At 34.1% G+C, this 60,948-nt stretch overlaps 3 protein-coding genes, 1 long non-coding RNA gene and 1 pseudogene across 4 annotated transcripts; all 5 read right to left on the bottom strand.

Moving 5' to 3' along the window:
* Nucleotides 1-1,644: 1,644 nt before the first annotated feature.
* LOC143634766 (UPF0481 protein At3g47200-like) lies at nt 1,645-3,355 on the bottom strand (annotated as a pseudogene).
* Nucleotides 3,356-7,738: 4,383 nt separating this feature from the next.
* LOC143634760 (UPF0481 protein At3g47200-like) lies at nt 7,739-9,589 on the bottom strand. The gene has a single exon (XM_077102761.1). It carries the CDS (start codon nt 9,451-9,453, stop codon nt 8,371-8,373), a length of 1,083 nt encoding a protein of 360 aa, XP_076958876.1. The 5' UTR covers nt 9,454-9,589; the 3' UTR covers nt 7,739-8,370.
* A 5,358-nt stretch (nt 9,590-14,947) lies between these two features.
* On the bottom strand, nt 14,948-16,763 carry LOC143634758 (UPF0481 protein At3g47200-like). The gene has a single exon (XM_077102760.1). It carries the CDS (start codon nt 16,625-16,627, stop codon nt 15,545-15,547), a length of 1,083 nt encoding a protein of 360 aa, XP_076958875.1. The 5' UTR covers nt 16,628-16,763; the 3' UTR covers nt 14,948-15,544.
* Nucleotides 16,764-22,133: 5,370 nt separating this feature from the next.
* LOC143634757 (UPF0481 protein At3g47200-like) lies at nt 22,134-23,949 on the bottom strand. The gene has a single exon (XM_077102759.1). The coding sequence runs from the start codon at nt 23,811-23,813 to the stop codon at nt 22,731-22,733; it is 1,083 nt and encodes a 360-aa protein (XP_076958874.1). The 5' UTR covers nt 23,814-23,949; the 3' UTR covers nt 22,134-22,730.
* Nucleotides 23,950-58,814: 34,865 nt separating this feature from the next.
* LOC143634756 (uncharacterized) lies at nt 58,815-59,315 on the bottom strand. The gene is made up of 2 exons (XR_013153924.1): nt 59,217-59,315; nt 58,815-59,091 (listed from the first exon to the last, which is right to left on the bottom strand). It is a non-coding gene; the product is annotated as an uncharacterized LOC143634756 (long non-coding RNA).
* Nucleotides 59,316-60,948: the final 1,633 nt, after the last annotated feature.

The raw sequence follows: 60,948 nt of genomic DNA, 5'->3' as shown, positions 1-60,948 counted from the left end.
TATAAATTAAGGCAAGTTAAAGAATATAAAATGTTTTAATGGGATAATTAAATTACAATATTTATGTTAATGAAGTTATTTAAAACAATAAGGAAAGTCAAACAAAATAAATGGTATTAATGAGATAATTCATATAATATTTGAACTAACAATAAAACATTTTAATTAATTTATTGTTATTATAAAAATAATTAATTAATATTCACGTTGACTATAAAATAATTAATTTGAAATAATTCAAATTAACTTTTTAATCGGTTTGTTTATAAATTAAGAAAAGTCAAATAATATAAAATGTTTTAATGGGATAATTAAATTACAATATTTATGTTAATGAAGTTATTTAAAAAAAATAAGGAAAATCAAACAAAATAAATGGTATTAATGAGACAATTCATATCGAATAGATTACAACACGCCGGAAAAAAATATAGATCAGACTTATCATGGATCTCCGATATACAATGGTATTTTATTTTTTGTAAATACAATAAGATGAATATACATGAATATTAACAAAATAACAAAATAAAATATACATCAACATTAAAATTAAAATCTATACATACTATAAACTCATAATCATTCCATGAAATTAAATTATATGAGTCGGCAATTACCTGAAATAATAAAAAAAAGAATATTGATATTATGGATTATTTTAATTATAACTAATAATAGGAAAATTTTAAAGGTGTTAACGGAAAAACGAAATTAAAGATGTTACCGGAAAAAAGATTGTATAAGTTGTGACACTCACCGGAAAATGTTACCGGAAAATATTACCTGAAATAATAAAAAAGAATATTAATATTGATATACGGAAAATGTTACCGAAAAAACTTACCGGAAATACTTACCGGAAAAACGTAACAATGGAATATAAGATTTTGATTAACAAACTAAAATGAAATCCTCAACAAATTAAACGGGTAAATAACCTGAAATAATGTAAAACAACCATTGTTATAGGTATAAAACATAGCCGGAAAAAATTTAACGGAAAATCTTGCCGGAAATACTTACCGGAAAAACATAAAACATCCACATATCACCTTCATGGCCGTTTATGATTTATAACCTAAATTAATTTTTATAAAATCAGTTAATAATGAGAATAAACATAAAAAGGTTAGCAGAAACAATAACCGGAAAAAAAAGGTTGCCGGAAAAAATAGATAAACAGTAGGAAGTTTATTATAAAATACAAACTTACCGGAAAATTGATACAAATGTTGAATGATATTCGCCGGAATATATTAATAGGTGAAAAAGAGAAAGTGTTGAATATGGTAAAAAATTAAGAAATGTTATGGTTTAAATATATGTTAGTGGATGAGTTGGAATGCTTAAGAAAGGTAATGGGTGATATGACAATGATGTGGCAACCTATGTGAACACCCTATAATTGTGACATGTGGAAATTGCTCTTTGCTTTAATAGTATGTATAGATTAAATGCGACACGATTTTAGAGATATATAACAACTTATTAGTTATGTTTACTTACAAGATTAAAATAGGTTAGGTTAATCTAACAATTTGTAATGACAACTAAGAAATTAAATACTACAACTGATATTCACATAAAATGCTGACAACTGGGTTATATGTACTACCTCATCCTTTATATTAAAAAAATGCCCTAGCTCATATATATCGGAAAAAGAAATACAGAAGAAAGAAAAAAATGTAATAACAGAAGACGAAAGAACTGATATACGGTAATAAGAAACACTATTATTGCAGCAAGTAGAGCAATTGCCTTCCATGGTGTATCGATATAAACACTCCAAAATTTCTAGGCCAGTAACTGTCATAATACTGATCTATATTCTTCCACGGTTCCATGTAATAGAAATCTTGCAAGTTGACACCTTTGCATATGCTGCTTATCATATCCGACCCAAGAGGCTGACAATGACACCTGATTTTCCCAACTTGGCAATGTCTGCTGGAGTAGAAACTAGCATATCCATGGCCATGGCATATGATGTAACATAATTATCAACCGGAGAGTACTGCTCGAATGCAATCAGATTCCTTAAGACAACTTCAAAGAAATCGTCAACACGCACTACTGGAATTTTGACAGTAGGCTTATGTGAGGTCAAGGAAAATTCAAACTCCATCGCCATTGGCCAGGTTAAGTTTCTATTCGGCCTAAACTTTACCCGACTTTGTCCAGTTCTACTGCAGAGTAGGCCGTTGGAATTACTGATATTATTGGTAACTTAAAACTTATAGGTTTGTAAAATCTATGTAAAAGGCCAAGAATGTGATAATGAGTTGTTTCTGTGCCAACAATAATATTATATACTAAGGGCTCTTCAAAAGGATTCACATGATCTAGTATATCCTTAAGCATGGTAGTAAGGGATTTTTCTGGTTGCAATTTTTGTATAGTGAGGTCATAGATGTCTTGAAGAACAAAATATGGAATTTGATTTTCTAGCAACACGAGGTCCAGAGCAATATTCCTGCTACGCAACCGGTTGTCTGAAAATAAGTTGCCAGTTATAGAAAGATTATTGATAAACTTAAGTATGAAACAAGCATCCAAAACCATCATTTGGACAAGTTCATCATCGGTATACGGCTTCATCCTGAAATAATATGTCCTGATCTCTTCTATTGAACCCCTCACCTTTTGCACACATTCTTTCAACATCTTCTCCTTCAGTATCTTCTCTTCGGAACCTACTTCAGACAGTAGCTCACTCAAATAAGTAGCTTTCTTGTTTTCCATTGATTTCAAGTTTCTTTGGCCTTTGTGGAAAGGTCCGATAGAGACCACCCGAGGGGTGAACGAGCTAGGGTTCACTTCTCTAAGCCTACTAGGAACCATGTATATTGGTGAAAAATTAACGCTATCATTTAAGTTTATGACACAATGTAAAAGGTTTTGGAAGGCTTGATCCACACTGGGTCGGTTTCGTCAGTAGAAATTTCTGAAAAAGATATAAATCTAAAGGGTTAGAGGTATATAATCGAGATGGTTTTTTTATGTCAATAAACATCCTATCTGTATACAAGAAATACAAAATTTAGCAAAGGAAAATCTCCAAAATGTCACTTTGAACAAATTCATTTCCTTAATATGTCACTTTGAGTTTCTACTTCAAAAAATTGTCCCACCAACACGAGCGGACAATAGTGTTATACCGCAAACGGTGCTATATTTTCTTGGATTTTAATTTTCTAGGTTCTGACAATATTTTTTTAACAATAAGATAAAACTAAATCATCAGTCAATGGTGACATAGATGTAAGACCAACGGGTCCGACAATTGCAGTAACGACACAGACACATAATATCTAACGGAATAAGCACAAATGCATGAGTTTCCACCCATGTTGGGACACCTAATAAAATGTAATTGGTTTAGAACATCATCTTCTGTTTGTCTAACACCGTTGGCACTGCACGTGTCAATGTTGTAAAACTCGCTAGGCGGTCCTTAGGCAGCCGACCCTCTACTAGGGAGTACTCGGGAGTACTCGATTGTCTTGTACTCGGACATGATAAATATAACATAAAATAATTATTGAATATTATATATATGTCAAAATAAGCATAATTCACGTCAAAATATGCATAATTCATATGAAAAAAAAACATAATTCAAAAGATTCATGTTTTGTTGTTTTTTTTAATTTGTTACTAAAAAATAATAAAAAAATAATAATAAACAAATTGTGGCCGAGTTGACCTTGGAGGCCGAGTAATCCCGAGTACTCCGACTTTTGACCGAGTTGGACCTTAGCGAGTAATGGTGACCGAGTTGGGAAAATGCGGCAAGGTTGATGTCGGAGGACCTTGGAATCGCTGGTTCCAAGGCCTTGGAATCCAATTTTTATAACACTGGCTCGTGTTAAAACGAACGTACATTCTTGGAAGAAAAAAAGTCACAGGGGAATTTACAATTGATCAAAATGGCAATTTAGAGATTTTAACATTTTAAAATTATAAAATAAGTAATAATTTAAATTTTGTTTGATTTTGTTTTTGCAATAAATGTGTTCTATAAACTAGCACATTGATAGAGGGTCTACCTTGGTTGAAAACTGCATGACTTGAACTTCCTTCTTCGTAGGTCATTATTCTTCTATTGGATTCAATACCTTGCATTTCGTGGGTCGCTTCAAATAGACTTCCGCGTATTGACATTGAACACTAACGTGGTAGGTTGGGCGTAAACTTCAGTTATATTATAGCTAAAAGTTTTAGAAACCCAAGACCTTGATTTTAATACATTAATTTTGTTAGCGGCATGCAACTACATAAACATTTAATAAATTTGTTTTCTATTGTTGTTTGGACATTGGAAAGTTAAATTACTATATAATCCCTTAGTGAGGATCACGTTCTGACTTAAAAACCATAGATTCAGTTTAGTGATCAGTGATCAAGTCTGCTATAATTAAAACATAATATGATTAGTACATTTTGCATGACTAATAATGCGTAGCTTTTATAATGAAAATGATATATCGACTCCAGCAAAAACATCATCCAATTAACATATATTACAATCGATATCTAGTTTTCTTCTTTCCTAATCAATGGTTTGCAACCTATCTTCTTTAATGCGGTATTAAGAACGCGATCTCTATTCCTCACTCTTCATCTATAAACAGGGGGACCAAATGGCTTATCTCTAGTTTTACTTGATAATATCATCTCCTCCCATCGGACATTACTACAAAACATCATCGTTGCATTGTCAAATGCTGTGTCTGATTTTTGGCAAACTTCACCATTTCTTGGGAATATCAGTTAAACATCACTACGGAGGCTTATGTTTATCCCAAGAATCTTATGCCGAAGATATGTGGGCTCTAGAATATGCAAACCCACTGCTACTTATGTCGAAACTGCATCCAAATTAAGTGCAAACACCAAACCACTCTTCAACGACCCGTCCCTTGGTCCCTATACCGTAGTCTTGCTGGTGCACTTGAGTACCTTACGTTTACCTGACCGGAAATTTCATATGCGGGGCAACATATTTGCCTCTTTATGTACGCACCTCGTGAACCTCGAGCGAGTTGTAAGTTACATTCCAGGCACTGCATCCCATGGTTTACATATATCACATCCTCCAAGTCAACTTATCTCACCGCCTATTCTGGTGTAGATGCCGGGGGAAGGGGGGGGGGGTCCCAAACTCACATCGATCTACATTCGGGTGTCGTGTTTTCTTTGGTACAAATTTGTTCTCATGGTCATCCAAACGTCAAGCTACTTTTTCGAGATCAAGTGCCAAGCCGAATACTGTGGGATTGCAAACACTGTCGCTGAGATGAGTTGTTTGAGAAACTTATTGCATGAACTTTTTGTCCCTAATCGTCATGCTATCGTTGTCTATTGTGACAATCTATCCAATGCTTACATGTTTGAAAATCATTCCAACATCAATGCACCAAACACGTAGAAATTGATATCCATATTTTGTTCAAGACAAGGTGTCTGGGTGGGTGACATTCGTGTTTTACATACTTACTACCAATACACATACATTTTTACCGAAGGCTTGCCCCGCCCTCTTTTCTGCTAATTTAAATCCAGCCTTTGCGTCCGAGCCTCTAGCACTAAGATTGAGGGGGAGTCGTAGTCAACCACTATGTTAGTAAATGATATTTGTATTATTTATTGTGATTATGTATCGATTGGTTTCGATCTTATTGGCCATATCCTTCTGATTCAGTGATTAACCAATTATCAAGATCAAATGGTATAAATCTGATCAAAATGTGCGCTTCAAGACAAAGCAATGACACATTTTATATTAGACACGAAAAAAAGGAACTTAATGACAGGAAGTAGACGAGCTAGCACTTGCCTTCCATGAGTAGTGAAATACGTTGGCTGAATTTGCTTCAACACTTCAAAATCTCTTGGTTGGTGACTTATAACTGTCGCGACTCAAAGTAAAATAAATCTCGCAAAGTTGACATATATAAACTTTGCATATGCTGCTTATTATTTTTGTAGCCTTTCCCAAGTGGCTGACTGACAATGACACATGGTATTCTTAACTTGGCAATAATCAGCTGGAGAGTAATTAATGCTAGGTCGTATACAATGAGATTCCATTAGACCACTTCAAAGAAATCGCCATTCTGATATTATGAGAGTATAATGCAAGGTCAAGGTATATTCGAACTCCATAGCCATTGGGCAAGTCAAGTTTTTATTCGGCCCCGACTTTGTCCAGTTGTACATGTGAATTGCTAATGTAACTACTCGTAGGCTAAAATATTATATTTATAGTTTGGGAATTAAACTTGGTAAGGCCAAAATGAATTAATTAATGTTATAATGAGTTGTTTCCAAGCCAGCAATTTCGTCTCTAAGGAACAAGGACCCTTCAAAAGGGATGACGTACGTCTTCTGGTCTAAAACACTAAAAATATAAATCCCGGGAAACTTTCAAGTTTCAATGCACAAATTTTACCACGATACACGCTAAACTTTCAATATATAGTTATTGTAAGATAATTCTTTCATGTTTCAAGTCACTTAATAACACTGAACTTGCGTATTAATCCTAATTTGCTTATTAATCAACAACGAAAATGATAATAGATATAAGATTCTAGCTTTCACGTACAAAAATAATAACATGGACTAGAAACTTATATTAATTTATTTGTATTTTTACCTTTTCTTTTTAAAAAAAATAAAAAAAATTGACATTTTTTACGTTTATAAATTAATAAATAATTCATAGTGTTATCACTTTAAGTAGAAATAATAGTTATTGTTATTTAAAAGCAACTTTTAATATATCCAAATCGAGGGTAACATTAAAATACAAAGGAAGATAAAAATAAAAAAATGTGAGAATGATTTGTGACCAAGCAAAAAAAATCCTGAAAATAAATTCAAAAAAAAAAAACATAACTTAAAATATAAATAAAAAATTAAAAAACTAAAATGTTTCCGTCATCATTCCAGTTCAAAAAAGTATAAAAAGTTTTGACGAAAAGACACAATGCCGAGATAAAAAACACAATACGAAAATGAACAAAAGACACAACAGATCGCAAAATATGAAACAATGCCGAACAAAATATAGAACAATGTTGGGTAATATAACAAAATATAAAGGAAAAAAGACACAATGACAAGTAAAAACAAACATAATCAATAACGAAAATAAACAAAAAACACAATAACAAAAGAAAAAGACACAACTTTTTTCACTTATCATTGTGTTTTTTTATGAGAATGAGAAAAACGATGGAAACGTTTTTGTGTTTTTACTTTATTCGTTTTTTTATTAAATTTTGAGTTATGAATTTTTATTTTATAGGGTTTTTTGTATAGCTACAAATCTTTCTCATCCATCTCATTTTGTTCTTCTTTGTAAAATAACTTAACCCTCAAAATCTAATATTTCTTATTCTTTATATATAATTTTCATAATACATTAGAACACAAAATATTCAAATTAATTAAAAAATACTTAAGTAATGTATTAATAGCCAATGGTGTTGGTGGTCCATTAGCAAAGCCAAAGCATAATTTAAAACACCAATAGGTTGGGAGGTCCTCGGTCCAAGTTTCCCAGTTGACAGAAATTCATCGTTTAAGAATAAAAGTAATGTGTTAATAACGTATTAGTAAGTATAATAATTTAATTAAAACGGAAGCTGGGTAGGAGTTGCTGATGTTGTTCTTGAGGTATTGCTTATTTGATAACACATACAGTAAAGACTTCCACATACAGGTCTACAATGTTGGTGTAATCCACAATGTTGGAACAAATCGAAGACTTGAACTTTTGTAAATGTGTGTGACAAAGTGATTGTGTGTATGCAATGGTTGAAACAAACTGAAGAAGATAACTACAAATATGTTGAGATAATATATGAAGCAAAATAGATTCCTTACATAAAAGATAAATCACTATGCCTTGTATATATGGCTTGAACGGGTGTGATATCAATTTACACCATAGGGCATCATGACCCATTACAAAAAACTTTGGATAGTACTAATTAAAAGTTAATTTAACAAAATCTATTGTCTAGATTTAAACACAAATTAACAAACAATGAAGTAAGACAATTAACACAAGAACTTGATTGCTTTATTAATGACCCATGACCATACTTATATAGCATTACAAAACATGAAGAAAATAACAAATGACCCAAAAAGAAAATGAGATAACAAAACGATAAATCAAGAAACTAGTCCAAAAAGACTAGGACTTCTTTGATCAACTTAGCAATCTTCTAGTAGAATCGAAACGGCTCCAAATTCAAGCTGCTAAGATAATTTGAATTATATTCAACAACTTAAAAAAAAGATAGAAACTGACATCAAATGGTAGAATTTGAGTGGTTAAATTCTGGCTCAATGAAATTCTGTAAAATCGACAATTCGAAAAGCAAACTGAATCACGGCAACAGCAAACAGTATAATTCCAACAAATAGAGCAATTGCCTTCCATATAGTACCGAAATATTTTCTCTTCAACACCGCAAAATTTGTAGACCAGTAGCTATCTGTGTGATTTTTTACTTTTTGCCAACATTCAATGTAATAGAAATCTAGGAAAGTGACATCTTTGCATATGCTGCTTATCATATTTGAAGCCTTTTCGTATGAGCCCATGTTGCTAACAAGGACATCCGATTCGGCCAACTTGGCAATGTCTGCTGGAGTAGCATCTAGCATATCCAAGGCCATGGCATATGATGCAACATAGTTCTTAACTCCATAAGAATACTGTTCGTATGCAATGAGGTTCCTCATAACCACTTCAAAGAAATTGTCAATAAGCACTCTTGGCATTCTAAGAGTAGATTGTTCGAACTCCATAGCCAGTGGCCAGGTCATGTTTTGATTGGGCCTAAACCTCACCCCAACTTTGTGCAGTCCTACAGCTGAGTCCGAGTGGACTTTCAGAATAGCTTCTATATTTGGTGGGTCAGAAGTATTAGGATCGTAAAACTCATGCAGAAGACCAAGAATGTGATAAGGAGGTTTTTCAACAGAGTGATTTTCAAGTTTTAGTTTATCAAGAAAAGGATTGACGCGTTCTAGTAGATCATAAAGCATGGAAATAAGATCAGTAGTTTCTGGTTTCGATACTTTTAAAGTGAGGTCATAGATTTCTTGGAGAACAAAATAAGGGATTTGATTTTCTAGCAACACCAGGTCCAGAGCAACATTCCTGCTGCGCAACCGGTTGTTTGAAAATAAATTGCCACCTATGGAAAGATTAACAATAAACTGAAGTATGAAACAAGCATCCATAACCATCATTTCGGCAAGTTCATCATCAAGTAAATCACTCACCTTTTTCCCAAAATAATATTTCCTAACCTTTTCAAATGAATCACTCACTTTTTCCCTACACATGTTTAATATTTCCGCCGGTGAACCTACCCCAACAAGTAGCTCATCCTGGTAAGTCTTTTTTATGTCTTCCATTAATTTCAAATTTGCACCTCCTTTGTGCAGAGGTCCAATAGAGACCACCCGGGGGACGAACGAGTTTGTGTTGATGTCTCTGAGCCTACTTGGAACTTCATAAATTGGTGAAAATTCTTCCTTCTCGTTTTTACTATCAACAAGAACGGTTACCTCTTCAATTTCTGAAAAGGACACACGAATGTAATTAAAGCTTAAGAAATCTAGCATATGTAAATAAAAGGAATTAAGAGACTCGGATACCTTCTTCATTGCTCATTTTTCTTCAATTGATTGCAAGATATTCTAGTCCTGGATTTGCTTTAAATAGATGGCATATTGACGTTGAACACCAACGGTATAAGTTGTACTTGATTTATATTAACTAACACTACCTATGACTTTTGATTTTAATAAGAGCTAGTTGTGGCAACAGGAAACTCGCTCGGTATGGATTCGGTAATTTATGTTAATTCTTATTGAAATTCATTAATATTAATTTCTGTAGACTATTTAACTCAAGTTTGTGAAGGGTTTTACTAAACTATTAAACCAATAAGCAAAGTGTTTGACAGCCAAAAAGAAAAAACATCAAATCAGCCTAGGAGGGGATTTAAACCCGGGTTTTAAGCTTGCCAAGCTTTATGTACATTATACCTAATTGCTCCACCTACTTGTTATGTTATTAAGAGGCTTTCAAATGTTTATATATAAGAATTTATGATAATAATGACACAATTTTCCTAATAACATCTTTAATATAAAACTAGGTAACAAAACTAGCCGTGTTGCGATGGCGGGGTTGTTGGACGTAATTTCAAATCCCAAACCCTAACTCGGTTTGACTCTTTTTGACAAACCCTAACTCGGTTTGACTTCTTTTGACAAACCCTAACTCGTTTTGACTCTCGATGAACCCTAATTCGGTTACATCTTTTGAGTCTCTAGATAAACTCTAACTTAGTTTCATCTCACATATTCTATAATATTTTCCTAATTATGACTCGGTTTATATCCACTAATATAGCTTGCTATTCAAAACATTACCAATTCAATAAAAGTTATAAAATAATTAGAAAATAAAATTAACTATGACCGACTTGTCATTATTAGCCCCTCAAATTCACCAACCTATGACTTAGAGTACCAATATTAATTTCAGACTGCTAATCATCGTTTAAAAGTTTGCCTCCCACCCTTTCTAATAGATCACCAATCCCGTTGGTCCTGCTTAAATAATTATAAAAGTATTAACTATAATTGTTTTATTATATTATTATAAAATCGAGTTACAGTTGTTTTTGAATAGGCCCACAAGGCATTTTTTGATGGAGATATTTTCCTTATTAAAAAAAAAGTCAAATAATAGTTTGGTCTAATAAAAAGAGTCAACTGCCATTATATTAATAAAAGCCGTGCATGCATGACCAATTTAAAAAAATGGAGACTAAACTAGAGATCAGTGAAAATCAACAAATTCTACAGCATATCCACACATTAAAGTTAACAAAATGAAGCATAAAACTTCCTTCAAAAATGATTTTTAAGATTTTAAGGATATTTCAGAAAGCACACCAGAAATCATTACTTGTGAAGTTGCAAGTTTACACTCGTTTTTAACTGGATTCCACATACCATGTCTTGTGTCATGCCCTCAATTCTCCACATGCGGGAAGACGCAATCGCTACCCTTTAATGCATTAGCGAATGCCGTCCTGACCAAGCTGTGAGTTATGCTACTAAATTATTCGGTGACGAAGCAATGTACTGGTGGGAGACGGTTGAACAGAGGAAAGGTCAGGATGAAATTAGGGCAATGAAGTGGAATGATCTGAAAGAGTTGGTGATGAGGAGGTTTTGTGCCAATGCTGAAGTGGAAAGGGCGGAGATGAAATTCCTGAATTTGAAGGCCGGTAAAATGGCACATTGTGAGTATACTACTTGTGACATCCGTCAAATTTGAGTCTCGAGTTGTATTAGTTTTGTAAACTTTTATTTTCTTTTATTTCGTAAAACCGACACAAACGTCTTAGAACCTTAATTTATTATTATATAATATTATTATATAATATTAATATAGATCTCGATCACCAATAAATTGATGTTTGCCATATTATAGTGTCGTTAAGAAAAATATAAGGGGGTTCAAACTAATTTTCGTTAAGTTGTTATAAGCTTTTAGAAACTTTTAACTCGTATTAAACTTTGATTGAAACTTAAGAGGGTGTTTCTGTAAATATGTATATATATATATAAAAAACTTAAAATAACCTAAACCTAACATATTTATCACCCAGCCGCCCCGCCTTTCTCTTTCATTTTTCGGCGCCGAATTCCGGCGGCCGGCGCATCTCCGGCGTCCCGACGTACCACCTTCGACCCCAAACACCTCCTCCGCGATATCCAACTAAGCCACCCACCCTTGTAGCCTTTTCCGGTGAACCAGAGATCCCGACAGGTTCGGTTCGCCATTTCCGGCGAGCACAGCCGACCTCCGACATCTCCAGCCCCCACCTCCAACACACACACCACACAGCTTCATCTCACCCTCACCCTCTTCAGCTCTCCCCTCTTTCGTTTTTCCGGCGGACAGATTCAGGCGAACGGAAAACCGGCACCGCAGCTCTCCCTCAGTCGCTCTCTCTTCTCTCCCTGTCGCACTCTCTTCATCTCTCTCTCTCTCTATCTCTCTTCATCTCTCTCTTTTCGGCTCTTTTTCTCTCTCTCGGCCTCTCCCTCTCCGATGCTCTCTTCTCGGCTCTCTCTCTCTCTCTCTTCCTCCGGTTGCGGTTCCCGTCTCCGGCAGGTGCGACTCGTTTCATTCCTCGGTATAGAGCCACGACTCGTGTACGATTAATAGGTACAATATAATTTGGATTTTGTTATTATTAATTTTTCATATATCAGTTGTCGGATTTAAATTGTTAATAATCGGATATATTGTTTGGTTATATATTTTGAAACGAGTTGGTTTGGATATAGTGTTGTTTTTGATTTGGGTAAAAGACGAACACCCGGGAAATGGTTATATTACTTTCTTACGGGTTTAAATTAACAATTGTTTACCTTGGTTGCGGTTGAGTTGTACGTTAGTGATTTAAACTAGAGGCCTCGGGTTCTAGTCTCATGCTAAACCGGTTTTGGTGTTGTTTTTATACTTAAAAAATTTCGGTTATTATTAGTACTAATATTATTACATAAAAATTGTTAAAAGTATTATTATATTAAACTTACTAATATATATATATATATATATATATATATATATATATATATTCATTATTAATGTAATTATTATTATTATCATTATTATAAATATTAAAGTGGTTATTAATATTATTAAAAGATCATATTATTGTTATTTATTAATATTGTATTTTTATCATTTATTATTAGCAATATTAATATTATTATATTTATTTTGTGAACTCGTTTAGAACTCGAACCAACATCGGGTATGATATCATTATTTATTATCAATATTAGTTACTATTATTACTATTTTTTTTATCAACAACACCTTAAAATTTAATACCAAGATTTTATTATATAAGTATCAATATTAGTATTATTAATAATAATTATTGTTATAATTATTATACTATATTAGTATTATTAGAAATAGTTATTGTTATTATTATTATCTTATATATCTATATATATAAGTATATATATATATATAACATATCTTTTTAGAATTATTATTATCATTACTCTCTTATCATTAATAATATTATTACAAACTTTATAATCCATTCATTTTTATAAAACCGAACTCCTAAATTAAGCTCGTCTTGTTCTTATTTAATATTGGTTTAGTTATTTAAAAGTCCCAATAAAATGATATTATTTTTATTCTAATTATTAATTAAGTACGAGTCTCTAATCATTAACAAATTAACCGATAATCCGATTAACAACCGAACCTTCTCGTCCAATGTTTCAAGTGTAGTTTCAACTAAAGTTCAATTTCATTAATATATTTTATTATTCGTTTTCATTTAGCTTTCAAGTCGGATCTGTTAGTTTACCGTTCGAGCTTCATTTATGTTTCTATTTTGTTTCTCGGTTCATCAATCGAGGTGAGTACTTTCATACATTTTTTTTCCATCTTTCGTTTTGGGGTGACATTTCATACTTATCAAATTAAATGCTTTAATAACTTGAATCTTTAAACCCACAAACGTGATTGTATACTTTACTTGAATTATTGCTTGATTTGGTGTTCTATGCTTATTTGTCTATGTGTTTATCGCTTTTGGATGGTGGAACTATAAATCCTAGACCATTTGGCAACCCCTCATGGCAAGGTGTCGTTAATGTAATGCAATTAACGATAACTATAAAATCCTAGACTACTTGGCAACCCCTTGTAGCTAGGTGGTGCTAACGTGTTTAGCAATTGTCAATAAAATTCTAGACTATTTGGCCTCCCCTTATAGCTAGGTGTCGCTAACTTGTTTAGCGATAACTATTTTATAGCTTTTATTTATTGTTTTGTATACAAGTTTTGTGGCTTTTTATTACTATATATTTATATGCTCAAACTTATGAATTGCTCACAAACCTTTGTGTTGACAAACTTTATTTTTTGAAATGTTACAGGTTTGACTTTTGTTGACTCGAGGACTTGATGAAAAATGTTACCCAGACTATTAGGGTATCCCCTTGCCTTGTAAGGCCCCGTTACCAGTAGCCCTACTTTAACGTTGGATTTACTCATAAACGCAGTTCTAAATATCAGAGTTAACAAAAACTTTCGCGGAATAATAAAACTTCAACCATAACATTTTACATAACCATCAAATCATGTCTTATAAAACATTCGTAGTCAATTAAAACAAAAACATAGTCTTTAAAACATCACAACATTTCTTCGAGATGCCAGTATCTTCGATTTCCATGTCATGTGTCTTCAGTCACGCGAGCTGCCTCAACCTATTTGCCTGCGTGCATACTAAAAGTCAGCTATGCTGACTGAGTTCTAGTTAATCACATAACTTACTTTCATACACATATACGTGCCCGAAGGTACGCATTACATACATATCATGTTCATCATTCGTCCATACACATTCATATCTAACCATACATTATAAAGGGCGTTTCACCTACATACCTCGGACATTATTATTAGGGTCCGGTCACCCTTCATCCTCGGATATTATTAGGGTCCGGTCACCCTTCATCCTCGGATATTATTAGGGTCCGGTCATCCTTCATCCTTCATACCATACCTGTTCTTACATACTTTTCCTGACTATACGTGCAATCTCCGAAGAGCGTTCACGTACCAATAACATATCATACGTACATTATGCATACATCATATATATTCATACCTGCATTTTTTCTTACATCATACATAGCAATCGCATCTTTAGCTACCACCTGACGGTACATGCGATATCAGAAGATCATTCACGCACCGTCAAGCAATCATCATACATACATCATACAGTAAAGACTTCCACATACAGGTCTACAATGTTGGTGTAATCCACAATGTTGGAACAAATCGAAGACTTGAACTTTTGTAAATGTGTGTGACAAAGTGATTGTGTGTATGCAATGGTTGAAACAAACTGAAGAAGATAACTACAAATATGTTGAGATAATATATGAAGCAAAATAGATTCCTTACATAAAAGATAAATCACTATGCCTTGTATATATGGCTTGAACGGGTGTGATATCAATTTACACCATAGGGCATCATGACCCATTACAAAAAACTTTGGATAGTACTAATTAAAAGTTAATTTAACAAAATCTATTGTCTAGATTTAAACACAAATTAACAAACAATGAAGTAAGACAATTAACACAAGAACTTGATTGCTTTATTAATGACCCATGACCATACTTATATAGCATTACAAAACATGAAGAAAATAACAAATGACCCAAAAAGAAAATGAGATAACAAAACGATAAATCAAGAAACTAGTCCAAAAAGACTAGGACTTCTTTGATCAACTTAGCAATCTTCTAGTAGAATCGAAACGGCTCCAAATTCAAGCTGCTAAGATAATTTGAATTATATTCAACAACTTAAAAAAAAGATAGAAACTGACATCAAATGGTAGAATTTGAGTGGTTAAATTCTGGCTCAATGAAATTCTGTAAAATCGACAATTCGAAAAGCAAACTGAATCACGGCAACAGCAAACAGTATAATTCCAACAAATAGAGCAATTGCCTTCCATATAGTACCGAAATATTTTCTCTTCAACACCGCAAAATTTGTAGACCAGTAGCTATCTGTGTGATTTTTTACTTTTTGCCAACATTCAATGTAATAGAAATCTAGGAAAGTGACATCTTTGCATATGCTGCTTATCATATTTGAAGCCTTTTCGTATGAGCCCATGTTGCTAACAAGGACATCCGATTCGGCCAACTTGGCAATGTCTGCTGGAGTAGCATCTAGCATATCCAAGGCCATGGCATATGATGCAACATAGTTCTTAACTCCATAAGAATACTGTTCGTATGCAATGAGGTTCCTCATAACCACTTCAAAGAAATTGTCAATAAGCACTCTTGGCATTCTAAGAGTAGATTGTTCGAACTCCATAGCCAGTGGCCAGGTCATGTTTTGATTGGGCCTAAACCTCACCCCAACTTTGTGCAGTCCTACAGCTGAGTCCGAGTGGACTTTCAGAATAGCTTCTATATTTGGTGGGTCAGAAGTATTAGGATCGTAAAACTCATGCAGAAGACCAAGAATGTGATAAGGAGGTTTTTCAACAGAGTGATTTTCAAGTTTTAGTTTATCAAGAAAAGGATTGACGCGTTCTAGTAGATCATAAAGCATGGAAATAAGATCAGTAGTTTCTGGTTTCGATACTTTTAAAGTGAGGTCATAGATTTCTTGGAGAACAAAATAAGGGATTTGATTTTCTAGCAACACCAGGTCCAGAGCAACATTCCTGCTGCGCAACCGGTTGTTTGAAAATAAATTGCCACCTATGGAAAGATTAACAATAAACTGAAGTATGAAACAAGCATCCATAACCATCATTTCGGCAAGTTCATCATCAAGTAAATCACTCACCTTTTTCCCAAAATAATATTTCCTAACCTTTTCAAATGAATCACTCACTTTTTCCCTACACATGTTTAATATTTCCGCCGGTGAACCTACCCCAACAAGTAGCTCATCCTGGTAAGTCTTTTTTATGTCTTCCATTAATTTCAAATTTGCACCTCCTTTGTGCAGAGGTCCAATAGAGACCACCCGGGGGACGAACGAGTTTGTGTTGATGTCTCTGAGCCTACTTGGAACTTCATAAATTGGTGAAAATTCTTCCTTCTCGTTTTTACTATCAACAAGAACGGTTACCTCTTCAATTTCTGAAAAGGACACACGAATGTAATTAAAGCTTAAGAAATCTAGCATATGTAAATAAAAGGAATTAAGAGACTCGGATACCTTCTTCATTGCTCATTTTTCTTCAATTGATTGCAAGATATTCTAGTCCTGGATTTGCTTTAAATAGATGGCATATTGACGTTGAACACCAACGGTATAAGTTGTACTTGATTTATATTAACTAACACTACCTATGACTTTTGATTTTAATAAGAGCTAGTTGTGGCAACAGGAAACTCGCTCGGTATGGATTCGGTAATTTATGTTAATTCTTATTGAAATTCATTAATATTAATTTCTGTAGACTATTTAACTCAAGTTTGTGAAGGGTTTTACTAAACTATTAAACCAATAAGCAAAGTGTTTGACAGCCAAAAAGAAAAAACATCAAATCAGCCTAGGAGGGGATTTAAACCCGGGTTTTAAGCTTGCCAAGCTTTATGTACATTATACCTAATTGCTCCACCTACTTGTTATGTTATTAAGAGGCTTTCAAATGTTTATATATAAGAATTTATGATAATAATGACACAATTTTCCTAATAACATCTTTAATATAAAACTAGGTAACAAAACTAGCCGTGTTGCGATGGCGGGGTTGTTGGACGTAATTTCAAATCCCAAACCCTAACTCGGTTTGACTCTTTTTGACAAACCCTAACTCGGTTTGACTTCTTTTGACAAACCCTAACTCGTTTTGACTCTCGATGAACCCTAATTCGGTTACATCTTTTGAGTCTCTAGATAAACTCTAACTTAGTTTCATCTCACATATTCTATAATATTTTCCTAATTATGACTCGGTTTATATCCACTAATATAGCTTGCTATTCAAAACATTACCAATTCAATAAAAGTTATAAAATAATTAGAAAATAAAATTAACTATGACCGACTTGTCATTATTAGCCCCTCAAATTCACCAACCTATGACTTAGAGTACCAATATTAATTTCAGACTGCTAATCATCGTTTAAAAGTTTGCCTCCCACCCTTTCTAATAGATCACCAATCCCGTTGGTCCTGCTTAAATAATTATAAAAGTATTAACTATAATTGTTTTATTATATTATTATAAAATCGAGTTACAGTTGTTTTTGAATAGGCCCACAAGGCATTTTTTGATGGAGATATTTTCCTTATTAAAAAAAAAGTCAAATAATAGTTTGGTCTAATAAAAAGAGTCAACTGCCATTATATTAATAAAAGCCGTGCATGCATGACCAATTTAAAAAAATGGAGACTAAACTAGAGATCAGTGAAAATCAACAAATTCTACAGCATATCCACACATTAAAGTTAACAAAATGAAGCATAAAACTTCCTTCAAAAATGATTTTTAAGATTTTAAGGATATTTCAGAAAGCACACCAGAAATCATTACTTGTGAAGTTGCAAGTTTACACTCGTTTTTAACTGGATTCCACATACCATGTCTTGTGTCATGCCCTCAATTCTCCACATGCGGGAAGACGCAATCGCTACCCTTTAATGCATTAGCGAATGCCGTCCTGACCAAGCTGTGAGTTATGCTACTAAATTATTCGGTGACGAAGCAATGTACTGGTGGGAGACGGTTGAACAGAGGAAAGGTCAGGATGAAATTAGGGCAATGAAGTGGAATGATCTGAAAGAGTTGGTGATGAGGAGGTTTTGTGCCAATGCTGAAGTGGAAAGGGCGGAGATGAAATTCCTGAATTTGAAGGCCGGTAAAATGGCACATTGTGAGTATACTACTTGTGACATCCGTCAAATTTGAGTCTCGAGTTGTATTAGTTTTGTAAACTTTTATTTTCTTTTATTTCGTAAAACCGACACAAACGTCTTAGAACCTTAATTTATTATTATATAATATTATTATATAATATTAATATAGATCTCGATCACCAATAAATTGATGTTTGCCATATTATAGTGTCGTTAAGAAAAATATAAGGGGGTTCAAACTAATTTTCGTTAAGTTGTTATAAGCTTTTAGAAACTTTTAACTCGTATTAAACTTTGATTGAAACTTAAGAGGGTGTTTCTGTAAATATGTATATATATATATAAAAAACTTAAAATAACCTAAACCTAACATATTTATCACCCAGCCGCCCCGCCTTTCTCTTTCATTTTTCGGCGCCGAATTCCGGCGGCCGGCGCATCTCCGGCGTCCCGACGTACCACCTTCGACCCCAAACACCTCCTCCGCGATATCCAACTAAGCCACCCACCCTTGTAGCCTTTTCCGGTGAACCAGAGATCCCGACAGGTTCGGTTCGCCATTTCCGGCGAGCACAGCCGACCTCCGACATCTCCAGCCCCCACCTCCAACACACACACCACACAGCTTCATCTCACCCTCACCCTCTTCAGCTCTCCCCTCTTTCGTTTTTCCGGCGGACAGATTCAGGCGAACGGAAAACCGGCACCGCAGCTCTCCCTCAGTCGCTCTCTCTTCTCTCCCTGTCGCACTCTCTTCATCTCTCTCTCTCTCTATCTCTCTTCATCTCTCTCTTTTCGGCTCTTTTTCTCTCTCTCGGCCTCTCCCTCTCCGATGCTCTCTTCTCGGCTCTCTCTCTCTCTCTCTTCCTCCGGTTGCGGTTCCCGTCTCCGGCAGGTGCGACTCGTTTCATTCCTCGGTATAGAGCCACGACTCGTGTACGATTAATAGGTACAATATAATTTGGATTTTGTTATTATTAATTTTTCATATATCAGTTGTCGGATTTAAATTGTTAATAATCGGATATATTGTTTGGTTATATATTTTGAAACGAGTTGGTTTGGATATAGTGTTGTTTTTGATTTGGGTAAAAGACGAACACCCGGGAAATGGTTATATTACTTTCTTACGGGTTTAAATTAACAATTGTTTACCTTGGTTGCGGTTGAGTTGTACGTTAGTGATTTAAACTAGAGGCCTCGGGTTCTAGTCTCATGCTAAACCGGTTTTGGTGTTGTTTTTATACTTAAAAAATTTCGGTTATTATTAGTACTAATATTATTACATAAAAATTGTTAAAAGTATTATTATATTAAACTTACTAATATATATATATATATATATATATATATATATATATATATATATATATATATTCATTATTAATGTAATTATTATTATTATCATTATTATAAATATTAAAGTGGTTATTAATATTATTAAAAGATCATATTATTGTTATTTATTAATATTGTATTTTTATCATTTATTATTAGCAATATTAATATTATTATATTTATTTTGTGAACTCGTTTAGAACTCGAACCAACATCGGGTATGATATCATTATTTATTATCAATATTAGTTACTATTATTACTATTTTTTTTATCAACAACACCTTAAAATTTAATACCAAGATTTTATTATATAAGTATCAATATTAGTATTATTAATAATAATTATTGTTATAATTATTATACTATATTAGTATTATTAGAAATAGTTATTGTTATTATTATTATCTTATATATCTATATATATAAGTATATATATATATATAACATATCTTTTTAGAATTATTATTATCATTACTCTCTTATCATTAATAATATTATTACAAACTTTATAATCCATTCATTTTTATAAAACCGAACTCCTAAATTAAGCTCGTCTTGTTCTTATTTAATATTGGTTTAGTTATTTAAAAGTCCCAATAAAATGATATTATTTTTATTCTAATTATTAATTAAGTACGAGTCTCTAATCATTAACAAATTAACCGATAATCCGATTAACAACCGAACCTTCTCGTCCAATGTTTCAAGTGTAGTTTCAACTAAAGTTCAATTTCATTAATATATTTTATTATTCGTTTTCATTTAGCTTTCAAGTCGGATCTGTTAGTTTACCGTTCGAGCTTCATTTATGTTTCTATTTTGTTTCTCGGTTCATCAATCGAGGTGAGTACTTTCATACATTTTTTTTCCATCTTTCGTTTTGGGGTGACATTTCATACTTATCAAATTAAATGCTTTAATAACTTGAATCTTTAAACCCACAAACGTGATTGTATACTTTACTTGAATTATTGCTTGATTTGGTGTTCTATGCTTATTTGTCTATGTGTTTATCGCTTTTGGATGGTGGAACTATAAATCCTAGACCATTTGGCAACCCCTCATGGCAAGGTGTCGTTAATGTAATGCAATTAACGATAACTATAAAATCCTAGACTACTTGGCAACCCCTTGTAGCTAGGTGGTGCTAACGTGTTTAGCAATTGTCAATAAAATTCTAGACTATTTGGCCTCCCCTTATAGCTAGGTGTCGCTAACTTGTTTAGCGATAACTATTTTATAGCTTTTATTTATTGTTTTGTATACAAGTTTTGTGGCTTTTTATTACTATATATTTATATGCTCAAACTTATGAATTGCTCACAAACCTTTGTGTTGACAAACTTTATTTTTTGAAATGTTACAGGTTTGACTTTTGTTGACTCGAGGACTTGATGAAAAATGTTACCCAGACTATTAGGGTATCCCCTTGCCTTGTAAGGCCCCGTTACCAGTAGCCCTACTTTAACGTTGGATTTACTCATAAACGCAGTTCTAAATATCAGAGTTAACAAAAACTTTCGCGGAATAATAAAACTTCAACCATAACATTTTACATAACCATCAAATCATGTCTTATAAAACATTCGTAGTCAATTAAAACAAAAACATAGTCTTTAAAACATCACAACATTTCTTCGAGATGCCAGTATCTTCGATTTCCATGTCATGTGTCTTCAGTCACGCGAGCTGCCTCAACCTATTTGCCTGCGTGCATACTAAAAGTCAGCTATGCTGACTGAGTTCTAGTTAATCACATAACTTACTTTCATACACATATACGTGCCCGAAGGTACGCATTACATACATATCATGTTCATCATTCGTCCATACACATTCATATCTAACCATACATTATAAAGGGCGTTTCACCTACATACCTCGGACATTATTATTAGGGTCCGGTCACCCTTCATCCTCGGATATTATTAGGGTCCGGTCACCCTTCATCCTCGGATATTATTAGGGTCCGGTCATCCTTCATCCTTCATACCATACCTGTTCTTACATACTTTTCCTGACTATACGTGCAATCTCCGAAGAGCGTTCACGTACCAATAACATATCATACGTACATTATGCATACATCATATATATTCATACCTGCATTTTTTCTTACATCATACATAGCAATCGCATCTTTAGCTACCACCTGACGGTACATGCGATATCAGAAGATCATTCACGCACCGTCAAGCAATCATCATACATACATCATACAGTAAAGACTTCCACATACAGGTCTACAATGTTGGTGTAATCCACAATGTTGGAACAAATCGAAGACTTGAACTTTTGTAAATGTGTGTGACAAAGTGATTGTGTGTATGCAATGGTTGAAACAAACTGAAGAAGATAACTACAAATATGTTGAGATAATATATGAAGCAAAATAGATTCCTTACATAAAAGATAAATCACTATGCCTTGTATATATGGCTTGAACGGGTGTGATATCAATTTACACCATAGGGCATCATGACCCATTACAAAAAACTTTGGATAGTACTAATTAAAAGTTAATTTAACAAAATCTATTGTCTAGATTTAAACACAAATTAACAAACAATGAAGTAAGACAATTAACACAAGAACTTGATTGCTTTATTAATGACCCATGACCATACTTATATAGCATTACAAAACATGAAGAAAATAACAAATGACCCAAAAAGAAAATGAGATAACAAAACGATAAATCAAGAAACTAGTCCAAAAAGACTAGGACTTCTTTGATCAACTTAGCAATCTTCTAGTAGAATCGAAACGGCTCCAAATTCAAGCTGCTAAGATAATTTGAATTATATTCAACAACTTAAAAAAAAGATAGAAACTGACATCAAATGGTAGAATTTGAGTGGTTAAATTCTGGCTCAATGAAATTCTGTAAAATCGACAATTCGAAAAGCAAACTGAATCACGGCAACAGCAAACAGTATAATTCCAACAAATAGAGCAATTGCCTTCCATATAGTACCGAAATATTTTCTCTTCAACACCGCAAAATTTGTAGACCAGTAGCTATCTGTGTGATTTTTTACTTTTTGCCAACATTCAATGTAATAGAAATCTAGGAAAGTGACATCTTTGCATATGCTGCTTATCATATTTGAAGCCTTTTCGTATGAGCCCATGTTGCTAACAAGGACATCCGATTCGGCCAACTTGGCAATGTCTGCTGGAGTAGCATCTAGCATATCCAAGGCCATGGCATATGATGCAACATAGTTCTTAACTCCATAAGAATACTGTTCGTATGCAATGAGGTTCCTCATAACCACTTCAAAGAAATTGTCAATAAGCACTCTTGGCATTCTAAGAGTAGATTGTTCGAACTCCATAGCCAGTGGCCAGGTCATGTTTTGATTGGGCCTAAACCTCACCCCAACTTTGTGCAGTCCTACAGCTGAGTCCGAGTGGACTTTCAGAATAGCTTCTATATTTGGTGGGTCAGAAGTATTAGGATCGTAAAACTCATGCAGAAGACCAAGAATGTGATAAGGAGGTTTTTCAACAGAGTGATTTTCAAGTTTTAGTTTATCAAGAAAAGGATTGACGCGTTCTAGTAGATCATAAAGCATGGAAATAAGATCAGTAGTTTCTGGTTTCGATACTTTTAAAGTGAGGTCATAGATTTCTTGGAGAACAAAATAAGGGATTTGATTTTCTAGCAACACCAGGTCCAGAGCAACATTCCTGCTGCGCAACCGGTTGTTTGAAAATAAATTGCCACCTATGGAAAGATTAACAATAAACTGAAGTATGAAACAAGCATCCATAACCATCATTTCGGCAAGTTCATCATCAAGTAAATCACTCACCTTTTTCCCAAAATAATATTTCCTAACCTTTTCAAATGAATCACTCACTTTTTCCCTACACATGTTTAATATTTCCGCCGGTGAACCTACCCCAACAAGTAGCTCATCCTGGTAAGTCTTTTTTATGTCTTCCATTAATTTCAAATTTGCACCTCCTTTGTGCAGAGGTCCAATAGAGACCACCCGGGGGACGAACGAGTTTGTGTTGATGTCTCTGAGCCTACTTGGAACTTCATAAATTGGTGAAAATTCTTCCTTCTCGTTTTTACTATCAACAAGAACGGTTACCTCTTCAATTTCTGAAAAGGACACACGAATGTAATTAAAGCTTAAGAAATCTAGCATATGTAAATAAAAGGAATTAAGAGACTCGGATACCTTCTTCATTGCTCATTTTTCTTCAATTGATTGCAAGATATTCTAGTCCTGGATTTGCTTTAAATAGATGGCATATTGACGTTGAACACCAACGGTATAAGTTGTACTTGATTTATATTAACTAACACTACCTATGACTTTTGATTTTAATAAGAGCTAGTTGTGGCAACAGGAAACTCGCTCGGTATGGATTCGGTAATTTATGTTAATTCTTATTGAAATTCATTAATATTAATTTCTGTAGACTATTTAACTCAAGTTTGTGAAGGGTTTTACTAAACTATTAAACCAATAAGCAAAGTGTTTGACAGCCAAAAAGAAAAAACATCAAATCAGCCTAGGAGGGGATTTAAACCCGGGTTTTAAGCTTGCCAAGCTTTATGTACATTATACCTAATTGCTCCACCTACTTGTTATGTTATTAAGAGGCTTTCAAATGTTTATATATAAGAATTTATGATAATAATGACACAATTTTCCTAATAACATCTTTAATATAAAACTAGGTAACAAAACTAGCCGTGTTGCGATGGCGGGGTTGTTGGACGTAATTTCAAATCCCAAACCCTAACTCGGTTTGACTCTTTTTGACAAACCCTAACTCGGTTTGACTTCTTTTGACAAACCCTAACTCGTTTTGACTCTCGATGAACCCTAATTCGGTTACATCTTTTGAGTCTCTAGATAAACTCTAACTTAGTTTCATCTCACATATTCTATAATATTTTCCTAATTATGACTCGGTTTATATCCACTAATATAGCTTGCTATTCAAAACATTACCAATTCAATAAAAGTTATAAAATAATTAGAAAATAAAATTAACTATGACCGACTTGTCATTATTAGCCCCTCAAATTCACCAACCTATGACTTAGAGTACCAATATTAATTTCAGACTGCTAATCATCGTTTAAAAGTTTGCCTCCCACCCTTTCTAATAGATCACCAATCCCGTTGGTCCTGCTTAAATAATTATAAAAGTATTAACTATAATTGTTTTATTATATTATTATAAAATCGAGTTACAGTTGTTTTTGAATAGGCCCACAAGGCATTTTTTGATGGAGATATTTTCCTTATTAAAAAAAAAGTCAAATAATAGTTTGGTCTAATAAAAAGAGTCAACTGCCATTATATTAATAAAAGCCGTGCATGCATGACCAATTTAAAAAAATGGAGACTAAACTAGAGATCAGTGAAAATCAACAAATTCTACAGCATATCCACACATTAAAGTTAACAAAATGAAGCATAAAACTTCCTTCAAAAATGATTTTTAAGATTTTAAGGATATTTCAGAAAGCACACCAGAAATCATTACTTGTGAAGTTGCAAGTTTACACTCGTTTTTAACTGGATTCCACATACCATGTCTTGTGTCATGCCCTCAATTCTCCACATGCGGGAAGACGCAATCGCTACCCTTTAATGCATTAGCGAATGCCGTCCTGACCAAGCTGTGAGTTATGCTACTAAATTATTCGGTGACGAAGCAATGTACTGGTGGGAGACGGTTGAACAGAGGAAAGGTCAGGATGAAATTAGGGCAATGAAGTGGAATGATCTGAAAGAGTTGGTGATGAGGAGGTTTTGTGCCAATGCTGAAGTGGAAAGGGCGGAGATGAAATTCCTGAATTTGAAGGCCGGTAAAATGGCACATTGTGAGTATACTACTTGTGACATCCGTCAAATTTGAGTCTCGAGTTGTATTAGTTTTGTAAACTTTTATTTTCTTTTATTTCGTAAAACCGACACAAACGTCTTAGAACCTTAATTTATTATTATATAATATTATTATATAATATTAATATAGATCTCGATCACCAATAAATTGATGTTTGCCATATTATAGTGTCGTTAAGAAAAATATAAGGGGGTTCAAACTAATTTTCGTTAAGTTGTTATAAGCTTTTAGAAACTTTTAACTCGTATTAAACTTTGATTGAAACTTAAGAGGGTGTTTCTGTAAATATGTATATATATATATAAAAAACTTAAAATAACCTAAACCTAACATATTTATCACCCAGCCGCCCCGCCTTTCTCTTTCATTTTTCGGCGCCGAATTCCGGCGGCCGGCGCATCTCCGGCGTCCCGACGTACCACCTTCGACCCCAAACACCTCCTCCGCGATATCCAACTAAGCCACCCACCCTTGTAGCCTTTTCCGGTGAACCAGAGATCCCGACAGGTTCGGTTCGCCATTTCCGGCGAGCACAGCCGACCTCCGACATCTCCAGCCCCCACCTCCAACACACACACCACACAGCTTCATCTCACCCTCACCCTCTTCAGCTCTCCCCTCTTTCGTTTTTCCGGCGGACAGATTCAGGCGAACGGAAAACCGGCACCGCAGCTCTCCCTCAGTCGCTCTCTCTTCTCTCCCTGTCGCACTCTCTTCATCTCTCTCTCTCTCTATCTCTCTTCATCTCTCTCTTTTCGGCTCTTTTTCTCTCTCTCGGCCTCTCCCTCTCCGATGCTCTCTTCTCGGCTCTCTCTCTCTCTCTCTTCCTCCGGTTGCGGTTCCCGTCTCCGGCAGGTGCGACTCGTTTCATTCCTCGGTATAGAGCCACGACTCGTGTACGATTAATAGGTACAATATAATTTGGATTTTGTTATTATTAATTTTTCATATATCAGTTGTCGGATTTAAATTGTTAATAATCGGATATATTGTTTGGTTATATATTTTGAAACGAGTTGGTTTGGATATAGTGTTGTTTTTGATTTGGGTAAAAGACGAACACCCGGGAAATGGTTATATTACTTTCTTACGGGTTTAAATTAACAATTGTTTACCTTGGTTGCGGTTGAGTTGTACGTTAGTGATTTAAACTAGAGGCCTCGGGTTCTAGTCTCATGCTAAACCGGTTTTGGTGTTGTTTTTATACTTAAAAAATTTCGGTTATTATTAGTACTAATATTATTACATAAAAATTGTTAAAAGTATTATTATATTAAACTTACTAATATATATATATATATATATATATATATATATTCATTATTAATGTAATTATTATTATTATCATTATTATAAATATTAAAGTGGTTATTAATATTATTAAAAGATCATATTATTGTTATTTATTAATATTGTATTTTTATCATTTATTATTAGCAATATTAATATTATTATATTTATTTTGTGAACTCGTTTAGAACTCGAACCAACATCGGGTATGATATCATTATTTATTATCAATATTAGTTACTATTATTACTATTTTTTTTTATCAACAACACCTTAAAATTTAATACCAAGATTTTATTATATAAGTATCAATATTAGTATTATTAATAATAATTATTGTTATAATTATTATACTATATTAGTATTATTAGAAATAGTTATTGTTATTATTATTATCTTATATATCTATATATATAAGTATATATATATATATAACATATCTTTTTAGAATTATTATTATCATTACTCTCTTATCATTAATAATATTATTACAAACTTTATAATCCATTCATTTTTATAAAACCGAACTCCTAAATTAAGCTCGTCTTGTTCTTATTTAATATTGGTTTAGTTATTTAAAAGTCCCAATAAAATGATATTATTTTTATTCTAATTATTAATTAAGTACGAGTCTCTAATCATTAACAAATTAACCGATAATCCGATTAACAACCGAACCTTCTCGTCCAATGTTTCAAGTGTAGTTTCAACTAAAGTTCAATTTCATTAATATATTTTATTATTCGTTTTCATTTAGCTTTCAAGTCGGATCTGTTAGTTTACCGTTCGAGCTTCATTTATGTTTCTATTTTGTTTCTCGGTTCATCAATCGAGGTGAGTACTTTCATACATTTTTTTTCCATCTTTCGTTTTGGGGTGACATTTCATACTTATCAAATTAAATGCTTTAATAACTTGAATCTTTAAACCCACAAACGTGATTGTATACTTTACTTGAATTATTGCTTGATTTGGTGTTCTATGCTTATTTGTCTATGTGTTTATCGCTTTTGGATGGTGGAACTATAAATCCTAGACCATTTGGCAACCCCTCATGGCAAGGTGTCGTTAATGTAATGCAATTAACGATAACTATAAAATCCTAGACTACTTGGCAACCCCTTGTAGCTAGGTGGTGCTAACGTGTTTAGCAATTGTCAATAAAATTCTAGACTATTTGGCCTCCCCTTATAGCTAGGTGTCGCTAACTTGTTTAGCGATAACTATTTTATAGCTTTTATTTATTGTTTTGTATACAAGTTTTGTGGCTTTTTATTACTATATATTTATATGCTCAAACTTATGAATTGCTCACAAACCTTTGTGTTGACAAACTTTATTTTTTGAAATGTTACAGGTTTGACTTTTGTTGACTCGAGGACTTGATGAAAAATGTTACCCAGACTATTAGGGTATCCCCTTGCCTTGTAAGGCCCCGTTACCAGTAGCCCTACTTTAACGTTGGATTTACTCATAAACGCAGTTCTAAATATCAGAGTTAACAAAAACTTTCGCGGAATAATAAAACTTCAACCATAACATTTTACATAACCATCAAATCATGTCTTATAAAACATTCGTAGTCAATTAAAACAAAAACATAGTCTTTAAAACATCACAACATTTCTTCGAGATGCCAGTATCTTCGATTTCCATGTCATGTGTCTTCAGTCACGCGAGCTGCCTCAACCTATTTGCCTGCGTGCATACTAAAAGTCAGCTATGCTGACTGAGTTCTAGTTAATCACATAACTTACTTTCATACACATATACGTGCCCGAAGGTACGCATTACATACATATCATGTTCATCATTCGTCCATACACATTCATATCTAACCATACATTATAAAGGGCGTTTCACCTACATACCTCGGACATTATTATTAGGGTCCGGTCACCCTTCATCCTCGGATATTATTAGGGTCCGGTCACCCTTCATCCTCGGATATTATTAGGGTCCGGTCATCCTTCATCCTTCATACCATACCTGTTCTTACATACTTTTCCTGACTATACGTGCAATCTCCGAAGAGCGTTCACGTACCAATAACATATCATACGTACATTATGCATACATCATATATATTCATACCTGCATTTTTTCTTACATCATACATAGCAATCGCATCTTTAGCTACCACCTGACGGTACATGCGATATCAGAAGATCATTCACGCACCGTCAAGCAATCATCATACATACATCATACAAGGCATACACTTACCACTTAAGGTAAGTGTATTAACTATCACATCGAGTATGCACACAGCCCCGAAAACATAACAAGGAAGTGGGGCTAGGAACTCACCTCAATGCGGTTGCGTTCACCGTTTACGGTTATTCCCTTCTTGAGCTGTGCACGACTAACTGTATAATAATTATACGTATTAATAAACTATCACTACACATATCGTCTTTCTAGTTTAATCAATACCCTCAACTAACAGGGGTCCGGGAGCAGCGTCCCTGGCAGTGGGGTTCTAGGGGCGGCAACCCCTAGCGGGGTCCAAGGGGCAGAGCCCCTGGCTGGGGTTAAGCTGCCAGGTCAACTTGGAAAAATTTTATTCTCATTAATTGTCTTTAAACATTTTCCATTAGGATTTTGAATCATTAAATAATTTGCTACTTAAAATCCAAGGGCTTCTTTGTAATTAAATCATTCTTTTCTAAGTCCAGGGACTGTTCTTGTCATTCTGCCAAACTCCTAGTTCGTTACTTATCCTTAACGAACTGACTTGTCATGACGAACTGGTTATTTTAACGAATTGAACCCTTCTAACGAACTGGACCCTTAACGAATCAGTTCATAGCGAACCAGTATATGTAACGAATTGGACCTTTCAATTCGTTATCTTTTAACTATAGCGAATCAAGGGTATTTCGCTATCCTCTCCCCTTAACGAACTGAAGTTAGTTCGTTATGTTTACTTAGGCGAATCACTTTAATTCGTTGGTTATTCCTTAGCGAACTAGGGTTAGGTCAGGGAATGTCAAAACATTCCCTGACATCCCTTAACCTCGTACATACTTTTCCAGCGCCGCCTTTGCCGGAAGGCCGCCGGAAAACCGCGAACACGTCGAAAAAACGAGTTTTAACTCGTTTTTCACCGTTTTTCGTCCCATTCGATCCAGATCTGAGCTAGGGTGACCCCTAAGCTCATCATAGGTTCGGTTTATACCTGATTCCACCCAGATCTCGTGACTTATTCGGTTTAACAGTGTCGGCTCGTCGTTTCGTGTTTATATCTAACGAGTTTAAGCTCATACAATAAAATACTATCATACCTTGGGTCGGGATCAGTTTCCTTCTTGGTTTCGGTCTAGAGAGAGAGAGAGACTAGAGAGAGAGCTTACGTGTGTGTTTTGGGAGGTGTATGGAATGTGTGAAATGAATGATTAAAGGCCATTTAATGACTTATATAATTATGGATCATGGGGTTAAGCCCATGGTCCTTTTCTCTTTCTTTCATAGCCCAAGTCCATAACCCATATCCAATTAACCCAACACTAGCCCGACTCATAATAACTTGTATTTTAATTTATTAACCGAAACCCGAAAAACGGGATGTTACATGCCTAAATCAAACCTGCCGACAACTTTAATTAAGAAACAAAATCAAATTTAACGCGTATTTACATATTTGGTTAACCGCCTTCGTCATATGATCGATATACTGTTTGCGCATTGTAAATTTTCAATTAAATCAACCCACACAATCATTATTCCATCGCCTATGAAACCCCCATAATTAATTTAATTATAACGAGCTCCGGGTACCCTGTTCATCATCGTTTTTGGCCGTCGGCCGTATCTCGCCGTTCACCACCCATACCTCATCGTTTCTGGTAATCCTGGTATGTAACATGTTCGTTCTCAATCATTGATATTTAGCCCTAACATCAATTAAACGAATTTGAAACGATTTGATCAATTACATTAATTAGGGTTCATATCAGTTTAGGGAACCTGGCCGTTTTTAGTTATAAGGAACCGTTTTCATTTATTACTCAAATGACTAGCTAGTGCAGATGGCGAGGCCTGTGCGTTGAGATCCTGGTGGTCACGGGTTCGAACCCGGCCACCCGGAATTTTTGGATTTTCTTTTTTATTGATTATGGGTTATATTATAATTGATTTTAATAAAAGATAAATTAATATTAATTATTTGATAAACACTGTTTTATTAAAACCGACATCTTGAAAATATGTTTTATGTTAAATCTCGTTAAAATCTTTCGTTAATGTATGTATATATATATATATATTTATATATACATGTATATATATGTGTATTATAAGAATATATTTTAATAAATTATCGTTACTTTATTAAAACCCGCCTTCTTTAACTCACGTTTTCTTATCATTGAACATCTTTACAAGCTTGTCATATATATATATATATATATATATATATATATGTATGTATATGTGTATATATATATGTGTGTATTATATAAATTTTTAAACGATAAAATAATAAACATATTAAACACGTTAAATAAAACTTTATCTTCAAAGCTTCGTTGGCAATCCAAAGTATATTTTTATTTACACATTATTATTATTTATTTACTTACTTATATCTATATTGTCTCAAATCATGCTTAAATATTTAAATAATTTATCCATTTAAATGGTTTGATTAGTTATCTTATCAAGTATAAAATCGATGATATTTTGTAATAATTCCTCCAAACAAAGGATAACAATAATACTGGTTTGCAATAATAATAAATAGAAATCCATTGATCAATAAATATTCTAATCACGATATAAATCAAATCACATTAAAACTTTAATTCTTTATACGTGCTGTCTCATTATTAATTAATTTATATTAATATTATTTAACTAGGAATCCTTGACGGTATATCCCGAAGGGTTCATATCTTTCTCATCGTCACTTATTTCGTTCATCCGATTAGGTGAGTAATCACTCCCCTATTTTACTTGTTTTCAAATGTTTTGGGGACACTTGCGTACCATTTAACATATTATTTATCTTATTATTTCTCAAACGCAAACTGTGATCTTTGTGTTGTGTATCAATTGAATGATTGCATGTTACTTGCTATTTGCTTACTTGTTTACTTGAATCGCATTCGGAGAGGTCCAACATAATCTCATTATAGTATGATCATTCGACCGTCGTAGTGGCCGGAGCCCGATCGCATTGGCAATGGTTTCACCGACACCTTATTTTTGGTAACCAATGCCCATTCGCATGGCAACGGTTTAGCCCTTTCTTTATGGTTGATTGTTTATGTATGTGCTATGGTTTAATTGTTTATGCTCACATATAACATTTTTGCCTATTTTTATTCACTTATATCATTATATATTATTACCATTTCTGTTTGTGTCAAAACTGGTGAATCTACTCACTCAACATGTGTTGTTGACAAATATATATATTTTGTACGCATTTGCAGGTTATAGATTGGATTGCTTATCGAACTGAAGCTCACGTAGAAATGACCTTAGAATGTTAAACATAAACAAGAATAGTTGGTTTTGTATTGTAATTTTCCCTATTTTTGTTGTACTTAAATGTTCGTTGACAATTAATAAATTAATTAGATATTGTCGCTTTACAATTGCATGATAGTACCTTGTGAGATGTGGCAATCAGTTCGTGCCCCGGCATTTACGCCGTAGGTTGGGATGTGACAGATTGGTATCAGAGCCGAAGATTTAAGATAGGCAGTTAGTGGTGGCTTAGTAACATGCTTAGGAACCCCATACGTGCTTATTTGTTTACCTGATGTGTTCTATTTAATTGTTTACAGCTTACGTAATTACTTGCTAGATTAAGTACTTATTTAATTGTTATATTATTTGTCATGCACACACACAGCTCCGAAGTTATGCTTCACTTTCATATTATTTTATTACTCCGAGACTGTGTCTCATTATCAAAGTATTTCTATATCTCCGACACAATGCCTCATTCCCAAGATATATATTTACATTTAAATTTTTGGTTGATTGCCTTCGTTGGCGGGAATTTCTGTTAGGATTTCCTAAGTTTTGTTTTTACCTTTTAAGCATTTAACGTAATTAGTTAACGATTACATTTTTCCATTGTGTTTTATTGTTATTATTTATTACTTTTAAATGTCTAGTCGAGCGAAAACTCCATGGGACGCCATGAACACGCCAACTATTCATTTTCACAATTATTATATTTACGATATTTGGTTGGAGCATTATCACGCATGGTGATACATCGATAAACTTACGTTATTTATTATTATTTGTTTATGTACTTGATTTTATTTGAAACAAGTTATCAATTGACTTAATTACTTAATTGAAACTTTCATTAGTTGTTTAGTTGTTTGTACGTTTGATTTCATTCGAAACAACCTATTATATGATTTAGTTACTCAATTACTTAATTATTCAATTACATTGGATCAAGACTTATTGATTCAATTCATCCACATTCACAAATATTTTTTATCCTCGTGATGCATATTATAACATCATTTTCTAATCGGTCATCTCGCACTCATATTATCACATTCACAAATTATCAAGAACAATTAATAACAATTTTCTCATACGCATATTATAACATCATTAAACTATCAAATATAATACAAGTATTATTAAATACCTTAATATTTAAACAATATCCCTCATGTTCACGATTATCACGTTATCAATTAACGAACTTATCACAAGTAACTCAATACCCCCAATAACAATCAATTACATCTCAATTATCACCCTCAAATTTTAAGTATTAACATTTTAATTTGTTATGATTCGATAAAATCTCATATCAAATCATCTCATTGATTATATCACCTACTTAACGAATTATCATATTGATTACCTCATTTAAATTTTGACTTATCCTTAAGTCATGATTAACGCTAGCACAACTTATGTCGAATTTCACTTTTTCTTTAATAACTAATAAGAAATTTACATAACTTATTATTTATACTCATTTAATCTCAATTTACATAATTATAGAATGATTTCTACATCAAACAATACAGGTTATATATTCTCTACACCCGCTTTATGACCACAAGTACTGTCAAAGAGATAGCTCCTACAATCTCTAGGGTATGAATTCTAACTCAAGACACTAATGCGATCAATTTAATCTTGTTCACTAATTTCTTTCAGAGAAATTTCGATTCATTTACCATTACTCGCACTCATACCAACGATAATAACGATAATAACAAGCGCAAGCTTAATAATCGAGTTTAGGTTACTAAGTAAACCAATTATCAATCTCAACGAAATCATAGTGTCCCAAACAAGAAACTTTACACCGGAATACGCTCGTTACGTCGTATTCGCGACTTTCGTCATCTGACTCAATCCTTGTGTCATTCTTACACTAGCTATAACCGTTATGGTTATCCCGTTAACACTTGCCGTACACTGCCTACGACACAAGACATCCCACAACGGTCTATGTCGTCGACTTAGCTTTATACACCTGCTACACATGCCTTCTACAATTATGGAGATCCTAATCACCTACGCAACGCATTTTTCTTTACTCATTCACGCTGAGTTCAAATTATACTGGCACCATACCATACTACCCATGCTCATTTAGCTTAAGCCAACCAACTCTATGCTTTTTAGGCTTTCTACAGGTAACAAGGTCGTTCTCGCTTATTAGATTCTAGACCGGTAAGACTTAATTTCATCAAGCTTACCTTAGTCAAACCTCGTTTTCACAAACCTATTTGAGGTGCCCCAAATCATTCGATCTCAATTATTTAAGATTTCATAAGCCTAATTAACAAAGGTGTTTTGAATCAAACCAATCGTAGTTAAGTTTTCACAAAGAAGATTTTTTTTATCGTCTTCATCATTTTCGTCAAAACGTATTTTGTATTCAGTTATACCTTAAACGATTATTTGTCTAAATTAGTTATTTTGGAACAAACCAAACTTGGAAATCCATCATTTTGAGTATCTTTTTCGCATACAATAAAATTTTTCTTATCTTTCCAAAGGTCAATATCGTTGGTTGCCGTACTTATCCATACGTTTGGTTTTACTTAATCAAAATTTTAGGATTTGGTTCATTAACATTTCGTCAACTAATCAAAATATTTAGATTCTCATAAATCGAAACAATATTTTTTTCTTTTTTAATTAAAAAAGACACAATTCTGAAAGTCAGTTATTAGTTGACCATATTATTCAATTTGTGTTTTCTCATTTACCTTGTTTGCTTATTAAATTATTGACAGCGTGTCAATTTCTACTCTCAACTTTGATTTTTTAACATTTTTGTACGTCTTGTATTTATTAATCTCATGCATTACAATTTACCTTTCATCTTATAAGTTTTTTTTATTGTTGAAATTGAATTGTTATAGTTCTATTATTAATTGAACTTGTCATTATTTAAACAAAATTATTTCCGCTATAGAATTTTATTTTCCATTCTTTAAGTTAATTTTCACTATAAAAAAGTGAATTTCTTTGAATTCCCACGGTGATTTAATTGGAATTTTATTATTAATTTCACTATTATCTAATGACATTTGCACGATCATTGTCGAAAACCTGCGGTGATTTGTGAATATCCGCTTCCCAATTTCATCTATTTACAGTTTGTTTGTATACATAAATATTTGCATTCTCAATTACTACTACAAGTAATTTAATATTATAATTTACCTCATCTTAAATACACAATTGCGGTATACACATACACACACACTCATAGTACTCCAATGTATCCTTACCTTAAAACGCAAAAACATTAGTTTTTTTATTGTGTTTATGGATCACGAGCTTAACTTGGATCCCGTTGTTTCAAATCTCCTTAAAGATTGTCTCATATGAGATGAACACTTTAAGTAGTCGAATGCGAGTGTTCCGTCCGCCATCCTAATTTTCGGTGTTAAGACAATAGAACTACGGTGATTTCGTGGACTAGTGTTTTGACATGACGTTGTATTCTGATTTATTATTTTTGATACAATCGTTATTTGAGTCGAAGACATGAAAAAGACGCAGTGGTACGTGCACACGTTTAGACTCCAACATGGTATTTTTGTAATAAAGGTTTTTAGTGTCGGAATATCAAGCCATGGTGGTTCATGCACGATTTTTCTGCCTTTAAATCTTAAAACATTTTTATTACATTTCGAGAATTTAAACCATTTTCCCTTTATTTTGTTATAAATCCTTATCACAAGCCTTCATTTATAAATGTTATAATTTTTTTTATTTATTGTTAATAATTCTTTTATTTCTCGATTTTATATGGTAAAGTTTTACACCAATTTTCTCATTTTGATTTCACAATGATTTTATTACAAGTTTCGTTCATTGTGATCTCTTTGATATAAGTTAAAAATATATGTATGTATATATATAGCTTGTTCGATCTGTTCGAATGATTTTAATATGTCATTTATTTTTATTAAGTCTATTTACATACAAAGATCTTATTATATAAATTTTATCATACTAAGAAGGTTTTATAATAACTTCCAACTCAACTTTTCAAGGAAATTTCCTATTGAATAAATTTTAAATTGTCTTTAAAGTCCTCGTACAAAATTTTATAAAATTTATTTTTATAAATGTTCTATTTATTATGGACGATCACTTCAAAATTTTAGTTATTTAAAGATCGCAAGACATTTTAATTATACTATATTATATAATACACAATTTTCACTACCCAAATTTATTTCCATGACAACTTTCATCATGCAATCTTTGGTTCATTATAAATTTTCGCAAATAAAAGAATTTGCATCATACGATTTTCCGTGTTTTAAAAATTCTTATGATAGTTTTGCCATGATCTTTCAATAAAGTCACAAACTTATAACTTGTAATCTTCTTGAAATCCTCACGCAAAACATCATAGAAATTTTACTTTAAAGACCAAAAATCGTTTACTTGTGATTTCTCGATTTACAATGCCGGTCATTTTAACTTACCATGATATTCTTCATTACACGATAATAAATAACGAACTTGGTAAAAAAAAATTCATTACGAAACTTTGTATTCCCAAAAACGACATTCATCATTTAATATTGAGACCTCATAGCAAATTTTAACGTTCAATTTACGTATTTTAAATTTCATCATAAGCAAAATAATAATAATAATAATAATAATAATAATAAATAAAAAAATTTCTATTTATATAATATATATATTAACATGTAATTTTAATTATCAAAAGTTTCATGGACATTTCAAACATTATTTATAAATTATGATATTTTCAACTTAATACATATTATTAGTCAAAAAAAAAAATCTTTCTAGATGCAACCACAAGTTTCCAAACACCTGTGATCCATCTCAAACTACCGCCTTAAATCAAACCAACCTTCCACTTCAAAAGTTTCCCGAGCACTCAAATCCTCCCTCGATATGAACGAAACCTAACACATCAACGTTATATCCTCACCAAACTCAAGCCCCATGCAAAATCTAAGATGTACAATATTAACCCAACAAAAAGCCCTAACTACCAACACTTCTACGGCACGAAAACCTATCAAACCCATTATCCTAATACTTCGAAGACATCGACAAACACACTCATAAATGCCTTGAACATATACAAACCAAAGTTTACCCAACTTTGACTTAAAATCCTTCGACCCATACTATGTCGAGTCACAACCATATCGCCACATCATTTCCATCCAACCATAGAGTTTGATATCAAAATAGTAACCCAAACACTCTGTACTAAATACATGTATATACCTAATCTCAACCCAAACTAGCCAAAATCAAGTTATCCAATCCATCAATTTACCCGAGCTTAAATAAGTTAAACTCCACTTATTAGCCCAACCACTACTCACACAAGCATCCAAGTCTAAACCACTCAAACGACCTAAACTCAACAAACCTCATAAATCCAACTCAAGAAAACTCAACTACTCAAACCGACCTAAACACTCTCACTTACTACTAAATTTCCAAACCATTCACCATCCGAAGCCTAAAACCTCTCCATACACGCGCAAGCTTCGCTTTACCCTTAAATATTTGTTTTATGTATATATATATATATACAACTAGTGTATTTATAACAACCTCACGTGTTCAAATAATCACTTATAGATTATAACTCTTTCAAGATTAACGATTTACATGTTATCTCCATATTTTATAAATTATCTTTGTAAAATGCAATATTGTCATGATAACAAAATTTGATTATGAGGATTTTCTTTCAAAGATTATTAAACGATTATATGGGAGATTTCAAGATTTATAAATATTGTCACCTAAGGTGATAAATCTCATAAAGACTTTATAAATCGAGGTTTCATTTTGAATGCTGAATGCGGGATTTATTTAGTAATAAATTACAACTTTCATCATATTACATAAACTTAATGACCATGGCTTTGCAAATCTTTTGGGACGCGTTTATAAATACTTTATATTGTCACACAATTTTTTTTCAATAACGATTTACGCAAACTATTACATCTTATTATCGCAAGCATTATTTTATAAATAATTTTTTTTATCACAACAACTTTATGCACACAAATTCCTTTAACAATTTGGGTTACAAGATTTACATCCAATGATGATTTAAATACTTTCCCTAGCAATGCTTTACCATGATATATTGATATAATTATATTCATTTTCTTGGAAACGATTGAACGACTTTACTTAAGACCTCATTTGCAATTTTATTCTATTATACGCTACGCTATTTACATATTTCGACATTAATTCGAGTCTCACAATTATTACGATTTTATTTTCATTTGATGAGATATTTCGATGATAATATTATGCACATGAGATTTCATTTTTGTGTTTTGATTTTCGTGACCGAATGCAAACTATTCAATAACAATTTGTGTAATACTTTCAAAACCTTACTTCGCCAAAATCTCGTTTATCTTTTAAATGATATTATCATGACTTTGTTATTTATATTTGAGCATTTATGTAAACACGATTCTATGCATTATTCTATATCATTTCATCTAATCTATTAACGGCCTATGTATGGTTGTCTACAAGTTTTGGCGCTATTAGAAACCGTTATTATAATGACGATTATATAAATGGTTTCACAATAGTGGTCGTATTCACGTTTTATCACATTTCATCGGTTGTTTTGGTTATTAATCAATACTATTTTATTTATATTGATGCACGTATGCGTCACCCCACTCACCTCATTCTCATGTTATCATATTTCATGTAATCATACCCTCAAATACTTATAACCTCAAGTTTTTTCACGTGTGAACTCATTATACAACGTTATAGCAAGTTGTATAATCATTTATCCCAACTTTATGTGATCATTTATTGGACTTTTCATTTCTATTTATCGGGTTTCATCTTATCAATTTTATTTAGTACCTCGATTTATAGACTTTGGCAATTATCTGGATGACTTTTGACTTCGAATCTTATTTCATATTGTTTACCCAAATATTTTTTTTTTATTTTTTTATTATTTGATCGTCTTTACTCAATTTAAGCTGAATTGCTATTTCCGCATTGGTTTATATTCTAAGACTTTAAACTGTTTCATTTATGTATCCCATTTTCCTACTTATTAAAAAAATGTCAATCCCGAAATTTTAAACCGCTAGTACTGTTTTGTCAATATTGATAAAAATTCAACAAATTATTTACACATTTATTAATTAAAGATTTCAAAATAAACATGTCTCTTAAACCACGCAACGGAACGAACCATGTGGACCATACGACGATCGAAATAATTATGGGTGCACACTTAATTATCGAAATCCCCGTATGGAAGACATAGTAAGTACACTTGTGTGCGATAACTCAGACCCGAGGATGATGGCAGAAAAACGACGGAAATGCGAATCCTGATAAAGGCATGGTGGATACGCCGCTGGTACTTCCTATATATAAGTGCCTTTATTATGTTCTCATTTGTAGCGTTTTTTTTTCAAATCATGCAAATATTTGACGTTATTCGTTTGCTTAAAATTTGTTCATGCAATTATCTTACTAAAGACAACATTCGTTAATAATTACTTTTCTTTAAGTTTATTTCAATTTCGGGACGAAATTTCCAAAAACTTTGGGATACGGTGACATCCGTCAAATTTGAGTCTCGAGTTGTATTAGTTTTGTAAACTTTTATTTTCTTTTATTTCGTAAAACCGACACAAACGTCTTAGAACCTTAATTTATTATTATATAATATTATTATAGATCTCGATCACCAATAAATCGATGTTTACCATATTATAGTGTCGTTAAGAAAAATATAAGGGGGTTCAAACTAATTTTCCTTAAGTTGTTATAAGCTTTTAGAAACTTTTAACTCGTATTAAACTTTGATTGAAACTTAAGGGGGTGGTTCTGTAAATATGTATATATATATAAAACTTAAAATAACCTAAACCTAACATTTATCACCCAGCCGCCCCCCACCTTTCTCTTTCATTTTCCGGCGCCGAATTCCGGCTGCCGGCGCATCTCCGGCGTCCCGACGTACCACCTTCGACCCCAAACACCTCCTCCGCGATATCCAACTAAGCCACCCACCCTTGTAGCCTTTTCCGGCGAACCAGAGATTCCGACAGGTTCGGTTCGCCATTTCCGGCGAGCACAACAGACCTCCGACATCTGCGGCTACCACCTCCAACACACACACACCACACAGCTTCGTCCCCCCCTCACCATTTCGGCTCTCCCCTCTTTCGTTTTTCCGGCCAGCGACCGGAAAACCGGCACCGCAGCTCTCCCTCAGCCGCTCTCTCTTCTCTCCCTGTCGCACTCTCTTCATCTCTTTCTCTCTATCTCTCTTCATCTCTCTCTTCTCGGCTCTCTTTCTCTCTCTCGGCCTCTCCCTCTCCGATGCTCTCTTTTCGGCTCTTTCTCTCTCTGTCTCTCTCCCTCTTCCTCCGGTTGCGGTTCCTGTCTCCGGCAGGTGCGACTCGTTTCATTCCTCGGCATAGAGCCACGACTCGTGTACGACTAATAGGTACAATATAATTTGGATTTTGTTATTATTAATTTTTCATTTATCAATTGTCGGATTTAAATTGTTAATAATCGGATATATTGTTTGGTTATATATTTTGAAACGAGTTGGTTTGGATATAGTGTTGTTTTTGATTTGGGTAAAAGACGAACACCCGGGAAATGGTTATATTACTTTCTTACGGGTTTAAATTAACAATTGTTTACCTTGGTTTCGGTTGAGTTGTACGTTAGTGATTTAAACTACTGGTCTCGGGTTTGAGTCTCATGCTAAACCGGTTTCGGTGTTGTTTTTATACTTAACAAATTTCGGTTATTATTAGTACTAATATTATTACATAAAAATTGTTATTAGTACTATTATATTAAACTTACTAATATATATATATATATATATTCATTATTAATGTAATTATTATTATCATTATTACAAAAATTTAAGTGGTAATTAATATTATTAAAAGATCATATTATTGTTATTTATCAATATTGTATTTTTATCATTTATTATTAGCAATATTAATATTATTATATTTATTTTGTGAACTCGAACCAACATCGGGTATGATATCATTATTTATTATCAATATTAGTTATTATTATTACTATTTTTTTTATCAACAACACCTTAAAATTTAATACCAAGATTTTATTCTATAACTATCAATATTAGTATTATTAATAATAATTATTGTTATAATTATTATACTATATTAGTATTATTAGAAATAGTTATTGCTATTATTATTATCTTATATATCTATATATATATAAGTATATATATATATATATATATAACATATCTTTTTAGAATTATTATTATCATTACTATCTTATCATTAATAATATTATTATAAACTTTATTATCCATTCATTTTTATAAAACCGAACTCTTAAATTAAGCTCGTCTTGTTCTTATTTAATATTGGTTTAGTTATTTAAAAGTCCCAATAAAATGATATTATTTTTATTCTAATTATTAATTAAGTACGAGTCTCTAATCATTAACAAATTAAACGGTAATCCGATTAACAACCGAACCTTCTTCGTCCAATGTTTCAAGTGTAGTTTCAACTAAAGTTCAAGTTCATTAATATATTTTATTATTCGTTTTCATTTAGCTTTCAAGTCGGATCTGTTAGTTTACCGTTCGAGCTTCATTTATGTTTCTATTTTGTTTCTCGGTTCATCAATCGAGGTGAGTACTTTCTTACCCTTTTTTTTTATCTTTCGTTGGGGTGACATTTCATACTTATCAAATTAAATGCTTTAATTACTTGAATCTTTAAACCCACAAACGTGATTGTATACTTTACTTGAATAATTGCTTGATTTGGTGTTCTATGCTTATTTGTCTATGTGTTTATCGCTTTTGGATGGTGGAACTATAAATCCTAGACCATTTGGCAACCCCTCATGGCAAGGTGTCGTTAACGTAATGAAATTAACGATAACTATAAAATCCTAGACTACTTGGCAACCCCTTGTAGCTAGGTGGTGCTAACGTGTTTAGCAATTGTTAATAAAATCCTAGACTATTTGGCATCCCCTTATAGCTAGGTGTCGCTAACCTGTTTAGCGATAACTATTTTATAGCTTTTATTTATTGTTTTGTATACAAGTTTTGTGGCTTTTTATTACTATATACTTATATGCTCAAACTTATGAATTGCTCACCAACTTTTGTGTTGACAAACTTTATTTTTTGAAATGTTACAGGTTTGACTTTTGTTGACTCGAGGACTTGATGAAAAACGTTACCAAGACTATTAGGGTATTAGTAAAACGAACAATATGATTACTACTTGTTTCCATATTTGTTTATATGAACGAGATGTGTTGGTTTATTGATTTATGAAATAAAATGAGTTTATTACATATTGTCACTTTAAATAGTGTCTTGTGTATTTGGGCAATCGGTTGCACCCCGGCATGTTCCGCCGCCTTTGGTCGGGGTGTGACACTACTGAATTCAACCGACTGTCTAGGTTGGTGCCTGATATGGTTGACACTGAGGCTAAGAGGATCAAATGCTATGTGAGAGGATTGCCACAAAAGGTTGCACATTAGTCAGGGAAAATAAAACCTGCTACTTTTGACTATGTTGTCGAACTTGCAGAAGTGGTTTATGATGACCTGGCTATGGACGATGTGGTGGTGGAGGAAAAGAAGGTGAAGAAATGGGCTACTCCTGCTAAGCGGTCCGGCGATATGGTAGCAACAACTGATGAAAGGAAGAATAAAGGTTGGAAACAAGGATGCATGTAAGAAGTGTGGGAAGGTGCACCATGGGGAATGCAAGACGGGACATACAAGTGCTATCGGTGTGGAAAGAGTGGGCATTACTCTCGAGAATGCCCTGATCGCCCGAAATGCTTCAAATGCGATAAAGCTGACCACATGGCTAGGGATTGCAAGGAGACAGAGGCGGGAGGTGCGAAAGGTTAAAGATTTAGGAAACTGTAGAGAGGAACACTCGATGAAGGAATAATTGCTTATGTAAAAGTATTATTTCGTTTAAAGTATGATTTCCTAAGAACCTATTTTGTGTTAAGGCTTAAAACTTATTCTTATCTATGACATATAATATATTGAGTTTGGTTAAGAATGATTATATATATTATAAATGTCGTTTAGACAATAGTGTTAGATGATACGAAACAAAGTCCCTTGGAAGGACGAGACGAGACTTGAAACAACGAGGGCCTCATGGACAAGCTATCTTGGATAGCTAAAGCACATGAACACCGCTCGGTGACTACAAGTCGGGAGTAAGGAGGATAACCCAAAAACCAAAGACGATCCAATAAGGTGCGTGGATATAGGAAGTTGTTCCTTTACAAGGAATAAGCTAGGTTTCGGGTACGAAACCTTTTTAAGGAGGGAAGATTTGTAACATCCTAAATATTATAATATTAAACGAATATTAAATAAAGAGAGTTGTGTTGGTTATCGTGTGTTACATTTAACTGGTATTAAATAAAGAAAGAAAGATGGACTTAGATTACCTAAGATGGAATAATGGGTGAGATGGGCCTTAGGTCTATGGGCTTTGAGGAGTATAAATATCTCCTTAAGCCATTCTAAAACCATAACTCTCATTCCATCTTTCCATAATCTCTACACACACTCAAAAACACACACACCTCTTTACTAATTGCGGCCGAGAGAGGATAAGGGAGAACGAGATCAAACGAACGTGATTATCAATAGATCTTCCTTATACATGATAGATCCAAGGTTTAAAGTTCATAAGCAAGCTAACCAAGACCAAACGAACACATAAAGGTATGTTCTTGATCTTAAATTTTATGTTTTAATAAACGGTTGGCCTTGAAACTTAAAACTAGAATAGATCGGGTATAAACGAAACATAAAGTTGTAAACTTGATGTTAAAAACGAACTTAACGAACATATGGACATGAACGGCTCGTTTGAGAAACCCTAGATCTAGCTTTAGACGTTTTTAAGCTTAAAAATCCAAACTTTATGATCTCCCGAGTCAAGTCTTAGCCAAAAAGGAGTCGCGGGAACGTTTACGGGGTAGGATAACATCTTAATAAGGGCTGAACCGTTGAAACGTGAAATAACAAGTGGACCTAAGGGCTAAACCAAAGCCACGGCTCACCTATGAAGCACACAACCATCAGCTACCATAGCCACAACCACACACACGGTCAGAAAGGAATGCCTAAGGTTCGCATACGAGTATTAGGATCATTTTAAAGTGTATCGGCTGTGATGTACGGACTCGCATACATTAAAACTCGATTACAATATTAGGTCACATACAAGTAATCAATCGCATACAATGTATATATATATATATATATATATATATATGTATACTCGCTTACAACCTATCATTCGAACACTTTATAACTTGCATACATTGATGAGTCACATACACGGGACTTAGTTATTCCCAAAACTCGCTTACAATGGACTCGAACACAATGGGTTAGTCAATTTCAATATAGAAGGTCGCATACATTGAATTCGCTTACAACAACAATCATTTACAAATGACTTGAGCAGATCTATAAGACTCGATTACAGTTGAGCATTTCACTCAACCCGATTACAATGCATGATCGCTCACATGTAAGCTCGATTACTCTTAGAACTCGATTACATGAACCTTATTCGATTACTATAACTTGATTACACGGTTAGACTCGCATACATGGGTTGCATACAAGCAGACCTTCGATTACCTTGTATGTATATATCGATTACATTGGATAGCTTACATTGCAATCTGGTTGCAATGACACTCGCATACAAATGGGTAATCGATCACATTTATACCCGAATACATTGTGTATTCACTTACTCTTCTAAATCGCTTGCCTTGATGTTCGCTTACACCTATGTCGCACACGTTGAGATCGTTTGCTATGGAACCCGACTACATTAACTGAATGCAAGGCGCGGTTGGGTTGTAAATTGGGACTCGGTTACACCCTATATCCGGTTACATTAGTTGAACTCGGATACGTACATATGTAGATAAATACCCGCTTACATATACATATGATAAAATACGCTCGGAGAATCGCCTGCATGGTGTAACCGGTATGTTATATACATATACAAATTCATGTATCCCCATCATCATGCATTAACGCCCTGTTCTTGAGTTTTTTTAAAGGAGGGAAAGGAAATGAAAACTAAGGATAATTAAAAAATGGGAGTTCTTGAGTTTTTTTTAGGATGGAAAGGAAAGGAGTAGGAGGAGTTAGGAAGGATTAAATTTATGTATTTTCCCAATAAGTTATCCTCCCAAAAATGGGATGATTACTAAGGATAACTATTTTTTTTAACATAGTTATCCTTTTCTTTCCTCTAATTTCCTTCCAACTCAAGAACACACCTAATTAAAAAAAAAATTCTTCCCTTCCCTCTCCTTTGTTATCATTCCCTCTCCTTTCCTTTTCTTTCCTTGGTTAAAAAACTCAAGAACAAGGCGTAAAGGAAAGATTCATTACGGTTAGGGTTTTAAAAGGAAAGAGAGAAAAGAATATTAAAAAATTAAAAACCTAGTGTATTAGGGTTGGTAATAAATATTCTAAGAAAGAGAAAATAATAATAATAATAATAATAATAATAATAATAATAATAATAATAATAATAATAATAATAATAATAATAATGGAAAAAAAACCCTATATCTAACTACCTTAGGGTTTAAGAATAAAATCAAAGTAAAGTAATCTAAAACAAGGCCCATGGATTACACCAGACTTAACCATTTGACTAAAATACAAATAGGACAAGTATTGATACGTGTAAATTATATACAGTTAGCAGATCTCAATTAAAGAAGGGAATAACGATTAACGGAGAAAGAAACGGGATCCATGTGAGTTTCTAGCCCATTCCTTGTTATGTTTTCGGGGCTGTGTGCATACTCGATGTGATTAGCTAATACACTTACCTTAAGTGGTAAGTGTATGCCATATATGATATATGTGATAGATATGAATGATTGCTTGTCGGTACGCGAACGAACTTCGGATATTGTGCGTACTGTCAGGTTGTAAATAAAGATATGAATGTTATATATGGATGATGTATGATCGTTACGAATGAATGCTTGTCGGGGCGTGAACGATCTTCAGATATTGCACGTACCGACAAGGAGTTTGATTGTTAAGTGAATGATGTGAAGAACGCCTAGAGTGTTCTTATGCTATGATGTAATTATATGCAAAGAAAGTGTATGCAGGTACAAGAATGGTATATGAGTTCTACGTCTGACGAAGTAAGTTAGGATGGCGAATCCCTCTAACTTTCGTTGGACATAGACTTGTCACGTGATGGCGTAATTAAGGACTGTGGGCCTTATACGAGTTATAAATGATAGATGAGAACGTAGTTAAGGACTGTGGACCTTATACATATTTCAGATAGGAGCCAACATAGGAAAGGACTGCGGACCTTATGCGTGCAGTAATTGTATTGTGGTAGCATAGGGGAGGACTGCGGACTTTGTACGTGCTATGAATTAGGTTGCAACATAGGTAAGGACCGTGTACCTTGCACGTGTTGTTAATGTAGGATGGTATAGGAAAGGACAGCGGACCTTGCACGTACAAAAGATTCGAGCCATCGGATATCTTGAGCACTTCATCACTCTAAGCTCTAACTTTGGTCACCTGCAAAATGTTAAGAAAATACGTTAGAAACAAATGCTGGTGAATCTGCTGACGCTAAAATATTTTATTTTACTTGATTACCCTTGAGACATAACTTAGGTCCGGTCCATCGTGGCTTACGAATAATCAAGCTTTAAAAATAAACACAATTTATAAACTCAAGTCTCTACACAAAGCACCCCAGCAAACACTGCAGCGTTCTACATTACTTAGGTACCATACGTATACACATGGTCATTACTCCCCGCAGGCGAGCATGACTATAACCAAGTGTGGTGCGATGTGCCCACCGCATTTTACCACATATGTAAGAATCCAGACAAACATATACTACAGCCTGAGGGCTAGGTTTATATTCTTATTTATAAATGTTTTAGAGACAAGTAGTCTCATGTAAACCTTTTCATTTAACGTATTTGACTCTTTTGAAAACAAGTTTGCAATGTTTGGGGCGTATTCACCTTTTTGATTCTGATCGGCTTCAATACACCGTCCGAGGGTCCTTCCCGTTGCTATCTTGCACCTATAGTACGAGTGTAACCTTTTGTTAGTCGGATATACAATCTGGCTTAAGACCTTTAGTCTTTTATAATCTTTACCTCGATGAACCTTTAGTTCAAATCTCTTTTCTTTACTTTAAAACCTTTAGGTAAAAGTAACATTTTCTTTTATAAATTAAAAGTCTTTCATTTAATTTGTATTATAAACCTTTAGTTTATTTTCATAAAAACCTACGTTTCTTCTTCTCTAAGAAACGTATTCTTCTCTTTTATTTATTATATAAGAATAGTCATTATTACTTAAATAATATTTCATAACCAAGAATCACATATATATAATCATACACACATATATATAAATATTCATAATTTTTTATTTTCTTTTCTTTGTTATATTTTCGTTTATTTATCGAGGTATCGAGTATAATCTCGACTTAGGGTGTTAAGCCTTTATAATATTTTATCATTATTTTATTCGGGCATTATGCCTACCTTTGTTGGCTTATGAAAACCTTAAACAATCGAGCAGCACTTCAATGCCACTTCGCCTTCTTTTTCTTCTTGATCAAACACCTTTCCTTTGACACTCCTTCTTCGGCACGCAAAACGATGCACACCAACACTTCTCCACACGTCGGCACACTTCACGAGATGGATTGTCTAGTTGTCAGAATGGCAACACCTTCTTCGTTGGAACATCGATGGAATGTGGCACGATTATCGAGAAACGTTGGCACAGAAAACGAGGAATTAAGGGCACGAACTTCGAGGTAATCGAGGATATGTTTCTAGGGTTTAGAGAGATGCTAGAGAGAGAGAGAGAGATGAGTGAATTTGGAGTGTGAAAATGATCAAACCCGATGCTTACTATTTATAGGCAATTTCAGGAGCCCATCGCGATACACGATGGCCTCTTAGAGCAGCCCGTCGCGTTCGCGACGTAGGCTTGCGTTGTCACCCTGTACCATTTGAATGTAGAAGATAACAGTGGGGCTCGAGAACTGATGTGTATTCGAATCATAGGAGCTAGAAATCGTCAATATGCTCATATTGGTGACGTTATTGTTGTTGTGATCAAAGACGCAGTTCCAAATATGCCTCTAGAAAGATCAGAAGTGGTTAGAGCTGTAATTGTACGTATTTGTAAAGAAATTAAACGTGACAATGGTATGATAATACGATATGATGACAATGTTGCAGTTTTGATTGATCAAGAAGGAAATCCAAAAGGAACTCAAGACACTCCCCAAAATGGGAGTTGATCTTTGGTCGATTTCATAAGAATTATAGTTATACCTCGTAAAAAAACTTTTTCTTTTGTGGAATTAAACATTTCCTTTTTTAGAAAGACATTCTGTTCAAGTAAACAAATAGAAAAGGTGTCATGGTTACAAGAGTCTATCTATTGCATATAGACTTTAAGGGCATCGTGGCTTAACCGTCGATCGAAATATCTCATAATCAACCATTTTGAAATAAGGAAATATCCCCCCTTTTGACTTGCTTTTTACTTGTTGGAATTGAGACTTTATATTCTGATAGATAATATCCTGTCATTTTTTCGACGCTTCTTTTTGTGCTCCTTAATAACCAAAAAATTGGATCTCTTATAACGGTAACTAATCAATTTCTTTCTGTCATTTTTTGCCACCCTTTTTCAATTCACAAGATTCTTCAGAAAATTCCCTCAATTATTCTATCCCTGAGTACGCGTAGTCAGATAAATTTTTTATTTCATAACTAATTGATTGAGCAGCAGCCCATAGACCACCTAAAAAAGAATATTTATTATTTGAGCCATATCCTGACATAAGAAGGTCGACAGGAGCAATACTTGAAATAGCAATCCATAAAAAAATACCAATATAACCCCCTTTTGGTATTTTACGTATACTCTTACGTGAACTAGTACCTCCACGCGACTCTTTTTCTGTATAGCTTTTACCATATTTTATCATCTCATAAATTTGAGTCAGAGATATATGGATATATCCATTCCATGTAACAAAAGATCCCCCTTCTTATTTGTATATTGGGTCTTTAACAAGTCTTATTTTCAATATTCCATACTTGTAGCAATAAAATACTATAGTTCCTACCCCAAGTGATAAATGATGAATTCAGAATATCTATGCTATATCTTCTCTGTATCTATTGTATCTATAAAGGACCAGAAATACCATGTTTACGTATCATTGGGAAGTGCATTAACATAAATACAGCAGTAAGAAGTGGCAATACAAAAGTATGTAAACTATAAAAATGAGTCAAAGTGGATTGTCCCACACTAGCACTTCCGCGCAGTAATTCTACCAAAGAATATTTTACGGAATCGATCCCCTTTTATCTGTACAAGAATATGTGGAGCTCAGCATGTCTGGAAGCACAGGAGAATGTTCTTTTGCTGATATTATAATTACCAGTATTCGCTACTGGGTCATTCATAGCATTACTATACCTTCCCTATTCATTGCGGGTTGGTTATTCGTCAGCACTGGTTTAGCTTACGATGTGTTTGGAAGCCCTCGGCCAAACGAGTATTTCACAGAGAACGTGGCGACACGTGGCGGACGTGCTGCCACGTGGTGACACGTGGTGGACGTTATGCCACGTGTGGACACGTGCCACGCCACGTGCTCTGTTTCAGAAAACCCATCGCGTACGTGCCACGCCACGTGCTCTATGTCAGAAAACCCATCGCGATACGCGATGGGTTTCTCTTCTGATCTATCGCGCATCGCGATGGGTCAGGAAACCAGAATTTTCTTTTTAAACCCTAAGGTTTGGAATTTGACAGTTTCGGTCCCTTGACTTTGGAAACTTAATATTTTGAACTCGAAATTTTCACGGTGTTACATCCTCCCCACCTTGAAATAAATCTCGTCCTCGAGATTTATTCTTTAGAATAGATGGGGGTGTTTCTCTCTCATTTCGGATTCGAGTTCCCATGTATACTCAGGGCCTTTTCGTGAGTCCCACTTTACTTTTACTATCTTTAATGTCCGCCTCTTTAATTTCTTAAGTTTCGAATCTTCTATTTGTATTGGTCTTTCCAAAAATTTTATGTTTTCATTAATCTCGACATCTTTTAGCGGCATAGAAAAAGATTCATCGGTCAAACATTTACGCAGATTTGAGACGTGGAATACACCGTGTATCCCTTGCATTTCCTCGGGTAGTCGCAATCGGTATGCAACAGTACCAATTCGTTCAAGTACCTCGAAGGGTCTAACGAATCGAGGACTTAACTTTTCTTTCGTTCTGAAGCGAACTACACCTTTCCATGGCGAGACTTTCAAAAGAACTTTGTCACCAACATTAAATTCTAACGGCTTACGACGGACATCGGCGTAACTCTTTTGGCGATCACGAGCCGTCTTAAGTTGTTCTCGGATTTGTAGAATCTTGTCAGTGGTTTCTTGGACTATCTCGGGTCCAAATAATTGATTCTCCAGATTCAGACGAGCACACGGGCGTTCTACACTTTCGACCATATAACGCCTCGAATGGTGCGGCTTGAATACTCGTGTGATAGCTATTATTGTATGAAAATTCTATTAGGGGTAAGTGGTCATCCCAACTTCCACATAAGTCTATCACACAATCGCGGAGCATGTCTTCCAACGTTTGAATTATCCTTTTGCTTTGCCCATCAGTTTGTGGATGATAGACGGTGCTAAGGTTTAATTTTGTGCCTAACGCTTGTTGGAAGATTTTCCAGAAGTGAGACGTAAAACGACTATCTCGATCAGATAATATAGACAACGGTACTCCATGCAAAGCAACGATGTTGTTTACATAGATACGCGCTAATCTATCCATTGAGTATGATTCATTGATGGGTATGAAGTGCGCGGACTTTGTTAGTCGATATACAATAACCCGAATAGCATTATGTTGTAGAGTTGTTTTCGGAAGTTTAGTGATGAAGTCCATTGTTATTAACTCCCACTTCCAAACGGGAAGTTTGGGTTGCTGGAGCAATTCCGATGGCTTTTGGTGTTTAGCCTTGACTTCCAAAACAAGTTAGACATTTCGCAACATGCGAAGCGATGTCCTTTTTCATCTCATTCCACCAGTAGTTCGGTTTAAGATTTTGGTTCATTTTGTCACTACCGAGGTGCATCATGTATTTGGACTTGTGAGCTTCATTCAAATTTTCTCACGCAAGTCCCCAACGATTGGTACCCAAATCTGGTTTCCCATTCTAAGTATATCATCATCACCCTTGACTAGCGAGTCAATGGTGCTGTTACGTTTTTCGTCGGAGATCTTGTAAGGCCCCGATCCCGATGCCCTACTTTGGGCGTTGGATTTACTCATAAACATAGTTCTAATATCAAAGTTATTTAAAAAATTCGCGGAAATGTTAACTTTGATAATTCGTTACAAAACATTTAATCATTTCCTTAAAACCATAACATAAAACATCGCATTCAAAACATCATTTCTTCCATCTTCAGATGTCAACCGTTCAATCCATGCAATGTGCCATCATCATGCCAGGTCAATAAACATATATAACTGCGTGCATACTAAAAGTCAGCTACGCTGAGTGAGTTCTAGTTAATCAAGCAACATACAATATGTAACATTCGTCAATTTTCGGACCCGAAAACTCGACCCGTTTAGTTTTTCTTTTAATCTATTAAAATTTTAAAATATATTTGTTTTATTATAAATATATGTTACTTTTATTAAGTTTATATACATTTAAACCAATTCCAAAACTTAAGGGGCCGATTCTGTCAAATTCCCAAAATTCCCTCTTGTCTTCCTTCCCTGTCACGTATCGGTAGCCCCCCACCCCATTCACGAATTTGACCAAGGTCAAAACCCATATAATCAGCCGATAATCGAGGGATTGATGATAATTCTGGTTCTCTAATTAACTCGTAATCAATCTATATGGTAAGAACAACTAATTAACAGCTAATTGACAGTCATTCTCGCATTAATAACCCACGGACCAAAGGACACCAAAACGCTATAAATACACGATCTTAATACAATTAAACTCGTACACAGCTCACTCAAGCTATCGCGATCTGAACCCCGATGCTTAATTATACAATATCAACCTCTTGATCTTCGTTTTTACCCTCCTTAGCACCGGCTTGGTTCTGTCCAATTAACCCATCACGGTTCATCGTACGAGGTATTGAAATACATGGTTTTAATCGCGTTAATTCCTTGATCAAAAGCCCTAAGATCTATTTGGTTAATTATAACTGGATTGATCAAATCAAGATGTTAGGGTTTATGTTCAAATCTGTTATGAACTGATAGTGTTTTTAACTAATGAAAAACCAAATCTGTTTGCAAGTGATGGTCAGCCTAGCTGGTTAAACACGTGAGCTATGGGGGCAGAGGTCGCGGGTTCAACCCCCTGCCACCCCATTTTTTTGTCTTTATTTTTTTGGTACTTGTTTAAATTAATTAGTTCTTATAGTTTTAAACCTTAATAAATGATAAGCAATTTATATTTTATTAAATCAACATATTAACTCGTTGTTTTCCGGATCTCGGTTAGAACTATATATATAAACATATAAAAATTACTAAAGTATAAGGGTTTTTTTTTTATAATAAATATTTAAAAAGATTTTTTTTAATTTGTATATGTAAATTAAGGTATATAATATTATTTTACATAATAATTTGGCCAAGTAATTTATAAACAAATGACATTTTTATAAATATATATTGTTACTGCTTTAATAATATAAGTACGAATATTTTATAAACAATTATATTTTATGCAATATTAATTTATAAGTAATCTTTATTAATTATAAACTTTAAATAAAATATGATATACTCTCGATACAAGTTCATATCTCATTTCTCTCTTAGTCCCTTTGTTAATTCGTAGTATTTCCTGTTAATACACTTGTTAGGCTTTGATTTTGCTACCTCTCTAGCGCGACGCTTATTCTCCTACCAATCATAACGTATATTAGTTGGTTGCTTATTCTCTAAGGTGAGTTTACATACCCTTTTTTCCATCTTTTATATTTTGGGGTAGCATGTATACTATATTCAAGTTTACTTATGTTTTGTTCCACATCTATTCAAAACACAATTCAATATATGTTTATGTGTGATTATTGCATGTTCTATGATAAATGCTCTATGTGCTTAATTGTTTATTTTATGTTTGGTGGTTGGTATCTCATCCTCATCTATCCTCATCTAGTATGATCATACATTTACCCAAGTACATTGATTTCGTATTAATAAGAACGGGTCCACATCTATTTAGTTGTTTAAATTTTCATAGGAATTGTAATTCTCAACATTAACATATGAATTGTGGTTTTTATCTATATATATAAATAAACTAAAACTTATGTATTCTCACCAACATTCATGTTGACAAACTCTATTTCGTACATGTTACAGTTACAAGTAGTTGATACTATTCAAGTTAGAAGACAATAGTTTGACCTTAGAATATTATTCAACATACAAGAATTTGATGTAATTGTTATAATTATTACATTGTGTACGTGTTTAAGGTCAATGAAATAAAATATTTATTTGTTGTATTTGAGCTACTGTCCAATCAATACATTACGCCTCGTCATGTTCCGCCTTTGGTCAGGGTGTGACACAATACATTCACATACTTACTTATATACGTATCAGAAGATACATATTACATACTTAACCTATTCATCGTTCTTCCATACACATACTTTCATTCTTTCGTACTTTCTGTCTTTAACTTACACAAAACACACGTAACTAACCTTACATTATAAAGAGCATTTCGCCCTACATACCTCGGATATTGTTAGTGTCCGGTACCCTTCATCCTCGGATATTATTAGGGTCCGGTCACCCTCCATCATCGAATATTATTAGGGTCCGGTCACCCTCCATCCTCGGATATTATTAGAGTCCGATCACCCTCCATCCTCGAATATTATTAGGGTTCGGTCTCCCTTTATTCCATACAAACATACCATACTTTTCTATATATTCATAATTATAACTTTAATACATACACACATCATATATAACAACCATATCTTCAAATTATCACCTGGCGGTACATGCAATATCCGAATATAATTCACGCACCGTCAACAATTGATTCATACATAAATCATATAAGGCATACACTTACCACTTAAGGTAAGTGTATTACTAATCACATCGAGTATGCACACAGCCCCGAAAACATAACAAAGAATGAGGCTAGAACTCACCTGATCTCGGTTGTGTCCGCCGTTTAAGGTTATTCCCTTCCTTTGCTGTGCGCGACTAATTGTTTAATAAATACAATATTAAATATTTCTCTTGCCCTTCTTACTGCTTACTTAACTAATCTTAAGCGTCTAAGCCGATTTTACTCCATTGAGTCATTACCCGGTTAGTTAATCATTACACGTTAACCTTTTAAGGTATCTTTCATAAATTAATAAGGTCCAGGGGCTAATATGTAATTAAACCATTTATTCTAAGTCCAAGGACCTTTCTGTCATTCTTTCAAACTTCTAATTCGTTTTTCAGAATATAGCGAAATGCGTGAGTAACGAATCACCTGATTCGTTATCTGATTCGCTATCTTAAATTATCTGATTCGTTATCCTAAGCTTTAACGAATGGCTACTTAACGAATTGGCCTTTATAATGAATTAACCCTTATAACGAACTGGACTCTTTATAACGAACTGATCTTTTATAACGAGCTGGCTTTAACGAATGATCATAACGAATTGCATGACGAATTGAAGCTAGTTCGTTGTTCTTCCTTAGCGAATCATCATAACTAATTATTTAACGAGGAGCTAGTTCGTCATTCCTTCATTAACGAATTTGTTCACGAATTAAGGCTAGTTTGTTAACGAATTACCTTTAATTCGTTAGTTTCACATAACGAATTAGGATTAGGGTTTAAATATTCTTTTCACCTTGTATACGCTTTTCCGTCGCAGTCTTTCCGGCGCTGTCATCGCCGGAAAACCGGGATTTTACCCAGTTACCCGTTTTTCATTCCAAACAACTTATTTATGTTATCTTTCTCACATAATAGGGTCGGATTTACTATCCTACCAACTTTCATGCATAACCGACTTCGTTTACCCGTCCTTTTCACACTACTCGTTTTACCCGAAACGAACCAACTAACCCGTTTACTATCAAATTCATTACTTTATCAATAATCATTACCCGATCTATCATCCTACCAATTTTCATGTAAATGCGTACACGAAAAGTAAACTTTTTTAACAAAAACGTACATTTGATGTTTACAATCTAAATCACTCGAGAGGCTCAAAACCATATCAAACGAACTTCGATTTGAGTGATTCAAGCGGCCACCGAACCGTCTCGTCCCGATCTACAAACCCATCAGCTCACCTTTACCGGAAACCGCAGCTACAGTCGCCGGAACAGCTGAATAGTCGCAGGAAATATTCACTTTTGAGCTGCTATGGTTTTGCTGATAAAAACCGTACTTCCCGACCTTTGATCGAAGATCTAATAATTGGGAATCTTCATTTATATACTGTGAACACTTAGTTAAAATTTGAGACCGATCCGACGACTAAATCTTCGGGAATCTTTGTGCCTTTGTGGGTGGTTTTCTCAAAAACGGGAATTGTGTTAAGTGTGTGTTTTGATGGTGTAGGTTATGGTGTATAGATGTATGAAAATAGAAAGGATTAGGGTTTTAAGGGGTATTTATACTCCCTTAAGCCCATGGACCTTAGGCCCATCTTTCCTTTTTGGTCCATAATTAATTACATCTAATTAGCCTACTTATCCTTCCATCTTTATTATTTTACTATTTTTATAATTAACTCATGTAAACTTTTCGGTCTTAAATAATATATTAATTATTTATTCTTAGAAATTCCAGGATGTTACCAGTCTACCCACCTTATAAGAGATTTCGTCCTCGAAACCTGCTTAATCCTTGTAAAAGGAATACTTCCTGTATTCACATCCTTTCTTGAACCGGCTTAGCTTCCTAACTTACTGGTTTATCCTTTGTCTCGCAATAATCAAGTGATGTTCATTAGTTTTAGTTGTCTTAGGTAGCTTGTGCATGAAGTACTCGATGATATGTTTCCTTATCTAGACTTTGCAACTACACATCATTTCCTCAAGCATGCTCTTCTTTCTTGCCCTTTCCAGTTTCTCCTTATGGATTTTTTTCTTAAAATCCCTTTGTCCATTCTTTGAGATAGAACATTCCGTGCAATCCTTGAGAACATCCATTGCATGACTTGTTAAAAAACTTCTTAAGTAACCATTTAAACCTGCTTTCATTCTCAGCCTTGCATCAATACGTAGGGTTCATGAGTTATAGCTGTCTAAGGTAGCTTGATCATGAAGTCCATGCTGATACATCTTTCTTCTCTCGACTAATCAAATCTCGTCTTGTCCTCTGAATAATGTTGTCCTTTGTTGCATAGCAGGTTGTCTGACATATCATAAAAATTTATTTTAACCGGCTTCTTTTCTGAGCATGTGTTGGCCTTCATAAGGATATTTATAATACCATTCTTTCTTTACCGACCTAGAGGACTTCCCGTTGGTGATCACATGAATATCAGTTACACACTAATCATCCATGTTAAGACTTAATTCCAATAACATAAGTCTAAGCCATCTCTACGCATTCCCTGCATGTCTTTCCAGCTTTTGTCCTTGGTTTCTTGTACCCTCTTTCTGCGTTACTGTCGTTTTCACCTTCGTAATACTTGCGGTTGTTCTTGTCTATGTAGGAAAAGTATCCTATTCTTCCAAAACTATTACATATCATGAACTCATCTTCGTTTGACTTCTACTTAAGGGTTTCACCTTTATCAGTATCCGCCTTCATTGTAATCAAATTCCTTCCTTTCGAAACCCTGATGTAAACCGACTATTTATGTTTGACATAACTGACAATGGCACTCCATGCCTTGTCACAATCTAGCTAATGAACTCCTTAACTAACATTTCCGATGAGATGGCTTCTCATATTGGTATAAAGTGAGCACCTTTCTTCAAATGGTCCACAATCACCCAGATAGTATCATGGTTGCTGTACACGGTAGCTAAGTTATGAAATCCACGGTGATGCGTTCCCATATCCATTCTGGTGTTTCTAATGGTTGTTCCTTTTCATGCAGCTTTTGATGTTCTGCCTTGACTTGCGAGCAAGTCAAACACTTACTGACATATCATATCACTTGCATCTTCCATACTCGGCCACTAGTTGTCTATCTACAAGTCTTGATACATCTTGCTGGATCTCTCATGTCTACGAATCCACCTGCGACCAATTCTGATTCTCACATCATAAGTATTATCTTTCAAATCTCTATGTAACCCGATAATTCATTCCTTTTCTTCTTCATCCTGTTCCCATTCTTTATAACTTCTATTGCGTCTCGCTGATCTCGCTAATCTGAAGTGCTAACTAATTTATACAACTTAATCGTCATGATAGCCTCTTCAACTTTACAACTTAGCGCGTTAGCAACCTCATAAGCCTCACCAGGAAAATGATTGATTTCAAAATCACAATTCTTTTATCATCCTTACCTATCTTCTTGTCTTATATTATGTTCCTTCTGCTTGAAGAGATATCCAAACTCTTATGGCATGTATTAATGGTACACCTTGAAAACCTAGCATACAATTATTCTTTCTTCAGCGTTTCCAACACCTCTCTCAAGTGTTCAGCATGGTCGGACTTATCCCTTGAATAATCAAAACTATAGTCTGTGAAGGCAATGGCATATTTGTCCTAATATCGGATGACATGCCCTATTCATCATAACCATAAATGCTGCTTGAGCATTCGTCTATCCAAATGATATCACGAGATACTCGTAGTATTCACCTCGAGTCTGAAATGTTGTCTTAGGGATGTCTGCCTTTTTCACCTTCAACTGATGATAGCCTGCTCTGAGGTCTATTTGCGAGGACCAACTCGCACCTTGCATTTGATAAAACAAATCATCAATTTGTGGCAACAAATATCTATCTTTCAAAGTAAGCTTGTTCACCTCGCAGTAATCTATACACATTCTCAAACTTCCGTCTTTCCCTTCAAGAACGTCATCGGCACACCCCGTAGGGAAATACATGGCATATAACACCTTCGTCGAGGAGTTCCTGTAGTTGGGACATTAACTCTTTCCTCTTGGACGGCGACATGCGGTAAAGTGCTTTCGCGACGGGTTGTGCTCCTGGTATTAACTCTATCTGGAATTCTACCTTTCGTTCCAGTGGTAACCCCGGAACGTCCTATGGGAACACTTCTGGATAGTCACATACTATAGGAACATCTTTTATTTCTTTCCTGTCGGCCGTAGCTTTGACAACATACGCCAGGTTGGCACTGCACCCTCGTCTTAACAAACCTTCAGCTTCTATCATCGCAATGACGTTAAGCCTTGAACTTTCCTTATTACCATAAACCGTCACTGTACTGCCATCCAATGACATTAACCTTATCAACTTACTCTTACATGCCATACGATCTTTAAACTCAAACATCAAATCCATTCCCCAAACGACATCGAACTCTCTTAAGGTCAATCATAAAGAGTTGCAAGGAACTCACGTCCCTCTAGTTCTACCTTACAATTCTTAACCATTCTCATAATTTAACGAAAGTATTGCTAGTTGTCTCTTCCACAAAGTATTAGGTACACAACTACATTCTTCTTAACGTCTTCTTTCATATTTGCTAAACTATGTAGTCTCGTACTTTCATTCCTTTTCAATTAGGATGCCTCGACTTTCACCTGTCCTTCTCGATCATCTATACTTTCTCTTCATTCGCTTCGTTACTCACGATCCCAGCAAGTTCCTTTATGGAGTTAACTATTGCAGACATACTACCTATCTTGACTCATTCTAGTTGGCTTATCTATGTTTTTTCATGTTACTTCCATTTGGACTTCACAGTTCGGGCTACCTTTGATGCTTCGACTAACATTATTGGCATTGTAGTGCGAAACATTTGAGCAACTCCCTTGGTGTATATGATTACAAGCTCCATGCGGGATCCTTTTTCATTACTTCCTAAAGTCGAAGTCCTACTGCTTTCGAATATCGCTTTGTCACACCTTCTTCAAAAGGTGTTTGGTTGGTGCGTGTCTTACCACAACGTCCAGTACGACATCTTCGCCCTCGTCCCTTTTGTAGCAGTCATCTATTTTATCTCTAAGGAAACACAAAAGTTATCACACTAGGAATTATTTAGCATATGATTCGTAAGGTAAGTTGTTAATGACAGTGGCCAAGTGTAATTAACTTTTTACATTACTTCTCAGGTTCTACATACTTCCCTTTGTGATCTCACCTGTGCTAGTTTCTACTTCTCACACAATCATAATATACATATAACCTACATTTTTATCCCTAGCAATTAAGCTAGCATTCATACATTCATTCTCTAGCAATTAATCTAGCATACAAACATTCTTTATTTAGCAATTAAGATAACATCATATACTCTTTCACTTTCATTTAACATGCATATACATATATTTCTAAATCTTTACGTGGATTTAATCATGCACTTACCGTTACCGAGCTTGCTTGAGAGACACATGGCCTTCTTGAACTGGCATCTTCTTTCTTTTCTTACTTAAATCCCATTCCCTGTTCGAGTCTAAGCATGTAGGATGCTTAATTCTCTCGAACTTATGCTCTGATACCAACTTGTAAGGCCCCGATCCCGGTGCCATACTTTGGACGTTGGATTTACTCATAAACATAGTTCTAATATCAGAGTTATTTAAAACATTCGCGGAAACGTTAACTTCGATCATTCGTTACGAAACATTTAATCATTTCCTTAAAACCATAACATAAAACATCGTATTCAAAACATCATTTCTTCCATCTTCAGATGTCAGTCGTTCAATCCATGCCATGTGCCATCCTCATGCCAGCTCAATAAACATATATACCTGGGTGCATACTAAAAGTCAGCTACGCTGAGTGAGTTCTAGTTAATCAGGCAACATACAATACATTCACATACTTACTTATATACGTATCCGAAGATACATATTACATACTTAACCTATTCATCGTTCTTCCATACACATACTTTCATTCTTTCGTACTTTCTGTCTTTAACAAACACAAAACACACGTAACTAACCTTACATTATAAAGAGCATTTTGCCCTACATACCTCGAATATTGTTAGGGTCCGGTGATGTGTGAAAATGTATAATATAAATAAAGAACGAATCACAACTAAGCTTTAAAAACCAAACAATCTATCCTAGTT

The sequence above is a fragment of the Bidens hawaiensis genome, unplaced genomic scaffold (genome assembly GCF_021521415.1).
Source record: "Bidens hawaiensis isolate Kalapana, Puna unplaced genomic scaffold, B.hawaiensis_p1.1 tig00007241_1, whole genome shotgun sequence".
NCBI classification, from domain to species: domain Eukaryota; kingdom Viridiplantae; phylum Streptophyta; class Magnoliopsida; order Asterales; family Asteraceae; genus Bidens; species Bidens hawaiensis.
Note: the sequence above shows the minus strand (reverse complement) of the source record. Positions and strands in the feature narration are given on the sequence as shown.

What these genes read in the sequence shown, in the direction of transcription:
- LOC143634760 (XM_077102761.1), bottom strand. Translation starts at nt 9,453, where the DNA reads ATGGAAGACATAAAAAAGACTTACCAGGATGAGCTACTTGTTGGGGTA.
- LOC143634758 (XM_077102760.1), bottom strand. Translation starts at nt 16,627, where the DNA reads ATGGAAGACATAAAAAAGACTTACCAGGATGAGCTACTTGTTGGGGTA.
- LOC143634757 (XM_077102759.1), bottom strand. Translation starts at nt 23,813, where the DNA reads ATGGAAGACATAAAAAAGACTTACCAGGATGAGCTACTTGTTGGGGTA.